This window comes from Pteronotus mesoamericanus, unplaced genomic scaffold (genome assembly GCF_021234165.1).
Source record: "Pteronotus mesoamericanus isolate MK-2021 breed Mesoamerican mustached bat unplaced genomic scaffold, CSHL_Meso_final scaffold_705, whole genome shotgun sequence".
NCBI lineage: Eukaryota > Metazoa > Chordata > Mammalia > Chiroptera > Mormoopidae > Pteronotus > Pteronotus mesoamericanus.
The window spans coordinates 10004307-10076395 of record NW_026555326.1 but is presented as its reverse complement, the minus strand read 5'-3'; the positions used below and the strand labels follow the sequence as shown (position 1 = coordinate 10076395).

At 39.8% G+C, this 72089-nt stretch overlaps 2 pseudogenes; one reads left to right on the top strand and one right to left on the bottom strand.

Annotated features, from left to right (window-relative positions):
* The first annotated feature begins 17899 nt into the window (after positions 1-17899).
* On the top strand, positions 17900-19902 carry LOC129062084 (antigen-presenting glycoprotein CD1d-like; annotated as a pseudogene).
* Positions 19903-25240: 5338 nt separating this feature from the next.
* Positions 25241-26544, bottom strand: LOC129062035 (nascent polypeptide-associated complex subunit alpha-like; annotated as a pseudogene).
* Positions 26545-72089: the final 45545 nt, after the last annotated feature.

Here is a 72089-nt window from a genome sequence, read left to right as displayed (position 1 = left end):
AGCTGGTTCTTTGGAAAGATAAATAAAATTGACAAGCCTTTAAGCAGACTCATCAAGAAACAAAGGGAGAGGACCCAAATAAATAATATCAGAAATGAAAGAGGAGAAATACCAATTGATACCACAGAAATACAAAGGATTGTCAGAAACTACTATGAACAATTATATGCCAAGAAATTTGAAAATCTTGAAGAAATGGACAAATTTTTAGAAAAGTATAATCTTCCAACACTGAAGGAAGAAGAAACAGAAAGCTTGAACAGACCGATACCAGCTGGGGAAATTGAAGCAGTAATCAAGAAACTCCCGGCACACAAAAGCCCAGGGCCGGACAGTTTCACAGGAGAATTTTACAAAACATTTAAGGAAGAGCTAACCCCTGTCCTTCTCAGACTATTCCAGAAAATCCAAGAGGAGGGAAGACTCCCAGACTCTTTCTATGAGGCCAGCATCACCCTGATCCCAAAACCAGATAAAGACCCTACAAAGAAAGAAAACTACAGGCCAATACCGCTGATGAAGATAGATACTAAGATCCTCAACAAAATATTGGTAAACCACATCCAGCAATACATTAAAAAGATTATCCACCACGATCAAGTGGGATTCATCCCACGCATGCAGGGATGCAGGGATGCAGGGTACGCACTTCAATAAACGTAATACATCACATAAATAAAAGACAAGACAAAAACCACATGATCATCACGATAGACCTAGAAAAAGCATTTGATAAGATACAGCACCCATTTATGATCAAATCATTCAGCAAAATATGAATAAATGGGCCATTCCTCAATGTACTAAAGGCCATATATGACGCACCTACAGCCAACATTGTACTCAAAGGGCAAACACTAAAAGCTTTCCCACTAAGATCGGGAACACAACAAGGATGTCCGCTTTCACCACTTCTTTCCAATATCATATTGGAAGTCCTAGTCACAGCAGTCAGACAAGAAAAAGAAATAAAAGGCATCCAAATAGGAAAGGAGGGAGTAAAGCTATCATTGTTTGCAGATGACATGATAGTGTACATAGAGAACCCTGCAGACTCGACCAAAAAACTCCTCAACCTAATAAGTGAATTTGGCAAAACAGCAGGATACAAAGTCAACATTCAGAAATCAAAGGCATTTTTGTACACCAGCAATGCAATAGAAGAAGAAGAAATCAGAAAATAAATACCATTCGATATAGCAAGAAGAAAAGTAAAGTACCTAGGCATAAATTTAACCAAAGACGTAAAAGACCTGTATGCAGAAAACTATACAACATTGATAAAAGAAATTAAGGAAGACACAAATAAATGGAAACATATACCGTGCTCATGGATTGGAAGAATTAATATCATCAAAATGTCCATACTACCCAAAGCAATTTATAGATTCAACGCAATCCCTATTAAGATACCAATGACGTATTTCACAGAAATAGAACAGACATTTCAAAAATGTATATGGAACCATAAACGACCCCGAATAGCCGCAGCAATTTTGAGAAAGAAACACAAAGTAGGAGGGATCACAATACCGGACATCAAACTCTACTACAAAGCCACTATACTCAAAACTATCTGGTACTGGCACAAGAACAGACCCATAGACCAGTGGAACAGAATAGAAAACCCAGAAATAAGCCCAGGTCTCTATGGGCAACTAATATTTGACAAAGGGGGCAGAAGCATAAAAGGGAGCAATAATAGCCTCTTCAACAAATGGCATTGCGATGGCTGGATGGCTACATGCAAAAAAATTGAAATTGGATCATCAGCTGACATCATACACAAAAATAAACTGAAGATGGATAAAAGACTTACATATTAGTCGCAACAGCATAAAAGTCCTAGAGGAGAACATTGGCAGGAAACTCTCAGATATCCCACGCAGCAATTTTTTCACTGATATGTCTCCTAAAGCAAGGGACATAAAGGAAAGAATAAAGAAGTGGGACCTCATCAAACTAAGAAGCTTGTGCACGGCAAAAGAAAACATCAGCAAAATGATAAGGGAGCCAACCCTATGGGAAAATATATTCGCTAATGATACATCAGATAGAGGTTTGATCTCCAAGATATATAAAGAACTCACTCGACTCCACTCCAAGAAGACAAACAATCCAATCAAAAAGTGGGCAAAGGACCTGGGCAGACGCTTTTCCAAGGAAGAGATACAGAGGGCCCAGAGGCATTTGAAAGGATGCTTGGCATCGCTAGCCATCAGAGAAATGCAGATCAAAACCAAAATGAGGTACACACCGGTCAGAATGGCCATCATAAACAGATCAACAAACAACAGGTGCTGGGGAGGCTGTGGAGAAAAGGGAACGCTAGTCCACTGTTGGTGGGAATGCAGAGTGGTGCAGCCACTGTGGAAAGCAGTGTGGAATTTCCTCAAAAAGCTGAAAATGAACTGCCTTTTGATCCAGTGATTCCCCTGCTGGGACTATACCCTAAGAACACCAAAACGCCAATACTAAAGAACCTATGCACCCCAATCTTCATAGCAGCACAATTAACAATAGCCAAGTGTTGGAAGCAACCTAAATGCCCATCAGTAGATGATTGGATCAAAAAGTAATGGTACATATACACAATGGAATACTATGCAGCAGAAAGAAGAAAAGAACTACTAAACTTCGCGACAGCATGGATGGAACTCGAGAGCATTATGCTAAGCAAAATAAGCCAGGCTGTGAAAGACAAATACCATATGATCTCATCTATACGCGGAACCTAACCAACAATGCAAAGGTGCAAAGAAAATAAGACCAGCAACACTGAAAAAAAAAAAAAGAAAGGAAAGAAACCAACAGAGACAAGAGGGAATGAGGGAGGGGTGAGCAAGGGGAAAGGAAGGGAAGAGGAAAGCCAAGGAACTTATAGCAAGGACTCATGGACAAATCCAAAGGGGAAGGATTGAGGGAGAGAGAGTGGGGGGAGGGATAAGGGAAATTTGTAGGGGTAAGACAGAGACAAATGTCATTGAAAATATAAATAAATTAGTTTAAAAAAAAAGTAATGATGAATAACTTTCTTAATTGGAATAGAGAACAGATCATGCAAATCCAGGGACTACAGAGGGTCCCATTCAAAGGGACCCATTGAGGCCCACTGCAAGACACATCATCATTTAAATGGCAAATATCACAGACAAACAGAATCCTAAAGGCAGCAAGGGAGAAACAGGTATTAACATACAAGGTAGCCCCGATACAGCTAGCAGCTGACTTCTCAACAGAAGCCAAGACTGAAGCCTTCACTACAGGCCAGAGGGAAAGCAAGAAATATTCCAAGAAATGAAAAGCAAAAACCTGCAACCAAGACTGCTTTAATGAGCAAGGCACTCAATTAAAATAGAAACCACAATAAGGAGTTTCCCAGAAAAAAGAAGGGTAAAAGAATACACCTCCTCCATACCAGCACTACAAGGTATGATAAAAGGGCTGCTTTAAGTAAATGAAGTATAGAGTGAGAAAGAGAGGAACACAGGTACAGAGGGAAATAATGAATAAATACCTATTAATAATAACTTTAGGTTTAAATGGATTAAATGCCCAATAAACTAGAGAGCATAATGCTAAGTGAAATAAGCCAGGCAGTGAAAGACACATACCATATGTTCTCACCTGTATGTGGAACCTAATCAACAAAGTAAGCAGGCAAGAAAAATATGAGCAGCATCATTGAAAGAAAGATGAAACCAACAGGGACGGGAGGCATGGAGAGTGGGAGGTAGTGGGGCAGAGAAGGGGAAGGGTCACATCATGGAACAGGTGTGAAGGACACACGGATGAAGCCAAGATTGGGAAGATTTGATGAGGACAAGGTGGGGTGGGTGGGGCAGGGGAAAGTGGTGGTAGTTAAATGGACACAAATGTATTTGAAAAGTTAGAAGAAATAAATAAAAAAACAAAAAATGAATGTAAACTACTTACTGTAGTGTTAGCATATAGAAACTATTCAGGAAATATTAACAAATAAAAGGACTGTACGAAGGAGTGGCAAGTTCACTTCCCTAAGCTTGTTTCACTTATTGGTATGACCCTTGGTTGACATGTCATCTCTGAAGTCTACACTGTGGTTGAAACACAAACTGACCAAAGAGGTCAAGGCCAGAGCTCTGCCAGAGTAGTCATAGTAGAAACTCAATTTTATGCCCCTCAACAGAGATTTGAGCCCCTTGATTACTCTAGGCACGTTTACATTTAGGATATGGATGTATATCCTAATCTGGAGCTGGAGCAGAAGGGTGAGATGAGACAATGGGATAAAGAAGAGGAGGAGAGAGGAAAGTTGGTGCAATGGGATGACTTGGCTCTACATAGATATAGATGTAGGACAGCTAGAATAAGAGAGGAGGGTGATGAGAGGGCCAGAGAGAGAAATAAAGAGAGGGACAGAAGGAGAATATGAAAATGCCATGGGGGTATGGGAGAAAGAAGAATGAAATATTCAAGAGATATGTCACCATATATTTAGAAAAATACTGGCAGGTATTCTGTGTCCGTTATGTTACACAGGAGGAGAAGTCATCACCAGGACACAAGCAATGAAGGACAGGTTGGTGTTATTGTTGTGTGATAATGTAAGTGGTAACTCTATTTTTTAAATTATATTTTATTGCTTATGCTATTACAGTTTTCCCAGTTTCTCCCCCTTTGCCCCTGACCACCTAGAATCCCTCATTCCCTCAGACAATCCTCACACAATTGTTCATGTCCATGAGTCATGCATATAAGTTCTTCAGCTACTCATTTCCTATACTGTACTTTACATCCTCATGGCTATTCTGTGACTACCAATTTGTATTTCTTAAAACTTTCACCTCTTCACCCATTCCCCCTCATCCCCTTCCATTTGGCAAACATCAAAATGTTCTCCATATTCATGATTCTGTCTCTGTTCTTGTTTGATTAGTTTTTTAGATTCAGCTTTTGATAGATATTTATTTATTTCCATTTTTTTGTTCATAGTTTTTATCTTTTTTTATTAGATTAAGTCACTTTAACATTTCATATAATAATGGTTTTGTGAAAATGAACTCCTCTAGGTTTTTATTGTCTGGGAAGCCCTTTATGTGCCCCTTGATTCTAAATGATAGCTTTGGTGGCTAGAGGAATTTTGGCTGTAGGTCCCTGTTTTTCATGACTTTGAATATTTCTTGCCAATTCCTTCTAGCCTGCAAAGTTTCTTTTGAGAAATCCGCTGAGTCTTATGGGAACTCCCCTGTAGGTAACTAACTGATTCTCTCTTGCTGCTTTTTAAGCTTCTCTCTTTATCTTCAACCTTTAGCATTTTAATTATGATGTGTCCTGGAGTTGGCCTCTTTGTATCAATCTTGTTTGGGACTCTGTGCTTCCTGGACTTGCATGTCTGTTTCCTTCACCAAATTAGGGAAGTTTTCTTTCATTGTTTTTTCAAAATGATTTCCAATTTCTTGTTCTTTATCTTCTCTTTTTGGCACCCTTTTCATGTGAATGTTGGAATACTTGAAGTTTTCCCAGAGGCTGCTTACTCTAGCCTCATTTCTACAGATTCTTTTTTACTTCTTGTTGAGTGATTGTTTGTTTGTTTTTTTGTTCCATATGTTCCAATCATTGATTTAGGTCTTGGCTTCATCCACTCTACTGGTTTTTCCTTGTAAATTGTTATTTATTTCAATTAGTGTATCCTTCATTTCTGACTAGATCTTTTTTATGGTCTTCAGCTGTGCAGGGTCAGGATAGTGGTGCTTTGACATGATCTGTAGCTGTCCACTGGGTGCACAGGCTTGGGGGTTTCCCAGGTGGTGCAGGCCAAGGTCAGCCCCGACCTGTGTTCAGCCTGGGACTACCCTGCATGAGTTATAAAGTAACCTTAGATGGCTGCTACTTGTACTGGACTTGGAGGTTCTCAGGTGAATCCATGTTGTGTATCTAGGCTGACTATAGCTAGTGCCTGGCCTGAGGCCACTTATCAAGAGGTATGGGGTCTGGGGGTTCACTGAGGCTGACTGTTGCTTGTTTGAGGGGATATAGGGAGTTGTGAAGCATGAGCCAAGGCCAGCCATTCACATGGAAAAGTCACAGTTCACAGTTTGGGTGTGCCTGTAAGTTGGATAGAACATAATCTCAGGGGATATCCAAGGGGGAGGGGGACAGTTAGCCAGGTTGATTGAGTCTCAGTTATGGCACCTGCCTGCCAGCTCTGTGGCTCTTTTGGCCTCTTCCTGCTTTTCTTTCTTGGAGAAAGCTGTCCCAGCACTCACCTTGATACCGGATACTTCAGTTTCTCCCTGTATGACACTGGTTTCTTTCAAGCTGCTACCCCCGTGCTGGAGCTCAGAGGGACTGAATCTGAGTAAGTCCATGAGTGAGTTCTTTAAGAGGAACTGCTTGGGACTCCAGAATTTTCTTCCACTGACTCAGTCCCTTCTGTTTTTTGCAGCCAGAAATTATGGGGACTTATATTCCTGGCACTGGAACCCTGGGTTGGGTTCCCTGGTGTGGGGTGGAGCTGGGGCTCCTTGCTCCTGACACATCCCTCCTGAATTTTTATCTCCACATATGGATATGGGACCAGCCCATTCCATGTCTCCACCCCTCCCAACAGTCTGGATAGATGCAGTTTCTTTAAATCTGTATTTGTCAGACTTCCATTCAACTAGATTTCTGATGGTTCTGATGATGGTTGTTCTATAGTTTAGTTGTAATTTTGGTGTGGTTGTATAAGGAGGCAAGCCATGTTTACCTATGCTGTCATCTTGACTAGAAGTCTCATAAGTGGAGATTTTTTAAAATTTTTTAAATGATTTTATTTATTTATTTTTAGAGAGAGAGGAAGGAAGGGAGAGAGAGCGGTGAAAAACATCAGTGTGTGGTTGCCTTTCACGTTCCCCCAACTGGAGACCTGGTCTGCAACCCAGGCATGTGCCCTGACTGTGAATTGAACCAGCAACCCTTTGGTTTGCAGGCTGGCATTCAATCCACTGAGCCACACCAGTCATAGCATAAGTGGATATTTTAAATTAAATCCTCTGCGTTCTTTTTGCATGTTGCTGTAGTTCTCACTAATTCCTTTAGCATCCTTATAATCATTATTTTGAACTCTATATTTGACACGTTTTGCCTGTTTTCCATTTAGCTCTTTTTCTGGAGAGTTTTCCTGTTCTTTTACTTGGGGCCTGTTTCCTTGTCCCCCCAGTTTAGCTGCCTCTTTGTATTTGTTTCTATGTAATAGATATATCTGCTATGATTTCCTGTTGTAATTGAGTCTTGATTCCTATTGGTCCGTTTGTGTATGGCACCAACACTCAGGCTTGTTGACTATGAGGCTGAACTCTGATTACAGTGTGCAAGCTGCTTTGCAGGTGCTGACCATACTAAGCAGAATTTATCTCCGCAGTGTTTGGTGCCTGCTGAGATCCCCCTGTGAATATGCAGTTTATGAAGCTTTTTGCAATCTGCTTTGCTGGTGTCTGAATTTTGCCACTGGGTGTGTTGATTCTAGGCCTCTTATGAAGCACTCTGGTGCAGAACAATATCTGGCACTGCCTATAGTTGGTCCTGGTAACATTTTTTACCTGCAAGTTATACACTGTTTGTGGCTGCCTCTGCTGACCTGAGGGCATATGGGAAAGACAAAGCTGCTCCTCAAAGCCAGCTTTTTCCAGCCCTGGGCTCATGGCCCAGTCAACAAAAATCCCTAGAGATCTCAAAATCCTCCTTTTCCTTCCTTTGTCTGCTGGCTGCCTGACAAGTTCAGTCTCTAAAAGAGAGCCTCTGGTGGAGTCAGGAGGATGTGGCTAGTGGCTCTCCTATGAGGGGGTGGTGCCAATTAGGCCTCAGGGAAGGTGGTTGGTATGCTCCCTACCCCAGAGCCACAAGACTCAGTCTGTCTCAGGTTGTGCCAACCTTGGCAGGGCAGAGCCACTAGGACTCAGGTGGATGAGACCTCCAGAGTCCAGAGGTTGAATCTACTGGAATCTGGGAGTGTGGTTCTATCATATCTCCCCTAAGGGGAAAGCATCAGTTAGGTTCACAGGAAAGTGGGGGGAATGGCTCCCAACCAAAGCTCGACAATGCAGTCACTGACATCCCCTGAGTCTGCCCAGACATCTACATCCTAGTCAAGGCTGACTCCTTAGCAGGGCCTAAGTTCTACAGGGTGAGGAGAGGGGGAGTCAATTGTTTTCCCACAGGCTAATACTGAATCAAGGGATGTGCTCCACCCAAGAAAGAGGGTACCTGTGGAATGGAAGACTGACTCAGCACGGGGATCCTGGTGACTAGCATCCAAGCTCCTTACCCAAAGACACAAATTTCAGACTCTCCTCAGGAGACTCTAGTCTGTTTTACCCTTGCTCCACCAAAGCCCAGTTTGAGTGGCTGTGCACTGTGCATTGGCCATTTAAGAAGGTACTTCTGTCTCCAGCAGACTCTCTCTCTCCTTTGCTGACAGAAACCCTTCTGCTTTTCACAACTAGATTTTATGTGTGTGCCTCTTTCTAGCTCTGGTGCTCTAGGCTGGGGAGCTTGGCTTGATGTTTAAGCCCCACACTTCTCAGGGGGAACTGCCTGAACCTGAGATATCACCCAGGGACCTCTTCTGAGTGGGGCCATCCCTTTTTGCATCTTCTCCCTTTCTACTAGTCTTGGCTTCTTCTGTAAATCCTTCATTATGAGACTTCTCTTCAGCTACTCTTGGTTTTTAGGGATGATTGTTTTTAATTTTGTTGTAATTCCAGTTTGGTCCTGGGAGGAGGTGAGTGTAGCTTCCACCTACTCTGCTGCCATCTTAAAATTCCCTCATCTCTAATAAGGCAAGTCAGTGGACAAGTAAGTTAAACAGCAGAACAGAGTAGAAGGTAAAGTTAGTGAAGTAGAAATAGTTATAAAGAAATTACTCCAAAATACACTGAGAGATTCAAAGAATAAGAATATAAAAATGAGCTAAAGTGATGTATAAGAGTGAATAAGAAACTTCAGCATATACATAGGTGAAAGTCTAGAAAAGAATAACAAAGATGATAAAAAACATAATAGATTATAATATTTCAAAACTAAAGAAAAAATATGAGGGTTCCATTTAAAGAAGCACAGCTACTCCTAAGATGATAAATGAAAACATAGTTTGGGGTCATTACAAACAATTCTACCATGACCGTGTCTTCTGGGAGGACATGTGTATGTACACATGCATTTAGGATTGGGATTGCTAGGTGAGATCTAGCCCTGGATTGCTTTCTATATGCATAGTGTCTATCTCAGTTTAATGTGCCCAGTAGGTATCCATACACTGTGGATTTATATATGTGGTGAGGGAATTTTTTTTTTAATTTTACTTTATAATTTTTTTTCTATTTCTTTAATGTTTTTAAAATTTTACATTTGTCTCCGCCTCCCCCCCCCTTTCCCTTGCCCCCTACCTCCTTCCCTCCCTCAGCTCTTCCCCTTTGGTTTTGTCCATGAGTCCTTGCTATAAGTTCCTTGGCTTTCCTCTTCCCTTCCTTTCCCCTTGCTCACCCCTCCCTCATTCCCTCTTGTCTCTGTTGGTTTCTTTCCTTTCTTTTTTTTTTTTTTTCAGTGTTGCTGGTCTTATTTTCTTTGCACCTTTGCATTGTTGGTTAGGTTCCGCGTATAGATGAGATCATATGGTATTTGTCTTTCACAGCCTGGCTTATTTTGCTTAGCATAATGCTCTCGAGTTCCATCCATGCTGTCGCGAAGTTTAGTAGTTCTTTTCTTCTTTCTGCTGCATAGTATTCCATTGTGTATATGTACCATTACTTTTTGATCCAATCATCTACTGATGGGCATTTAGGTTGCTTCCAACACTTGGCTATTGTTAATTGTGCTGCTATGAAGATTGGGGTGCATAGGTTCTTTAGTATTGGCGTTTTGGTGTTCTTAGGGTATAGTCCCAGCAGGGGAATCACTGGATCAAAAGGCAGTTCATTTTCAGCTTTTTGAGGAAATTCCACACTGCTTTCCACAGTGGCTGCACCACTCTGCATTCCCACCAACAGTGGACTAGCGTTCCCTTTTCTCCACAGCCTCCCCAGCACCTGTTGTTTGTTGATCTGTTTATGATGGCCATTCTGACCGGTGTGTACCTCATTTTGGTTTTGATCTGCATTTCTCTGATGGCTAGCGATGCCAAGCATCCTTTCAAATGCCTCTGGGCCCTCTGTATCTCTTCCTTGGAAAAGCGTCTGCCCAGGTCCTTTGCCCACTTTTTGATTGGATTGTTTGTCTTCTTGGAGTGGAGTCGAGTGAGTTCTTTATATATCTTGGAGATCAAACCTCTATCTGATGTATCATTAGCGAATATATTTTCCCATAGGGTTGGCTCCCTTATCATTTTGCTGATGTTTTCTTTTGCCGTGCACAAGCTTCTTAGTTTGATGAGGTCCCACTTCTTTATTCTTTCCTTTATGTCCCTTGCTTTAGGAGACATATCAGTGAAAAAATTGCTGCGTGGGATATCTGAGAGTTTCCTGCCAATGTTCTCCTCTAGGACTTTGATGGTGTTGCGACTAATATGTAAGTCTTTTATCCATCTTCAGTTTATTTTTGTGTATGATGTCAGCTGATGATCCAATTTCAATTTTTTTGCATGTAGCCATCCAGCCATCGCAATGCCATTTGTTGAAGAGGCTATTATTGCTCCCTTTTATGCTTCTGCCCCCTTTGTCAAATATTAGTTGCCCATAGAGACCTGGGCTTATTTCTGGGTTTTCTATTCTCTTCCACTGGTCTATGGGTCTGTTCTTGTGCCAGTACCAGATAGTTTTGAGTATAGTGGCTTTGTAGTAGAGTTTGATGTCCGGTATTGTGATCCCTCCTACTTTGTGTCTCTTTCTCAAAATTGCTGCGGCTATTCGGGGTCGTTTATGGTTCCATATACATTTTTGAAATGTCTGTTCTATTTCTGTGAAATACGTCATTGGTATCTTAATAGGGATTGCGTTGAATCTATAAATTGCTTTGGGTAGTATGGACATTTTGATGATATTAATTCTTCCAATCCATGAGCACGGTATATGTTTCCATTTATTTGTGTCTTCCTTAATTTCTTTTATCAATGTTGTATAGTTTTCTGCATACAGGTCTTTTACGTCTTTGGTTAAATTTATGCCTAGGTACTTTACTTTTCTTCTTGCTATATCGAATGGTATTTATTTTTTGATTTCTTCTTCTTCTATTGCATTGCTGGTGTACAAAAATGCCTTTGATTTCTGAATGTTGACTTTGTATCCTGCTGTTTTGCCAAATTCACTTATTAGGTTGAGGAGTTTTTTGGTCGAGTCTGCAGGGTTCTCTATGTACACTATCATGTCATCTGCAAACAATGATAGCTTTACTCCCTCCTTTCCTATTTGGATGCCTTTTATTTCTTTTTCTTGTCTGACTGCTGTGACTAGGACTTCCAATATGATATTGGAAAGAAGTGGTGAAAGCGGACATCCTTGTTGTGTTCCCGATCTTAGTGGGAAAGCTTTTAGTGTTTGCCCTTTGAGTACAATGTTGGCTGTAGGTGCGTCATATATGGCCTTTAGTACATTGAGGAATGGCCCATTTATTCATATTTTGCTGAATGATTTGATCATAAATGGGTGCTGTATCTTATCAAATGCTTTTTCTAGGTCTATCGTGATGATCATGTGGTTTTTGTCTTGTCTTTTATTTATGTGATGTATTACGTTTATTGAAGTGCGTACCCTGCATCCCTGCATCCCTGCATGCGTGGGATGAATCCCACTTGATCGTGGTGGATAATCTTTTTAATGTATTGCTGGATGTGGTTTACCAATATTTTGTTGAGGATCTTAGTATCTATCTTCATCAGCGGTATTGGCCTGTAGTTTTCTTTCTTTGTAGGGTCTTTATCTGGTTTTGGGATCAGGGTGATGCTGGCCTCATAGAAAGAGTCTGGGAGTCTTCCCTCCTCTTGGATTTTCTGGAATAGTCTGAGAAGGACAGGGGTTAGCTCTTCCTTAAATGTTTTGTAAAATTCTCCTGTGAAACTGTCCAGCCCTGGGCTTTTGTGTGCCGGGAGTTTCTTGATTACTGCTTCAATTTCCCCAGCTGGTATCGGTCTGTTCAAGCTTTCTGTTTCTTCTTCCTTCAGTGTTGGAAGATTATACTTTTCTAAAAATTTGTCCATTTCTTCAAGATTTTCAAATTTCTTGGCATATAATTGTTCATAGTAGTTTCTGACAATCCTTTGTATTTCTGTGGTATCAATTGGTATTTCTCCTCTTTCATTTCTGATATTATTTATTTGGGTCCTCTCCCTTTGTTTCTTGATGAGTCTGCTTAAAGGCTTGTCAATTTTATTTATCTTTCCAAAGAACCAGCTTCTGAATTGGTTGATCCTCTGAATTGTTCTTTTCGTCTCTATGTCATTCAGTTCTGCTCTAATCTTGACTATTTCCTTCCTTCTCCTTGCTCTGGGATTTATTTGTTGTTGTTTTTCCAGTTCTTGAAGTTGTAGTGTTAGGTCTTTTATTTGAAATGTTTCTACCTTTTTTAGGTAGGCCTGTATTGCTATGAACTTCCCTCTCAGGACTGCCTGTGCTGTGTCCCATACGTTTTGGACTGTTGTCTGTGCCTTTTCATTTGTTTCCAGAAATTTTTTGATTTCTTCTCATCTCATTATTGACCCATTCATTGTTTAATAGTCTACTGTTCAGTCTCTTTGAGTTTTCAAGTTTTTGAAGTTTCTCTTTGAGTCTGATTTCCAGTTTCAATCCCTTGTGGTCTGAAAGAAAGTTTGGTATTATTTCAATTTTCCTGAATTTGCTGAAGCTTGCTTTGTGTCCTATCATGTGGTCTATCTTTCAAATGCTGCCATGAGCATTTGAAAAGAATGTGTATTTTTCTTCTTTCGGATGTAAGGTTCTATATATGTCAGTTAAGTCTCTTTGATTCAGTGCGTCATTCACTGCCACAATATGTTTATTAATGTTTTGTTTGGAAGATCTGTCCATTTTTGACAGTGGGGTGTTGAAATCCCCTACTATCAGTGTGTTGCTGTCTATATCTTTTTTGAAGTCATCCAACAGTTTACTTATAAACTTGGGTGTTCCTATGTTGGGTGTATATAAGTTTACAATGTTGATGTCTTCTTGATAGATTCTTCTTTTAAGTATGATAAAGTGCCCCTCTGGGTCTCTCTTTATGGCCTTTGTTTTGAAATCTACTTTGTCTGATACAAGTATGGCAACCCCAGCCTTTTTCTCATGCCTATTTGCTTGGAATATTATTTTCGATCCTTTTACTTTCAATCTATGTAGGTCTCTTGCTCTGAGGTGGGTCTCTTGTAGGCAGCATATGTGTGGGTCATGTTTTCTTATCCACTCAGCTACCCTGTGTCTTTTGATTGGGGCATTTAGTCCATTCACATTGAGAGATATTACTGATAGAAACTTACTCATCTTTTCTCTTTGGACCTGTGTTCCTCTCTCTCTCATTCTTTTCCTTCATCTGCTTAAATCAGTCCCCTTAGCATATCTTGAAGTGCTGGTTTGGTAGAGATGTATTCTTTTAGTCTTCTCTTGTCTGGGAAACCCCGTATTTCCCCTTCTATTTTAATGGAGAGCCTAGCTTGGCAGAGCAGGCTTGGCTGTAGGCCCTTGCTTTTCATGACTTGGAATATTTCTTGCCATTCCCTTCTGGCTTGTAGCATTTTTGTTGAGAAGTCAGCTCCTAGGCATATGGGGGCCCCCTTGTGTGTTACTTTCTCCTTCTCCCTTGCTGCCTTGAGGATTCTCTCTTTGTCTTTGACATTTGCCGTTTTATGATGATGTGTCTTGGAGTGGACCTCTTTGAATCTCTCTTGAGTGGGGTCCTCTGTGCCTCCTGGGTCCATGAGAGCCATTTTCTCCTCAAATTAGGCAAATTTTCCATCATTACTTTTTCGAGGAGGTTCTCTATTCCTTGCTCCTCTTCTTCTCCTTCTGGTATCCCTATTATACGGATATTATTGCATTTCAAGTTGTCCTGCATTTCCCTAAATGCTTCTTCATTCTTTTTGAGTCGTTTTCCTATTTCTTGTTCTTTCTGGGAGCTTCTTTCTACCGTATCCTCCATCTCACTGATTCGATCCTCGGCTTCATCCAGCCTCCTTTGGATTCCTTCTACTGTGTTCTTCAATTCAGAAATGGTATTCTTCATATCCTCTTGTTTTTTCTTGATAGTTTCTATGTCCTTTTCCAGGCTGATATAGTTTGCTGTAAGATCCTGATAGTTTCTCTGCAGTTTCTCATAGTCATCTTTGAGGTGGCTGAGCTCATTGAGCTCCTTAGAACCATTGCAGGAGTCAGACAGAGACGGTAGACTCCTGGTAGGCTCAAGCAAACAACCCAAGGTCATATAGGGTCAACAACTGACATCATCATAGGCAGGCCCAGAAAGAAAAGTAAAGGACTAAAATACTTAACAGACTCTCACAAAAAGTGGGAAGAAAAAGAAGTTCCCCCCAAATGAGTGGAAAAGGGGTCTCCCCACTGAGAAAGCGAAATGAAATAGAGACAAGGGAACTATCAGATACTGAATTCAAAACAATGGTGCTAAGGAAGCTCAATGGTGTGGGAATTTTTTAATCTAATCTTTAGATTCCCTGATTGTGCTGCATACCCACAGCATGTAGTGTATAATTCTTTTTTGTTTCATTACAGAGTATATAAACTGTATATTCACAGTGTCTACAGTTTCTTAGACTTCGGTTTTCTCCATCAGTGCACAAATTAAGGATAATGATCCCTATCTCTCATAGTTGTTATGATTAAACAAAATGTAATATATGAAAGCTCTGTGGAAAAGAAAAATAATCTAGAAGTGATAGACTTGATTAATCTAGGTACATGTGTTATAGGTGGAAAACAGGATCTTGCATGGATTATGAGGAATGCATTCCAGGACTCAAATAAAAGAGATTGTGGTATAGGAAAATGGCTCATTTGTGTGGAAGGCTGCCACTGCATTTCCAAAGACCCTAAGCTGTCTGTCTTACCATTGAAAATGTCTAACCATATCCTTACCAAGGCCAAAACAAAAGCCAATGTCCAGAGTTTCTGCTTCATGTTAAAACCTACTCTTTTGGAGTCTGTTGTAGGTCCTGATTGCTGTTAGACCTGTATAGTCACATGTGTCTGGGTGAGAGAGTGTGTGAACAAATGGGCAAGTTCAGGTCAGGGGAGAGAGAGACAGAGACAGAGAGAGAGAGAGAGAGAGAGAGAGAGAGAGAGAGAGAGAGAGAGAGCGATCGCACTTCTTTTTTCCTTCCTCTGGAATTTTATTAGTTTGGGTTTGGGATGAACCCAATTCTTTTTCAAAATAGCCAGTGAACTTCCCAAGCATTTGTGGGCTTTGATAGGCTTACACCTCCTAGTTAGACTGACAGGCTGATATGGTCAAGCACTTTTCTCCTGTACCCTTCAACAATCTGGGTACCAGAGGGTGAAAGGAACAAGTATAAATCCTCTTGGTGGAGCAATGCTATGGTTCCCTGGGGTTTGGAACTGTTGCTTCCTGGTGAAGCAAACAGGTTCATGCTCCCCAGTTTATTAGACTCAATGCCTAAATTCTTTTATTCCTTTTATTAATAATTAGCTAACTAACTGCAGTGACACATGGATTACAATTAAAGTGCCTAGGCACGGCAGAAAGTACTATGGCTGATTTCTGCCCACCATGGGCTGATTTTGAGGCCTTGGGTAAATCACTGCCTCTCTGTGCTCTTGTTTCTGACACCAAATATGTGGGAGTCAGTCTTGCTTCAAAAGGCTTTTCAGTGACTTCATGAATCTCTTCCTGGGAGAAGGCAGCGACAGTTGTAATAACTAAAAAGTATCTGACATGCCAAGGAGAACGCCTTTCCTCACCATGACCTGAGGTTCTGGTCAGTGTGTCTTTTTGCTCTTATTTTCAACGTGAGTAGTGGAGAGGTATGCAGTGGAAATCTTGTCTCTGTTTTTTAACACAAAGGCTTATATCTGGAGAGTGAATGAGTAGGGAGCCAGAGGAGAAAGTGAGCATTCAGAAAGGCCAACCAGGTAAGAGGGATGAGAGGTGCACCTAGGGTGTGGGGTGAGGAGCAAAGAGAAAATAGGGAACACTGAGAGGAAAGAATCTTGGAATATGAAAGCCCTATATCATCTGAGCCAACCCAGTCCAATACTCTCAATGTACAACTGAGAAAAGTACTTTTAATGTTTGTACTTTATTATAAATGTGATACTTACACCTGCAGAATATTTGGAAGACACAAAATGTAAAGCAAAATGAAATCAACCCAAGTCTTTCCTCCTACAGCATTCACTGCTAAATCAGTCTTTTTTCTTCTTGCCTACTTCTTTTTTTCTCTTTGCATTTTTAACTCAGTTGGAGTTATACCATAAATCCAACTTTATGCTTTGCTTTTAAAACTTAAATAGCAGATTTAGACAAGTTGTTGTGAAAAATACTGGAGTGGTGAAGTCAGGGCTCCTTGGGTCCTGACCACAGCTCTTTGATGCTCAAACATCTAACAGCTGGGCTGACCACCTGGCAGGTGAAAAGAGGATACCTAGACTGGACTGGAAGCAAACCCTAAGCTAGAATGGAAGCCCTGTCTTGTCTGGGCTTGGAAACTGCCAGCAACTGGATCCAATGTGATGTTTTCCAGAGGCCTGTGCTGTAAGGCAGGGGAGGAGGGATCAGAGGTCTGAGTTAAGGTTGAGAGCCCTGCGACATCGAGTGCTTGCTGGTTCTTCTGCTCTTGGGGGTCCCCCAGATTTGGGGAAGTTCTGAGAGTAAATGTCATAGGATGACTGGGCATGTGTCCAAGAGATGGAAAGAGGGAGCTGGGCTGGAGAAGAGTATGACCCATAATAGTGGAAGATGGAGACCCCTGCATCTTAGAAACTGGAGGCCATGAACTCACTGGTGGTCTGCCCAGGGAACTTACTGCTTTCAGTCTCTGCTGCCCAGCTCAGGTTCCAGGTAGGTGTGTTTGAGGCTGGAGGCACCTGAACTGGAAGACACTATCTCTCTGCCCAAGTCCATCAGTTTTGTTTGTTTTCTTCCCTCCTTCTCCTTATGGTCTTAGCTCTCCAGCTACTTGCTTGGCTCCTCTGATCTCTATTCTCTCCTTGGCAGGCAAAGGAATCACCCACCTCTGCTGCCTCCAGATCTGCTTTACCGACAGAAGCTGGATGTGTAGGGATGGCTTGGCTTTGGTGTGGCTAGGGGCACTGCAGACCCATGTTTGGAGCAATGACTTGGACATTATGTACTTCCTGAAGCTCTGGGCTCAGGGCAAATTCAGTGACTAGCAGTGGGAAAACCTGCAGCATGTATTGAGGGTTTATTGAAATAGCTTCACCAGGGACATGCAAGAATTTGTCAAAAATGCTGCACATAGCCCTGGCTGGTGTGGCTCAGTGCATTGAGTGCTGGCCTGTGAACCAAAAGGTTGCTGGTTTGATTCCCAGTGCAGGACACATTCTTGGGTTGCCCAACTGTTCCCTCATAGGGAATGTGCAAAATGCAACCACACATTGATGTTTCTCTCTCTCTCTCTCTCTTTCTGCCTTCCTTCCCCTCTCTAGAAAGAAATAAATAAAATCTTTTAAAAAATCCCTAAAAAAGCAATTGTGCACATAGTCTGTGAACTGAGGGATGGAGACCTGGGAAGCTACTCAATAGGAAACAGTGAATGCAGAAGCCCATCTGGGAGGCTCTGGCCTCACCTGAAGGGATTTTCTAATATCCACTTCTGCCAGAAAGGTTTCAGCCTCTGCCTCCTCAAATTTTCCCTTGTTCCTCTTGCTCTGGGTCATCCAATCTCATTTCCCTGAGTTATGGATAGTATAACCTCACACTAATTTCTTCTTGATTTCTTCCAATCTTTTAAACCTTTCTTTGATCTCTACCCATTCCTCTTCTCAGATCCCCTTGGCTCCAGGTGTCTGCTAGATGTGAGGTGTACCTTGGTAGCCCCTTAGAAAGCTTCTTCCATGCAACATTTCAAGAGAACTCCTGAGTTTCCAAAGAATTTCTTGGGTGCCCGCCCCAGTGCCCCACATTCAGCCAAGATGGCCAGAAAAGTGCTCAATAAGGACCAAGGAACCACTAAATGATACTTGCTCACAATTTGTCATAGGCCTCCTTGAGGGAGGGCAACCAGAACTGGAGAAGCAAGATTAGCCTGCTTATCTCAACTCCTCTCCTCAACTCTGGGGCTCCATCTGTTTTTTTTTTTTTTCATTCCAGGGTTCACATTCCTTTGGGCCTTGTGGGAAGAGAAAGGTTCAGAAAGGGATGGATAGGCATAAAGACACTTATTCATTCCACAGACATTTATTGAGCATTCTTTGGGTTCCATGAATTCAATTAATTAAACACTGGGGTCAAACTGGATCTTTGCTTGAGAGGGAGGATAAGAAGACACTAACAATTAAAGCAGTGTTTTAAACATGTTACATAGGCTACAGCTGAACACAGGGTGCTATAGAAGTATAGACAGGGACATTTACAAGAAACTAGATCAGGGAAGGCTCTCCTGGAGAAGCTAACACAAATGGATTGAAATTATGAGAGCCTTCATTTCCAGAGGTGGAACTGTGGGATGCATGACACTGCTGTAGGGTTTGGAGCCTGTAATGCAGAGCTCTCACTTTAAGATACCTAATTCCCTTGTTGGATACAGTGAAGCTTAAGGCCTGGCTATCCAGTGGTCCCTCTCCTGGGCCTCACCATCAGTTCCTGGTGTGCCATGTCTCAGGATTCTACCCAAAGCCGATGTGGGTGAGTGATGTGGATGCAAGGTGATCAGGGGCAGCTGGACACTTGGTAAAATGACCTCCTACCCAATGCTGATGGGTCATGGTCTCTTAAAATAACCCTGGATATGGCAGCTAAGGAGGCAGCTAGCCAGGACATAATCCTCTACTGGGGTAAGAAAGAACTGGGATCCTCCTGGGAACAGGAGGAGATGGTTCTGAAGCATACAGTGATAGACTAGGGAAGGGGTAGGAATAGACAAATGCAAGATAGAGGAGTTTCAGAGATAAGGCCCTGACCAGAACAGATAGGAGGGGATTCTGGATATAAGAAAGTGGAGAATAATGATCTGAGCTCAAAAAGCATTAAGCCAGGATGCTATATATGCAAGAAAAATGAGACTAAAAAGATCACAGATACAGAAATAGGTGACAAATGAAGAATCACAGGAGAATTTATTCCTTGGGAGAGGGAACTGGTGACATCAGAAGGTAGGATATCACAGATAGCTGTGGTTAACTGACTGCTTCCTTTGTGTGGGCTAAGCACTCTGCACATAATCTGTCATTTGAGCAACTCTTCTTGAAAGCAAGTATTATTCTCATATCACAGATGAGAAATTGAAGCTAAGCTAAGTCAAGTTAACTGCCCACAGTCTCATTGTTAGAAAGAGCTGGATTTAGACTCAGGTCTGCCTAGCTGAAGAATTATTTCCCTTTCTCTATGTGCTGTGCTATAAAAAGCTGAAATGATTTTAATTACAGATGCCCAGACCCTGAGAAAAGCTGGGTCATCTAACCTTCAGGGGAATAGAAGTGGCCGCTTTATATGGGAGATGAAATAGGAAGCACCTGGCACCCTCATATATGGTTAGGCCAGGTGACTCAAACTAGGAAAGGATCCTGGGCTGAAAGACCTCCTATGTTCCCTGATCAGAGAGGAGCCATGGACTTGTGGGCTTGATCATCATGGCAGTAGTGGTGTCGCTGGTGTGGAGGCTTAACCTGGTTTAAAAAGCACAGCTAAGTCCCCCTTTTCAATCTTCCCCTTCCCTCAACCCTTCTCCTCATTTCTTTCCTCTTCCACTTTTCTTAATGATCTCTCCCTTTCTGTTCTCTTATAGCTCTTATCAAGACATCCTGTGACCTGTGACTGTCCTCACCACATCTGTCTGGAACTTGGGATTTGAATTTCCTAGGACTTCAGTGCTCAGGAATTGAAGGTAAAAAAGAGGCGCTTTGAAGAAGCAGGGAACAGTCGTATGGCAGTTCTTTTCACACCCCTATAATATTTTATCTAAAAGAGCTTAAGTATATCACATGTTTATAAACCCACATAGTTCTTAAAAATAGGTATAAACTCAGATACCTGCATAGGACAAGCAGACAAGAGCTGGGGTGTAAGGGCACCTGTCGCCATTGTCTGAATGCTGAAATCTGCAATGAGCTGGAAAGCACTTGTCCTCTCCAGAGGAAGAAGGTCTAGCTGCTTGTTGTCAAATATAAAGTAAGACCCTGGGTTGGCCATAACCTACATTTTTCAACAAAGTAGAAGTCTGGATTTTTATGTGAACATAACTGATATTAAAATTTTGACTCAAACTTTTATAAAACTTGGGACGTGGCACCCTAAATACACCTCTGTTAATTAACAACAATCTGGGGGCTCCCAGTTTGTCTCTTTTATTAAAAATTTGTCCTGAATGCCATATTGGCAGTTTTAGGATATACATATTTTTATTGTGAATTTGGATTTATAAAGAGGGATATTTTATTTTTAAAAGAAAGGTCATAAGAAACAGGAGTTTCTCAAGACTTTACTTGCTATAACTTGATTAAAAGAGGAGAAATTGTAGTGTACGTGTATTATGTAGAAAAAATTTACTCTGGGTAGGGATATTTCTCTTAAATAGGCAGTCACTTTATTCAGGCTGAAAGAAGACCGCCATGAAGATCCCCCAAAACAGTCTCTCTTACTTAGAGCTATTAAATGAGACAGTCCACAGAAAGGGCTGAGCACACCTAGGTAGGCATGAGCTGTAGTAATGTTGGTCCAGCTGTCTGCTCTATTCTTAGAGAGAACAGAACAGGAAGCTTGGAGGAACTGCAGACCTTCCTAATGCCAAGAAATGAGGTTAAGTTAAAATCATCTATTGGCTCTAAGGAAAGTAGTCTCTCAGCACTTAAGGACTTTGAACATCCAGAAAAAGAGAGACTAAACTTGAAGAGTCTTTGCTTGAAGAAATTAAGATTTAGCATCTTCTATGCTGGACTTGCAGATTGAATCTAGGATGTGAGTGAAGATACTACTAGCTTCTAAATAATTGATTCCTGAATTGTGGTTTCCTAACCAGCAGCCTCAGAATAGCCTGGTAACTTTCAAATTATATTGGGCCCCACACCAGAACTATTGAATGAGAAATCTCTGGAGTGGGACCCAGTTATTTGTGTTTTAGCCAGCATTCAGGTAATAATGATATTCAGCTAAAATTAGAGAACCACTGCTCTTAGGCATGTGTAATGCAATGCAACAAATTCCTCAGAATGCTAAGTGAAAATATTGGTTTGGGTTTAGCCAAAGAAAGCTTCCTAGAAGAAGGGGAATTTGAAGCAGAACTTAGGAAGGCAGTTAGGTGAACCAGGAAGTGCACTGGATCAAGATACTGGAGTTCTAGCCTCTGATTCAGTTTCTTCCTGTGCCAAATAAGGATAATAATGTTTGTCTTTCACTAGAGATTGAATGTTTCTGTGCCCCCCAAATTCATATGTTAGAAATCTAATAATGAAGTTAATTGTATTAGAAGGTGGGGCCTTTGGGGAGTGATTAAGTCATGATTTCTGAACTCTCATGAACGGAATTAGTGCTATCATAAAAGAAGCCCCTTAACTCCTCCACCTTGTGAAAACACAGCAGAAGGTGCCATCTCAAAAGAAAAGGTGGACCTTCACCAGATACTGAATCTTCTGTCACCTTGATATTGGACTTTCCAGCCTCCAAATTGGGAAAAATAAATTTCTATTGTTTATAAGCCACCCAGTCTCTGCTATTTTGTTGTAGCAGTCCAAATGGACAAAGATTTTTCTCACAGACATGTTGTGGGAAACAAGTCTGTAAAATATGTGGCAAAGTATAGTGCCTTAAAAAATGTGTGACCTGTTACTATTTTTGGTACCACACTGCCCTCAGATGATGCAATTTAGCTTGGCTTCCTCAAGCAGTGTGAAGTTTGTGAATGCATCCACTGGCCTTTTACATTCTTAGGCCATATGTGTTAAAGTCCTTTTGATTTATTTTGTAAATGAAATTTTACCTTTCCAGGAAATTCTGTCTTCTTTTTTTCAAATACTTAGTTCCTATCATCTGAGAAAATCCAGAAAATTCATTTTAGAATTTTCTAATATTCTATTTATGAACATGGTATTCCTTAGTGAGTACTGGGCTGTTATTCAATTTATTGTCACTTAGCTCCAAATTTATCCATTATCATATGCTTAGTGATAATGGATGGAATTGCTCATTATTTCTCCTTCAAAGTGAGCATGTTAAACTTTTTCAGTAGAGGGCCCTGAAGAGACACTGAAGGGGGAAGTGGCTTTCCTGTATTTTCTAGCTACTGCATGGTAGGTCAACAGAATGGGTGTGAAGGAATGCTGTGGAGTGCTGCCCCAGTCATGTGCTCAGAGCTCATGGATACTCGGTGACATTGCATCCACAGTCTGGCAATGACCTTTCCATAGCCCTCTTGATATGGGAACTAGTGTTCCAAAGGCTTTCTGGCCCTTCTGATATCCCTTCTCCTTTGTAGACCCTCACCTGACCCATGCTTAGTTCACCTGCTGCCCAGAGGTTTCCACTGAAGTACGCTCTCTGTGCAAGCCTCTGTCTGAAGTGTGGAGGGTAGGTCCATCTTGTTCAGTGACTGCAGACAAGTTCTGGCCCAGACAAACCACCAAAATTCTCTGCTTCCCAAGGGGCTAAACTACACCTTCTGCAATGAGGCTTACACTCTCATTGAGACTTAGGGAGGGTTACCCTTCTAACTTCCTTCTTCCTTGGATATTTCCCTTCAGCTCTAGAGTTCTACATAAAACTTTCTTATACCCTATAGTTATTTTCTTATAATAGTTTATAATTCAGCTTTCTGTGTTTTGCTTATTGTGTGGTTTCTGTTTTCTGATTGGACTCAGGCACGTATACACACTTTCTTTTGATTGTATAAGGAAATTTGAACTTTCCAAAGCTTACTTTAATTTGCTTTCACTCATCAGTCTATGGCAGAGTTGAGCCACTGTGCTGTGTAGTGTAGCTCTTCCTCCAAGAACTTAGATTTGATGTTCTTCTTTGCCAAAACCATTCTCAGAAGTTGCTACCCACCCCACGTTTAATGCATCTGTTCCTCTGAGTCACTACGGCCTCTGTTGTTTAGGGTATAAGTGAGAGGATTGCTGTTAGTAGTTAAACCAGGACCACTGTAAACTGGGACTAGGTCAGACAAACTTTCAGTTGATTGATTATTTTCTATTTTTGCTCTTTAGTGGCTCAACCCTGGGTCTTCTGGATTTCCTTCTGGGCCTGACCTCTACTCTTAGGCCACACACACATTTTCCCACTCCCACTTTCAGGCCGCACATGTCTTCCCACTCTTATGCCCCACTCCCCAGATTCTCCTGTCTCTTTGAGCTTCCTTTATGGAATTTGGCAAGTCTTGTAGCTCTCTTCTCTCACTGATCTTACTGAATCATCCCTGTGGGGGTGCTTCCATATTTTTATCCCTTTTCTTTTCACCCAGCAGATAAAATCTTTGCTAATTATTTTTTTTTTGAAAGCTAGGTTTATCCAGTAATGAATCCTCCATCTTTTCTCTTTCCTGACTTTTGAGGTGATTTTCTGCTCATCACCTTCTTCAGAAGAGATATTCATCTTCGCTAAACCTAACCTTTCCACCTTTCCATCTGGGCTTTTCTAGCATAGTTTGGGGGCTTATTCCCAATATGTCTCCATTGAGAGTCTCTGTACCTTTTGCATTCTAGTGTTCCCAGATTGATCATGAAGTTTAAAATAAACAAAATAAAACAAAAAACAAGTTCCCAAAACTTCTCTCACTCATGATGGGTACATAAGGTCACTGCTTCTTCACCATGAACCTTCTCCTGACATCTGTTTTCTGCATCCTTGACCCTTCTGGCAACTAATTGTTCCTATCAGTATTTATACCCTCCTTATCTCTCCCCTAGGCTGTGGCAGGGCCTTTTCTTTCTTCAGTCCATCCTGCACAACATTGGTGTATTAATCCTTCTAAAGATACATATAATTTCTTTTCATGAATCTTCCCTGTTTCTCCTTTGCCTGACTGATAAAGGCCAGAATCTTTTGGTATGCACTTGAAGTTGTTATACTCCAGTGACAACTTATTTTCTACTTAATATTCCATGAATTATCCACTCTTTCCTATTTTCCTATTTATCTTCATGCATGATAGCATCCTACCCTTCATAAATTTTATCAGTGTTGCTCAACACTTTTTAAAATATAATAAGCTTAATTGTGGGATAATTTACATAAAAGAAAATGCTCCTAGTTTAAGTATACAGTTCAATGATTTTTAACTAATGTATACAGTCATGTAACTACCTTTCTATCTTCCCAAAAGACACAGAAACTTTCCAATTTCCCCAAAGTTTGTCTTGTTACTTTGTTAACAATGCCTCCAACCCCTGGCCTCAGGCAACCATAGATCTACTTTCTGTTTCTATGGATTAGTTTAACCAATTTGAGAATTTTACATAAAAGGAATTGTGCTTATTTTTCACTTGATGCAATATTTTTGAGATTCATCTATGTTGTTGTCTATAACAATAGTGCATTCCTTTTCATATTGTATAGTATTTACTTGTATGGATATAGCACAATTATCCTTTAACCTATTGATGAAAATTGGTTGTTTATACTTGAGGGCTGTTAGGAATAAGACTACTATGATCAGTTATGTGCAAGTCTTTTTGTGGATATGTGTTTTTATTTATCTTGGATAAATACCTAGGAGTAGAATTGCTGATTTAAATGGTATATTTAACTACTTGACCCATGGGTTATTTAAAAGTGTGTTAAGTTCCCAACAGTAGCAAGAGGGAAGGAGGGAGAGGGTAACAGGGAAAAGAAGGGGAAGTGTCAAATCAGTGAACATGTATAAAGAACCTATGGACAAAGTCAAAGTGGGGAAGGACTGAGGGTGGGAGGTGGGGGTGGGTGGGGCAGGGGAAAGTGGTGGCAGGAAAATGGAAACAAATGTATTAGACCAATTAAAAAAAAAACAAAAAACAAAAAAAGTGTGTTGACTTCCAAATATTTGGGGACTTTCCATATATATTTTAGTTATTAATTTTTTATACCATGAGAAGCCATAGATTATTAATGATAGAAATAGTACAAATTTCAAACCAAATTGCAGTTATTCTTGAAACACCAACAAAGGATTCTCATTTTTAGATTATTACATTGTTAATTTCATAATAGTATTTGCAATATTATTACTGTTCTTCAGGGCTCAAACAGCCTTTGCTTTTGACACATTTGCTTGTGACATAACCAATTCTATATCCTTAACTTTCACACCTATTTTGTCAGCATTTTCCTTTTCTCTCTCCTCTTGTATAGTTGGAGTCCATGTGTTTTCTTGAATATTTGAGACAGCTTCACAATGAACTTTGACTTTCTCAGTAGCTGCTAGCTGTGCTTGCTGAACTAAATCCTTGATCTTGGCTTCCCCCAAAACTATTTAGATATCTGAAGCAGGGCTCTTTTAGATACCTAGCATTGTGATGGCAAAGAGGATATTCTTAGGTTTCTGGATAGTGACCCTAGTAATCGCTGTAACCTGTTGAAGACTCAGTTTGTACATAGCCTTGTCTGCCTTCTTTTCACTCTGGCTCTGTTTTGCTTTACTGACTGGTTCTTCAGGATTTCAGCTGCTTCTACCAGGTGGACTTCTTGTATGGTTTCCTGTATGGAGTTTTGTTCCTCAAGGTCTGATACTGATTCATCACTGTCAGATTCTGTTCAAGACTCCAAAACAAGCAAACAAAAAGCAATCACAAATATGTTGGACTCCATAGTCTCTACTGACCTTTCCAGGTAATGTTAGCTCTTCAGACATCAATTTCAGATGAATTAGACTGTCTTAGCCTGGGGCTGTGGTAACTTCTGCTTTGTAGCAGGGACAGTTTCTGTGGTTTCACTGGACACTTTGCGAGGGGAATGCAAAACCAAGATGGTGGCAGAAAGCTTAGTTATCAATTTTATTCCCTTGTGGTCAGAAAACACACTGAATATAATTTTAATCTTCTAAATTCTACTGAGACCTGTTTTAGGTCCAGTAGGTAGTCAATTTTGATGTATGTTCCATGTGCACTTGAGAAGAGTGTATATTCTGCTGTGATTGGATGATTTATTCTAAAAATGTCAATTAGGATGTTACTTGATATTGTTCTTAAAATCTATATCCTTTCTAATTTTTTGTCAACTTGTTCTGTTACTTACTGAGATAGAACAGTTGAAATCTCTAACTATAAATATGGATTTATCTATTTTCTTTTCATTTCTTGTTTTTGGATTTCTGTATTTTGAAGTTCTATTAAGTGTATATATATTTAAGTGATGTTTTCTTTTTAAAAAAAGATTGTATTTATTTACTTTTAGACAGAAGGGAAGGGAGGGAGAAAGAGAAGGAGAGAAACATCAATGTGTGGTTGCCTCTTGTGTGCCCCCCACTGGGGATCTGGCCTGAAACCCTGGCATGTGCCCTTTCTGGGAGTCAGTTCTCAGACCAGCACTCAATCCACTGAGCTACACTAGCCAGGGAAAGATTATGTTTTCTTGGTCAATTGACTCATTATTATTATATTCTCCCTTTTATTTATTTTTTCTAATTACTTCTTTCTACATTACTTCTAATTTTTCTAATTACTTCTTTTCTAATTACTGTCTATATTTTGTAGAAAAATGTACTTAACATAAAATCTACTATCTTATCTATTTTAAGTGAATATTTTAGTAGTATCAAATATATTTATAATGTTGTACGACCATCACCACCATTCACCTCCATATTTCTCTTCACCTTATAAACAGAAACTCTGAACCTTTTAAATATTAACTTTACATTCCTCCTTCCCTCCAGCATCTGGACATTTTCTGTCTATTTTGACATTCTAAATGCTTCGTATAAGGGAATAATACAGTATTTGTCTTGCATAACTGGCTTATTTCACTTTATATAATGTTCCCAAGGTTCACACATTTTGTAGCATATGTCAGAATTTCCTTTCTATTAAGACTCAATAATATTCCATTGAAGGTGTGTACCACATTTTGCTTATCTGTTCATCCACTGATGGACATTTATGTTGCTTCTACATTTTAGCTAGTGTGAATAATGCTTCTATGAACATGGGTTTACAAACAGGTCTTCAAGACTATGTTTTCAACACTTTAGGGAAAGGCCTCTTTATTAATGTTTTATTGTTTATGCTATTATAGTTGTCCCAATTTTCTTCCTTTGCTTCCCTCCAACCAGCCCCCCAGAAATTAACCCACACCTTTATAGTCAATATTTGACAGAGGAGGCATAAATATACAATGGACTAAAGATAATTTATTTAGTAAATGGTGTTGAGAGGGGGATCCAAGGTGGCAGCAGAGTAGCTGGTAGCTCTGTCCATTTGCTCCCAGACCCAAACTAGTCTTACAGCCAAAACACAGAGCAGTTGAATTGAGAGTCCAGCAGAGAGTGAATGAGAGCAAATGTGAGTAAGCTCATACATTCACCAGAGTTTGGGGAGTGCAGGAAATGAACAAGAACCTGCCCTCATGTAGGGCATGTGGGAACTGGTGATGCAGGCTCTCCAAGTGGAGCTGCCATGGCTGCTCAGTCCAGCACTTCTGGCTGCAGAATTGGAGTGGCTGTATTTTGTCTCAGGAGCTGTGAGCTATCAGGGTGGAAAGAGAAGGCCTGGGAGCTGCGGGCTCCAGAAACAATGAGGCCCACCTGAGGTTGGAGATCTCTGGAGGGAGCAGGGTCACCACTCTGCCAACGCCCTGCGTTATAGTATAGCTGCAGGGCTCTTCTCAACACCATCTGGGAAAGATCCATAGAAAAATTTTATCTAAAACTGTTGGAGGCTCTGAAAGGTGGTGGTCATCCCTGACTGTGAAATACTCTGTGAATTTTGGGGTGGGGGAGTATGTGGAGAACAGGTCCCCACAGAGACAAGTACTGCAGTATGGGGGCACACAGAAACTCTTTTAAAAGAGGAGCTGAGGTGAGAATCAACACTCAGCAAGGATCTGGGGCTTGCAGGCAGGTGTGATCAGGCCCATCAGCTCTGCTAACCAAAAACTCAGAGGGATAGAGTCACACTAAAGGAACTGCAGGACCCAACCCAGCACAGCTCACAAACAAGGGCTCTTCAGAATGGAGAACTCAGGCCCAAACTTCCTGTACCTCCTCTCCCACTAGTATCCCTCTACCCACTTAGTTCATGTCCATGGGCTGTATGTATAAGTTCTTTGGCTTCTCCATATCCTATACTATTCTTAACCTACACTTGTCTATTTTGTACCTACTATTTATGCTTCATATTCCCTGTAACTCTTTCTCCACTTTCTCCCCACCCACACTGATAACCCTCCATGTGATCTCCATTTCTGTGATTCTGTTCCTGTTCTAGTTGTTTGCTTAGTTTGTTTTTGTTTTATTTTAAGGTTCAGTTTTGGTAGTTGTGAGTTTGTTGTCATTTTACTGTTCATAGGTTTGATCTTCTTTTTCTCAGATAAGTCCCTTTAACATTTCATATAATGAGGGCTTGGTGATGATGAACTCCTTTAACTTGACCTTATCTGGGAAGTGCTTTATATGCCCTTCCATTCTAAATGATAGCTTTGCTGGATAGAGTAATCGTGGATGTAAGTACTTGCCTTTCATGACTTTGCATACTTTTTGCCAGCCCCTTCTTGCCAATAAGGTTTCTTTGAAAAATAGCTGATAGCTTATGTGAGCTCCTTTGTAGGGAACTGTCTCCTTTTCTCTTGCTGCTTTGAAGATTCTCTCCTTATCTTTAATCTTGGGTAATATAATTATGATGTGCTTTAGCATGTGCTTCCTTGGATTCAACTTGTTTGGGACTCTTTAAGCTTCTTGGACTTCCTGAAAGTCTATTTCCTTTGCCAGATTGGGGGAAATTCTCCTTCATTATTTTTTTTCCAATAAATTTTCAATTTCTTGCTCTTTCTCTTTTCCTTCAGGCACTTCTATGATTTGGATGTTGGAATATTTAAATTTGTCTTGGAGGTTCCTAAGCCTCTCCTCATTTTTTTTTTTAAATCCTGTTTCTTCCTTCTGTTCCAAATCATTGATTTGAGTCCTGATTTCCTTCCCTTCAGTGTTGGCTCCCTGTATATTTTTCTTTATTTCATTTTTCATAGCCTTCACTTTTTCTTCCACTTTGTGATCATACTCAACCATTTCTGTGAGCATCCTGATTACCAGTCTTTTGAACTCTGCATCTGATAGGCTGGGAATCTTTTCATTGCTTAGTTCTTTTTTGGAGTTTTGATCTGTTCTTTCATTTGGGCCATATTTCTTTGTTTTGGTGCACCTCTTACATTATAAAAGGCAAAGTCTTAGGTATTCACTAGGGTGGGGAAATTCATATCATTATGTTGCGGCACTGTATGTGGGGGAGGGTTCAGAGAGGAAACAGTGCCACTTGCCTGGCTCTTGGTCAGCTTTCAGTAACTTCCCCCACTACCCACAAGAAAATTAGGCCTTTCTGGTGCTGATTCCCAGATGGGTGGGTTTGGGTACATTCTAGGACCCTATGAGTCTCTCCAATGAACACTCTGTGAGGCTGGGAGTTTCTTCCACCACTGCAAACCCCACTGGTTTTTACAGCCAGAGGTCTTGAGACTTTCTTTTCCTGTGCTGGGTCTCTGGGCTGCATGGGTGTCTCACTCCCCTGTTGTTCCTCCCAGTTTATCTGCATGCAAGTGTGGGACTGACTGCCAGCCATCATTTTACCTGTGCAGTCCTTCAGCCACCTTACCATGAGTCCTCTCTGCACTGGCTGCCTGTCTTGCCCCTCCTATCAGTCTGGATGACTGTTTCTCCTTTAACTCCTTGGTGGTTGTAATTCCATACAGTTCAGTTTTCTGGCAGTTCTGCTTGTTTTTTTATTGTAAATTTGTTGTCCTTCTTTTGGTTGTGTGAGGAGGCAAAGTGTACCTATGCCTCCATCTTGGCCAGAAGAACTCTTTTTTTTTTGTTTGTTTTAAATATTACTTTTTCCCTGTATTAGCCTTGTTTTCATTCCTTACTCTTAGTATTCCTTCTACCTCTATCCTCTCAAAATAACTTCTCTTTCCTCTAGACATGTTGTAAACTTTTTTCTTTCTTTTTTTCCCCATTATTCCCCTCCTACCTATATAAATCTTAGCTGATTTGTTGTTGATATTGCCATGGGTTTCTTTCTCCAATTTAGTCCTTATTATGTTTTATATATATACTTGTTGTTTTCTCTCACTAGATATTTACATATTTATTCATTTATTTCAACTTTGTTTACACCTATTACTAACTCTTTCCTTCACTTACTCCATTCTGCTTTCCCTCCTCCCTTTTTTAATTGTGATGTAAATTTCATTTTCTTTCTCTCTTCACCTTGTCTCTATTTTCTACTCTTATTATTGCTTCTTTCTCTACTCTCACAAAATCACTTTTCTTCCAGTTAGTGATCTCATATTGCTTTTCCTTTCTTATAATAGTCTTACTATCCTTATACCTTTATTAATATTGACTCATTTGCTGTTGATAGTGTGGTTCTGGGTGGAGGGTATTTTTGCAGGTGTGGGTGTGTTTCTTGGGCTGCTAGGTTTTGCTCAGAACTTGTATAAGATTATACAAGTCATGATGGTCGGAATGACTCTCAATCAGCAAGGTGGAGTGAAGGACCCACCAAAGAATGAACCAACAACAACCAAAACCAATTACTATCAGAGATCCCATATAAACAGCATAAAAGGTCATCCCCAGATCATCAAGCACAGGAGTTCAAGGAGCCTGCACCAGTGAGTTCCACAGGTCTTCTACCATAAAAGGTCACAACACAAAGACATGGAGTCAAAGCACATCACTCTAATATGCAGAAACAAACAATAAAAGTCACCAAAAATGGGGAAACAAAGAAACAACTCCTCAATCAAAAGGAAAGAAGGAATTCCCAGAAAGACTGCTAAATGAAATTGAAGCAAGGAAACTATCAGACATCAAGCTCACAATAATAGTTATAGGATGCTCAAGAAGCTCAGGGACAACTACAAAGAACTCCAGGAAAGTTACAAAGAACTCACTGCAAAGGACAAAACCATGGAAAAGGACATAGAGCCAGATGTTAATGAAATACACTGTATCTGAAATGAAGGACATAGTAGAAGGAATTAAAATCAGGTTAGAAGAAACGGAGGATTGAATCAGTGAGATGGAGGACAAGCTAAAAAAAATTTTTCAGGGAGAGCAACAAAATGAAAAAAGACTCAAAATGAATGAAGAGGAATTAAGGACAACATGAAACATACTAATACTGTAAAATAGGGATACCAGAAGGAGGAGAGAAGCAAGTGATAGAAAAACTATTTGAAAAAGTAATGATGGAAATGTTCCTAACTTGAAGAGAGAAAAAGTCAAGCAATTCTAGGAAGCACAGAATGTGTCAGTGAAGAAGAACCCAAAGAGGCTCACTCCAAAACATCATAATTAAAATGACAAAATTCAGGACAAAGAGGGAATCTTAAAGGCAGCAAGGGAGAAACAGATAGTAACATGCAAGGGAGCCCTGATAAGGCTATCAGCTGATTTCTCAACAGAAACAGTACAAACCAGAAGAGAATGGCAAAAAAAAAAAAAAAAAAAAAAATCCATGTAATGAAAAGCAAAGGTCTGCAACCAAGGTTGCTGTACCCAGCAAGAGTCTCATTTAAAATGGAAGGTGAAATAAGGAGTTTCCTAGACAAAAGATGGCTAAAAGAATACACCTCAACCAAACAAGCATTGCAAGATATGTTAAAGGGACTGCTTTAAGAAGATGAAGAAAAACATATATAGAGGTGAACACAGGTACGAAGGGAAAAAATGGCAATGAATAAGTACCTATCAACAATAACCTTAAATGTAAATGGATTAGTGCTCCAATCAAAAGCAAAGGATAGCTGAATGGATAAGGAAACATGACCCACATACATGCTGTCTACAAGAGACCCACCTCAGAACCAAATCTCTTCACAGACTGAAAGTGAAAAGATAGAAATATTCCAAGTAAATGGAAATGAACAAAGAGCTGGGGTAGCAATACTTGTATCAGACAAAATAGATTTTATTTTATTTTATTTTATTTTATTTTTAATTAATTAATTAATTATTCCAGATACATTTGTCTCTGCCTTCCCCCCACCACTTTCCCCTGCCCCTTCCCCACTAGATTTTAAAACAAAGGCCTTAAAAGAAGACAAAGAAGAATATGTCATAATACTTAAGGGAAAAATCCATCAAGAAGATAAAACTTTTGAAAACATATATGCACCCAAAGTAGGAGAACCAAAATATATGAGGAATATCTTGGAGGACTTCAAGAAAGATATCAACAGCAACCTAATCAGTTTTAACATCCCACTGTCAACAATGGATAGATGTTCCAAACAAATAATCAACAAAGACATTGTAGCACTGAACAACACTCTAGATCAAATGGAGTTAATTGATATATTCAGAACACTTCATCCCAAAGAAACAAACTATACATTCTATTCAAATGCATGTGAAACATTTTCAAAGATAGACCACATGGTAAGACATGGAACAAGTTTCAAGAAATTAAAAAAAAAATCATATCAAGCACCTCCTTGGATCACAATGGCTTGAAACTAGAAGCAAACCTCAAGTAAAAAATTAAAAACATTTCAAATTCATGGAGACCAAATAACATATTAAATATGAATGGATTCACAATGATATCAGGAAGAAATACAATCCTTCTGGAAATAGCTCTGATTGGTGTGATTTGGTGGACTGAGTGCCAGCCTGCAAACCAAGGTGTCTCTGGTTTGATTCCCAGTTAGGGTGCATGCCTAGGTTTCAGGCTAGTTCCCTGGTGGGGGGTGCACAAGAGGTGACCATATATTGATATTTCTCTCCCTCTCTTTATCTTTCCCTTTCCTTATCTCTAAAAACAAAGAAATAAAATTTTTAAAAAAGTTTTTGGAAATAAATGAAAATGAACACAAAGCAGACCAAAACTTATGGGACACAATGATGGCAGTCCTGAGAGGGAAGTTTGTGGCAATACAGGCCTACCTAATAAAGATAGAAACATTTCAAATAAAAAAAAAAACTAACCCTACACTTACAAGATCTGGAGGAACAACAACAAACAAAGCCCAGAGTGAGTAGAAGGAAGGAAACAATCAAAATCAGAGCAGAAATAAATGATATAGAGACTAAAAGAACAATTCAAAATATAAATAAATCCAGGAGCCAGTTCTTTGAAAAGATAAACAAAGTCAACAAACTTTTAACCAGATTCATAAAAAACAAACAAACCAAAAACCAGAAACAAAAGAGGAGAAATCACAACTGGTACTACAGCTATGCAAAGGATTGTAAGAAATTAACTATGAACAACTATATACTAAGAAATTTGACAACTGAGCAAAGCAGAAAAAAAATTCTAAAAACATATCATCTTCCAAAAGTGAATATAGAAAAAGCACAAACCCTGAACGGATGGATAATAATTAGTGAAATTAAAGCAGTAATGAAAAAATTCCTGACACACAAAAGCCCAGGCTCAGGACCAAACATAATATACCACATAAATAGAATGTAAGACAAAAATCACATGATTATATCAATACATGCTGAAAAAGCATTTGATAAAGTACAGCACCGATTTATGTTAAGAAACACTTGAGCACAATGGGAGTAGAGAGAGCATACATAAATATATAAAGGCCATATATGAAAAACCTACAGCCAACATCATATTCAATGGGTAAAAACTAAAAGCTCTCCCACTAAGATCAAGAACAAGACAAAATTGTCTGCTTTCATCTCTTTCATTCAACATAGCGTAGGAAGTCCTAGACACTGTGATCAGAAAAGAAGAAATAAAAGGCATATGAACTGGAAAGGAGAAATTAAAGTTGTCACTGTTTGCAGATGACATAATAATGTACATAGAAAATCCTATAGACTCCACTAAAACACTACTCAAACTAATAAGTGAATTTGGCAAAATAGTGGGATACAAAGTCAGTGTGCAGAAATTGAAGGCATTTTTGTATAGCAACAATGAAATATCAGAAGCAGAAACTAGGAAGAAACTTCATTTACGTTAGCTACAAGAAAAACAAAGTACCTATGAATAAACTTAACCAACATAACTATTATGTCCATAATTATAGGACATAAAAGACCTATAATTAGAAAACTACAGAACACTGAAGAAGTTAAGGAAGACATAAATAAATGGAAACATATACAGTATTCATGGATTGGAAGACTTAACATTATTAAAAGGTCCATACTACCCAAACAATGTAAATTCTATACAATCTTTATTAAAATATCAATGACATATTTCACAGATTTGGAATGAATATTTGAAATATTTATATGGAACCATAAATGACCCTGAATAGCCTCAGCAATTCTGAGAAAGAAAAATAAAGTAGGAGGGATCACAACACCTGATATCAAACTATATTACAAGGCCTCTGTAATTGAAACAGTCTGGTACTTGCATAAGAATAGATACATAAGTCAATGGAACAGAATAGAGAGTCCAGATATAAACCCACGTCTCTGTGGTCAATAAATATTCAATAAAGGGGGCAAAATCTTTAAATGGAGTAAAAATAGCCTCTTCAACAAATGGTTTTGGGAGATCAGGACAGGTACTTGCCAAAAAATGAACTTAGACCACCAACTTACACTATTATCTAGAGTAAACTCAAGATGGGTAAAAGACTTAAATATAAGTTGTGACACCATTAAAGTCCTAGAGAGAAACATGGGCAGTAAAATGTCAGATATCCCATCCAACAATATTTTCGCTGGTATGTCTCCTAGGGCAAGGGATATTAAAGAAAAAATAAACAAAGAAACTACATCAAATTAAAAATCTTTTGCACAGCTTAAAAAAAAAAAGATCAGCAAAATGAAAAGGGAATCAGCTGTGTGTGTAAACATTTTGATGATGATTCCTTGGACAAGGGTTTGATCTCCAGAATACATAAAGAACTAGAACTCATACAACTCAACATCAGGAAGACAAACAATCCAATTAAAAAATGGGCAAAGTATCTAAATAGACAGTTTTCTAAGAAGGACATACAGAAGGATTAAAGACATGTGATAGCAACATCATTAGCTATCAGAAAGACACAAATTCAAGCCACAATGACATAGCACCTCACAGTGATCAGAATAGCCATGATAAACAAATCAACAAATAACAAGTGCTGGCGAGGTTGTGGAGAAAAGGGAACCCTAGTACACTCTGGTGGGAATGCAGACTTGTGCAGCCACTGTGGAAAACAGTATGACATGTTCTCTAAAACCAAAGATGGAACTGCCATTTGATCCAATGTTTCCACTGCTGAGATCACATCTCAGGAATCCTGAAACACCAATTCAAAAGAACCTATGCACCCCAATGTTCATAGCAGTGTTATTTAGAATGGCTAAAATCTGGAAACAGACTAAGTGCCCATCAGTAAATGAGTGAGTCAAAAACTCTAGTACATTTACTCAATGGTACATTTAAATAAAAGAAAGAAAGTAGGAACTCCTACCCTTTGTGACAACATGGATAGAACTGGGGAGTATTATGCTAAGTGAAATAAGCCAGGCAACAAAAGACAAATGTCATATGATCTCACCTATCAGTGGAATGTACTGAGCAAAACAAATGAGCAAAATAGTACCAGAAGCATGAAAACAAGGAAAATTCTGACAGTAATCAGAGAGATGGGAGGAGTGAGATAATGGGGAAAGAAGGGGAAGGGTCTATTCAAGAAACATGTATAAATGACCCATGAACATGGACAACAAGGTGGGTGCCAGCTATTGGAGCAGGATGTGGGTGCAGTAGGGGAAAGCAATGGGAGAAAAATGGGTACAAATGTAGTAGAACACCAAGTAAAAAAATTGGTGTTCAGAAAATTAGACAGATATTATACATGCAGAAAAATGAAACTAGACCATCTTCTTACACCACACAAATAATAAGTTCAAAATGGATGACAGACTTAAATGTTATACTTGAAACCATAAAAATCATTGAAGAAATCATATGCAGTAAAATCTAAAACATTGCTTGTAGCAATATTATTTTTCTGACAAATTTCCTAAGGTCAGTGAAACAAAAGAAGAAATAAACAAATGACACTAAATCAAAGCAAATACTTTTGCACTGCAAAGGAAATCATGAATATACAAAAAATCCAATGAATAGAACATATTCACTGATACATATGATAGAGGTTTAATAACCAAAATTTGTAAAGAACTTACAAAACACCAAAAAAAAACACAAAAAACAAAAACCCAAAACAAAACAAAACAAAACCCCCCTGACCAAATAATCCAATTAAAAGATGGGCAAAGGACTTGAATAAATACTTCTCCAAAGAGGACATACAGGTGGCCAATAATCATCAGAGCAATGCAAATTAATATCACAATGAAATATCACCTAACACCTGTCAGAATGGTTATTATCAATAAATCAACAAATAGTACTGGTAGGGATGTGGAGAAAGGATAACCTTTTGCACTGATGGTGAAATGATATTGGTGCAGCCATTGTGGAAAGCAGTATGAAGTTATGTCAGGAAATTAAAAATGGAACTGCCTTATGACCTAGCACTTCCATTTCTGGGAATTTCCCAAATGATCCTGAAACACTAATTTAAAAGAATATAAACACCCCTCTGTGCAATGCAGCATTACATACAATAGCCAAGATTTGGGAGCAGCCCAAGTGTCCATGAGTAGATGAGTGAAGAAAACACTTATGGTATATTTACACAATGGAATACTACTCAGCCAGGAAAATGAAGAAAATTTTACCCTTTACAACAGTGTGGATGGAGCTGAAGAACACTATGCTAAATGAAATAAGCCAGTCATAGAAAGACAAATACCATATGATTTTACTCACATGGAATCTAATGAACAAATTGAACTAATAAGAAAATATACACAAAAATAAACTCGAGATGGATAAAAGACTTAATTATAAGTCGGAACACCATTAAAGTCCTAGAGGAGAACATTGGCAGGAAACTCTCAGATATCCCACCCAGCAATTTTTTCACTGATATGTCTCCTAAAGCAAGGGACATCAAGGAAAGAATAAACAAGTGGGACCTCATCAAAATAAGAAGCTTCTGCACAGCTAAAGAAAACATCAGCAAAATGAAAAGGGAGCCAACCCTATGGGAAAATATATTCGCTAATGATACATCAGATAGAGGTTTGATCTCCAAGATATATAAAGAACTCACTCGACTCCACACTAAGAAGACAGACGACCCAATCAAAAAAAGCCAGGGGGTGAAAGACAAATACCATATGATCTCACCTGTAAGTGGAACCTAACCAACAATGCAAAGAAGCAAGGCAAATATGGCCAGCAACACTGAAAGGAAAAGAAATCAACAGAGACAAGAGGGAAGGGGGGGGCAGGGAAAGGGAAGGGAAGGGGAAAGTCAAGGAACATATAGCAAGGACTCATGGACAAAACCAAAGGGGAAGAGCTGAGGGAGGGAAGGTGGGAGGGGGCAAGGGAAAGGGGGGGGGGGAAGGCAGAGACAAATGTATTTAAAAAGTAAATAAATTAAAAAAAAAAAAAAAATGGGCAAAGGACCTGGGCAGACGCTTTTCCAAGGAAGAGATACAGAGGGCCCAGAGGCATTTGAAAGGATGCTCAGCATCACTAGCCATCAGAGAAATGCAGATCAAAATCACCATGAGGTACCACCTCACACCAGTCAGAAGGGCCATCATAAACAGATCAACAAACAAGAGGTGCTGGCCAGGCTGTGGAGAAAAGGGAACACTAGTACACTGTTGGTGGTTTGCAGACTGGTGCAGCCACTGTGGAAAGCAGTGTGGAATTTCCTCAAAAAGCTGAAAATGGAACTGCCTTTTGATCCAGTGATTCCCCTGCTGAGACTATACCCTAAGGACGCCAAAACGCCAATACTAAAGAACCTATGCACCCCAATGTTCATAGCAGCACAATTAACAATAGCCACGTGTTGGAAGCAACCTAAATGCCCATCAGTAGATGATTGGATCAAAAAGTAATGGTACATATACACAATGGAATACTACGCAGCAGAAAGAAAAAAGAACTACTACACTTCGCGACAGCATGGATGGAACTCGAGAGCATTATGCTAAGCGAAATAAGCCAGGGGGCGAAAGACAAATACCATATGATCTCACCTATAACTGGAACCTCACCAACAATACAAAGATGCAAGGAAAATAAGACCAGCAACACTGAAAGGAAAAGAAATCAACAGAGACAAGAGGGAAGGAGGGAGGGGGGCGGGGAAAGGAAGGGAAGGGAAAAGTCAAGGAACATATAGCAAGGACTTATGGACAAAGCCAAAGGGGAAGAGCTGAGGGAGGGAAGGAGGTAGGGGGCAAGGGAAAGTGGTGGGGGTTTGGCAGAGACAAATGTATTTGAAAAAATAAATTAAAATAAATTAAAAAAAGAAAATAAAGACAGACATAAATAGAGAGCAGGCTGAGAGCTCTGGTGGAGGACATTTGTGAGGTGAAGGGATCAAGCAAAAAGAAAAAGGACTGATGGGCACACATAACAGTGTAGTAATTTTGGGGGACAAGGATGGGTGAAGATGGAAGAATATATAAAGAGGATAAATAGTAATAGACAAAAATAAATAAAAAAGAAGAAAGAGTAATATGATTATAAGGAAAAATGTCAATAAATATGTACCTAACAAGAATCACTTTAAAATTAGTAGCTTAAATACTCCAATCAAAGGGTAGAGATTACTCCATATCTGGTATTGTATTTTACATCCTATGGCTATTTTGTAATATCCATGGATATGAACAATGGTGTGGGATTGCCTAAGGGAGTGAGGGATGCTGGGTGGAGAGGACAAAATGGGAAATTGGAACAACTGTAATAGCATAATCAATAAAATATAATAAAACTAAGATACCTAGAAACAAAATATGAGGGTAAAAAAAGGCATAGGATAGCTGAATGAGTAGCAAAATCTATATATATGCTGTATGCAAACGATCCACTTCAGAAGCAAAGATACACACATACTAAATGTAAATAGGATGGAAAAATATATTTCATGTAAATAAAAATGAAAGAAAAGCTGGAGTAGCAATACTTACATCTGGAAAAATAGACTTTTAAATAAGGACTATAGTATAGACAGAAGGACGCTGCATAATAATAAAGGAAACAATAAAAAAGGGAACATAATTCTTTTAAACATTTATTTACCAGCATAGGAGCACCTAAATATATAAAGGAAATATTGATGGATGTAAAAGGAGAGATTGGCAGTAATACAGTCATGGTAGGAGACTTTAACACATCATTGATCTTCCAGACACAAAATCAATAGTAAAATGGTGACCTCAAGTGACAGACTAGATCAGATGGATTTAATTGATATCTGCAGAGCATTTCACCTCAAGGCCACAGAATATACATTTTTTTTCAAGTGCACATGGAGATTTTTCTAAGGTAGACCACATATTTCTATGATAGACACAAACAGATTCTCAATAAATTTAAGAAGATTGAAATCACGTCAAGCATCTTTTCTGACCGTGATACTATTAAAATAAAAATTAATTCTATAAAAAAATTCTAAAAGACACACAAAGACATGGAGGCTAAATAACATGTTACAAAACAATGAATGGGTCAACAATAAGATAAAAAGGAAACCAAAAGAAATCTGAAACAAATGAAAATGAGAACACAAAAACCCCAAAACAGTGGGAAAGAGTGAAGGAAGTCCTAGAGTAAAACTCATAGCATCAAAAGTCTATCTCAAGAAACAAGAAAAATCTCAGATAAAAAACTGAACTTTACACTTAAGGAACTAGAAAAAGAACACTAACAAAACCCAAAGTGAGTTGAATAAAGGAAATAATAAAGATCAGAGCTGAAATAAACAAAAGAGGGTAAAAAAATAGAAAAGATCAATGAAACCAGGAGCCTGTTTTTTCATTTATTTTTATTTTTTAAAGTAAATTTTATTGATTATGCCATTACAGTTGTCCCATTTCCCCTCCTTTATTCCACTCTGCCCTGCACCCCCTTTCCACCAGCATCCTCCACCCCCTTAGTTCATATTCATGGGTAGTACATGTAAGTTCTTTGGCTTCTCCATGTCTTATGCTATTCTTAAACTCCCACTGTCAATTTTCTACCTACGATTTATGCTTCTTATTCCCTGAACCTTTTCCTCCATTCTCCCCCCAGCCCCTCACTGCTGATAACCCTCCATGTGATATCCATTTCTGTGATTCTGTTCCTGTTGTAGTTTGCTTAGTTTGTTTGTTCAGAGAATTCTTTGTTTCTTCGTTCTGCTCTGGTTGAATGTCTATCTTTTCCTTCAGTTCCAGATTGTTGATTTGAGTCCCAGTTTCCTTCCCTTCACTGTTGGTTCATGTGTATTTTTATTTATTTCACTTTTCATAGCTTTCACTTTTTCCTATATTTTGTGACCATGCTCAAGCATTTCTGTGAGCATCCTAATTACCAGTGTTTAGAACTCTGCATCTGATAGGTTGTCTGTCTCTTCATCACTTAGTTCTTTTTTTTGAGTTTTGATCTCTTTTTTCATTTGGGCCATATTTCTTTGTCTCAGTGCATCTATTTCATTGCAAAGGGTAGAGCTTTAGGTATTCACCAGGGTGGGGCAACACACATCACTGTGTTGTGGCACAGTATGTGGAGGAGAGGTCAGAGAGGGAACACTGCCACTTGCCTGGCTCTTGGCCAGCTTTCAGTCACTTCCCCCACTACCCACAGGCAAATTTGGCCTTTCTGGTGCTGATTCCCAGCTTGATGGGTTTGTGTATGTCCTAGGACTCTGTGGGTCTCTCCAGCGAACTCTCCTATGAGGTTGGATGTTTCTCTTGCTACCACAACCCCCACAGGTTTTTTTTTTACAAAAAGAAGATTTTAGGATTTTTTCCCCCAGGCTGGAATCCTGGGTTGCTTGCTCTGTTTCACTCCGCAGTAGTTTCTTCTGGTTTAATCACATGCAAATGTGAGACAAGCCTGGTGCCAGCTGCGGTTCACTTGTCCAATCCTCCAGATGCCTTGCTGCATGTCCTTTCCACCCTAGCTGCCTGCCTCTACCCCTCCTACCAGTATGGATGAATGTTTATTCTTTAACTCCTTAGTTGTTGAACTTCCATGCAGTTCAATTCTCTGGCAATTTTGATTATGTTTTGTTTTTAATTTTCTTGTTGTCCTTCTTTTGGTTCTGTGAGGAAGCAAAGTTATCCCAGGAGCCTGTTTTTATTAAAAGACAAGCAAAGATTGGCAAACCTTTAACCAGGATCATCAAGAAAAAAGAGAGAGAGGACCCAAATAAATAAAATCAGAACTTAAAGAGAAGAAGCAACAACTGGCTCCAGAGAAATATAGGGATAGTGAGAAAATATTCCAAAAATTGAATGCCAAAAATGTTGGACAAAATGGACAAAGTGAATGTTTCTTAAAACATACAGTCTTCACAACTGAAGTAAGAACAATCAGAAAATCTTAATAAACAGATTACATCTTGTGAAACTGAATAGGTAATCAAAAACTCCCATCAAACTAAAGTCCTGGACTGGAAATGGGTTCACAGAAAAATTTTACCAAATATTAAAATGAGAACTAATACCTATCTTTCTCAAACTATTTCAAAAAATTCAAGAGGAGAAAATATCCCTATGCTCCTTTTACAAGGCCAGCATTACCCTATTTAAAAACTAGATAAAGATACTATGAAGAAAAATATTATAGACCAATATCCCTGATAAGCTTAGATGTTAAAATTCTTAGCTGAATATTAGCAAACCATATCCAGCAATATATTAAAAAAAGAGAATACACAATGATCAAGTGAGATTTATTTTGAGGATGCATGGTAGGTACAGTATCTGTAAATCAATAACTATGATACAGTACATAAGCGAAATGAAGGATAAAAATCACATGATCATATCTGTATATGCAAAAAAAAATTGATAAAATGCAGCACATATATATCATTAAAAAATCTCAGCAAAGTGGTAATATATGGATCATATCTCAACATAATAAAGTCCATATATAATAAAAAAGAACAGCTAACATCATGCTCAATGGGCAAAATCTAAAAGTGTTTCCCTTAAGATTAGGAAAAACACAGGAATGCTTTCTTTAACAACTTTTATTCAACATATTCTGGAAATTCTAGTCACATTTATCAGACAAGAAGAAATCAAAGACATCTAAATTGGAAAAAAAAGGGGAAGAGTAAAAGTTTGATTAGTTGCAGATGACATAATATTATACATAGGGAAAACCATAAAGATTCTACCAAATCTACTAGAACTGATATAAGAATTCAGTTAATTAGCAGAATACAAATATATCCAGAAATAAATGGAAATTTTTGATGTTGCAATCTTTTTAAAAAATTTATTTCTTCTTAATAAAATTTTTAACATACATTTCTCTCCATTTACCTGTCACCTACCCCACTTTCCCCTACCCCACCTCCCACTGAATAGTTCCCCACCTTGGATTAGGCCACGTGTCCTCCACATCTGTTCCTTAATTTGACCCTTCCCCTTCCCCTTTCCTCTAACCTCCTTCTACCTTCCTTCCCATCCCATCCATTTCTTCTTTCTTTCAATGTTGCTGGTTATACTTTCCTTGCCTGTTTGCTTTGCTGAGTAGGTTCCACTTACAGGTGAGATCATATGGTATTTGTCTTTCACTGCCTTGCTTATTTGACTTAGCATAATGCTCTCCAGTCCCATCCACACTGTCGCAAATGTTAGTACCTTGTTCTTTCCTTCTGCTGAGTAGTATTCCACTTTGTAAATGTATGATAGTTTCTCAATCCACACATTTAATGATGAACACTTAGGTTGCTTCCAGCAAGTGGCTGTTGTAAATTGTGTGGATATGAACATTGGGGTGCATAGGTTTTTTGAATCGCTGTTTTGGGGTTCTTAGGGTATAATCCAAGCAGTGGAGCCACTGGGTCAATAGTCAGTTCTTTATTTAGGTTATTGAGGAAATTCCAACCTGTTTCCCACAATGGCTGTACCAGTCTGCATTCCTACCACAGTGTACTAGGGTTTGCTTTTCTCCACAACCTCATGAGCACCCGGTGTTTGTTGATTTATTTATAATGGCCATTCTTACTAGTGTGAAGTGGTATCTCATTGTGGTGTTAATTTGCATTATTTTTCCCATTTTTTTCATTAAAAAATTTTTATTTTACTTTATTTTATTTTTTTAATTTAATTTTAATTTATTTTTTCAAATACATTTGTCTCTGCCTCCCCCCGCCCGCACCACTTTCCCTAGCCCCCTCCCTCCGTTCCTCCCTCAGCTCTTCCCCTTTGGTTTTGTCCATGAGTCCTTGCTATATGTTCCTTGACTTTCCCCTTCCCTTCCCTTTTCCTGCCCACCCTCCCTCCTTCCCTCTTGTCTCTGTTGATTTCTTTTCCTTTCAGTGTTGCTGGTCTTATTTTCCTTGCATCTTTGTATTGTTGGTTAGGTTCCCTTTATAGGTGAGATAATATGGTATTTGTTTTTTGCCCCCTGGCTTATTTCACGTAGCATAATGCTCTCCAGTTCCATCGATGCTGTCGCAAAGTGTAGTAGTTCTTTTTTTCTTTCTGCTGCGTAGTATTCGATTGTGTATATTTACCATTACTTTTTTTTTAATTTATTTACTTTTAAAATACATTTGTCTCTGCCTCCCCCCCACCTCTTTCCCTTGCCCCCTCCCACCTTCCCTCCCTCAGCTCTTCCCCTTTGGTTTTGTCCATGAGTCCTTGCTATATGTCCCTTGACTTTCCTCTTCCCTTCCCTTTCCCTGCCCCCCCTTCCCTCTTGTCTCTGTTGATTTCTTTTTCTTTCAGTGTTGCTGGTCATATTTTCCTTGCTTCTTTGCATTGTTGGTTAGGTTCCGCTTATAGGTGAGATCATATGGTATTTGTCTTTCGCCCCTGGCTTATTTCACTTAGCATGATGCTCTCCAGTTCCATCCATGCTGTCGGAAAGTTTAGTACTTCTTTTTTTCTTTCTGCTGCGTAGTATTCCACTGTGTATATGTACCATTACTTTTTGATCCAATCATCTACTGATGGGCATTTAGGTTGCTTCCGACACGTGGCTATTGTTAATTGTGCTGCTATGAACATTGGGGTGCATAGGTTCTTTAGTATTGGCATTTTGGTGTCCTTAGGGTATAGTCTCAGCAGGGGAATCACTGGATCAAAAGGCAGTTCCATTTTCAGCTTTTTGAGGAAATTCCACACTGCTTTCCACAGTGGCTGCACCAGTCTGCATCCCACCAACAGTGGACTAGCATTCCCTTTTCTCCACAGCCTCGCTAGCACCTGTTGTTTGTTGATCTGTTTATGATGGCCCTTCTGACTGGTGTGAGGTGGTACCTCATGGTGGTTTTGATCTGCATTTCTCTGATGGCTAGGGATGCCGAGCATCCTTTCAAATGCCTCTGGGCCCTCTCTTTCTCCTCCTTGGAAAAGCGTCTGCCCAGGTCCTTTGTCCACTTTTTGATTGGATCATTTGCTTCTTGGAGTGGAGTCGAGTGAGTCCTTTATATATCTTGGAGATCAAACCTCTATCCGATGTATTATTAGCGAATATATTTTCCCATACGGTTGGCTCCCTTTTCATTTTGCTGATGTTTTCTTTAGCTGTGCAGAAGCTTCTTATTTTGATGAGGTCCCACTTGTTTATTCTTTCCTTGATGTCCCTTGCTTTAGGAGACATATCAATGAAAAAATTGCTGGGTGGGATATCTGAGAGTTTCCTGCCAATGATCTCCTCTAGGACTTTGATGGTGTTGCAACTTATATTTAAGTCTCTTATCCATCTTGAGTTTATTTTTATGTATGGTGTCAGCTGATGATCCAATTTAAATTTTTTTGCATGTAGCTGTCCAGCTCTCCCAACACCATTTGTTGAAGAGGCTATTATTGCTCCATTTTATGCTTCTGTCCCCTTTGTCAAATATTAGATGCCCATAAAGACCTGGACTTATTTCTGGGCTTTCTATTCTGTTCAACTGGTCTATATGTCTGTTCTTGTGCCAGTACCAGATTGTTTTGAGTATACTGGCTTTGTAGTAGAGTTTGATGTCCGGTATTGTGATCCCTCCTACTTTGTGTCTCTTTCTCAAAATTGCTGCGGCTATTCGGGGTCGTTTATGGTTCCATATACATTTTTGAAATGTCTGTTCTATTTCTGTGAAATACGTCATTGGTATCTTAATAGGGATTGCGTTGAATCTATAAATTGCTTTGGGTAGTATGGACATTTTGATGATATTAATTCTTCCAATCCATGAGCACGGTATATGTTTCCATTTATTTGTGTCTTCCTTAATTTCTTTTATCAATGTTGTATAGTTTTCTGCATACAGGTCTTTTACGTCTTTGGTTAAATTTATGCCTAGGTACTTTACTTTTCTTCTTGCTATATCGAATGGTATTTATTTTCTGATTTCTTCTTCTTCTATTGCATTGCTGGTATACAAAAATGCCTTTGATTTCTGAATGTTGACTTTGTATCCTGCTGTTTTGCCAAATTCACTTATTAGGTTGAGGAGTTTTTTGGTCGAGTCTGCAGGGTTCTCTATGTACACTATCATGTCATCTGCAAACAATGATAGCTTTACTCCCTCCTTTCCTATTTGGATGCCTTTTATCTTTCTCTTGTCTGACCACTGTGGCTAGGACTTCCAGTACGATGCTGAAAAGAAGCGGTGAGAGTGGACATCCTTGTCGTGTTCCCTATCTTAGTGGGAAAGCTTTCAGTTTTTGCCCGTCTAGTATGATGTTGGCTGTAGGTTTTTCATATATGGCCTTTATTATGTTAAGGAATGCCCCATTTACTCCCATTTTGTTGAGTGTTTTGATCATAAATGGGTGCTGTACCGTATCGAATACTTTTTCTGCATCTATCGAGAGGATCATGTGGTTTTTGCCTTTTATTTATGTGATGTATCACATTCATTGATTTGCCTACATTGAACCATCCCTGCATGCCTGGGATGAATCCCACTTGATCGTGGTGGATAATCTTTTTAATCTATTGCTGGATGTGGTTTGCCAATATTTTGTTGAGGATATTAGCATCTATGCTCATCAGCGAAATTGGCCTGTAGTTTTCTTTCTTTGTGGGGTCTTTATCTTGTTTTGGGATCAGGGTGATGTTGGCCTCATAGAAAGAGACTGGAAGTCTTCCCTGCTCTTGAATGTTTTGGAATAGTCTGAGAAGGACAGGGGTTAGCTCTTCCTTAAATGTTTTGTAAAATTCTCCTATGAAACGGTCTGGCCCTGGGCTTTTGTGTGCTAGGAGTTTCTTGATTACTGCTTCAATTTCCCCAGCTGGTATCGGTCTGTTCAAGCTTTCTGTTTCTTCCTCCTTCAGTGTTGGAAGATTATACTTTTCTAAAAATTTGTCCATTTTTTCAAGGTTTTCAAATTTCTTGGCATATAATTGTTCATAGTAGTTTCTGACGATCTTTTGTATTTCTGTGGTATCAGTTGTTATTTCTCCTCTTTCATTTCTGATATTATTAATTTGGGTCCTCTCCTTTTTTTTCTTGATGAGTCTGCTTAAAGGCTTGTCAATTTTATTTATCTTTACAAACAGCCAGCTTCTGGATTGGCTGATCCTCTGAATTGTTCTTTTCATCTCTATGGAATTCCGTTCTGCTCTAATCTTGACTATTTCCTTCTTTCTCCTTGCTCTGGGATTTATTTGTTGTTGTTTTTCCAGTTCTTGAAGTTGTAGTGTTAGGTTTTTTATTTGAAATGTTTCTATATTTTTTAGGTAAGCCTGTATTGCTATGAACTTCCTTCTCAGGACTGCCTTTGCTGTGTCCCATAGGTTTTGGACTGTTGTCTGTTCATTTTCATTTTTTTCCAGAAACTTTTTGATTTCTTCTCTTACCTCATTATTGACCCATTTATTGTTTAATAATCTACACTTCAGTCTTCATGAGTTTGCAAGTTTTTGAAGTTTCTCTTTGAGGTTGAATTCCAGTTCCAAGCCCTTGTGTTCCAAGAAAAAGTTTGGTATTATATCAATTTATCTGAATTTCCTGAGGTTTGCTTTTTGTCCTATCATGTGGTCTATCTTTGAAAAACTGCCATGAGCATTTGAAAAGAATGTGTATTTTCCTTCTTTGGGATGTAAGGTTCTATATATGTCAGTTACGTCTCTTTGATTCAGTGTGTCATTCTGCGCCACAATATGTTTATCAATGTTTTGCTTGGAAGATCTCTCCATTTTTGACAGTGGGGTGTTGAAATCCCCTACTATCAGTGTGTTGCTGTCTATTTCTTTTTTGAAGTCGTCCAACAGTTTCCTTATAAACTTGGGGGCTCCTATATTGGGAGCATATAAGTTTACAATGTTGATGTCTTCTTGATAGATTCTTCCTTTAAGTATGATAAAGTGCCCCTCTGGGTCTCTCTTTATGGCCTTTGCTTTGAAATCTACTTTGTCTGATACAAGTATGGCAACCCCAGCCTTTTTCTCCTGCCCATTTGCTTGGAATATTTTTTTCCATCCCTTTACTTTCAATCTCTGTAGGTCTCTTGCTCTGAGGTGGGTCTCTTGTTGGCAGCATATGTGTGGGTCATGTTTTCTTATCCATTAAGCTACCCTGTGTCTTTTGATTGGGGCATTTAGTTCATTCACATTGAGAGATATTACTGATAGAAACATTCATTTTTTTCTCTTTGTACCTGTGTGCCTCTCTCTCATTCTTTTCCTTCGTTTTCTTAAACCAGTCCCCTTAGCTTATCTTGGATGCTGGTTTGGTAGAGACGTATTCTTTGAGCCTTCTCTTGTCTGGGAAATTCTGTATTTCCCCTTCTATTTTAATGGAGAGCCTAGCTGGGTAGAGCAGCCGTGGCTGTAGGCCCTTGTTTTTCATGGCTTGGAATATTTGTTGCCATTCCCTTCTGGCTTGTAGTGTTTCTGTTGAGAAGTCAGCTCCTAGGCGTATTGGGGCCCCTTTGTATGTTACTTTCTCCTTCTCCCTCGCTGCCTTGAAGATTCTCCCTTTGTCTTTGACAATTTGCCATTTTAATGATGATGTGTCTTGGAGTGGACCTCCTTGACTCCCTCTTGAGTGAGGTCCTCTTTGCCTCCTGGATCCATGATCATCTTTCTCTCCTCAAATTAGGGAAATTTTCCATCATTACTTTTTTGAGTAGGTTCTCTATCTCTTGCTCTTCTTCTTCTCCTTCTGGTATACCTATTATACAGATATTATTACGTTTGAGGTTGTCCTGCATTTCCCTAAATGCCTCTTCATTCTTTTGAGCCATTTTCCCATTTCTTGTTCTTTCTGGGAGCTTCTTTCTACCTTATCCTCCATCTCACTGAATCGATCCTCGGCTTCGTCCAGCCTCCTTTGGATTCCTTGTACTGTGTTCTTCAATTCAGAAATGGTATTCTTCATATCCTCTTGTGTCTTCTTGGTAGTTTCTATGTCCTTTTCCAGGCTGATATAGTTTGCTCTAGGATCCTGATAGTTTCTCTGCAGTTTCTCATAGTTCTCTTTGAGCTGGCTGAGCTCATTCAGCTTCCTTAGAACTATTGTTTTGAATTCAGTATCTCATGGTTCCCTTGCCTCTATTTCTTTTAGCTCTCTCTGTGGAGAGTCCCCTTTTACACTCATTTGAGGGGAATTTCTTTTTCTTCCCATTTTTGTGAGTGTCTGTTAAGTATTTTAGTCCTTTACATTTCTTTCTGGGCCTGCCTCTGATGATGTCAGTTTTTGACCCTAGAGGACCTTGGGTTGTTTGTTTGAGCCTTCCAGGAGTGTACTGTCTGACTCCTGTTTGGGGAAACTCTGTGACCCTTTCTGTCAGGGCTGAGCTATTTTTTGGGATCTTTCTGCACTTTCACACTGGCTCCTTCAACGCGCTCCTGGCGGGACAGGATCCCCTGCCTTCCTGGGCTCGCGTGTGTTTGCCCCAGACTAGGGGGTTTATTAGCAGTCTTGCATACTCATCTGGCCCCCCTGGCCAGCGAGCTCCCCGGCACTGGTCAGTTTAGGGACTTCTATTGCATGTTTTTATCGCTTTTGGCTCTTTGGGTGAGTCGCTTGCCCTCGCCAAATGGGGACTATGGAAATGGGAGGAAGTCAGCTCCAGGACTCTCTGGTTTATCCTGTCTCTGGTCTCTCCTCCAGGGATTCTGGGCAGCTCTACTGATTTTGTGGGCCACTCTGCAATTCCGGGTGGGTGGGTCAATTTACCCCTGCCCTTGCCGCTCTGTGTACTCCCTCACAGGCTGAATCGGTGCCAATCTGTGGGAAGCCTTGCTGGCCGGTGCAAGCATTTGCCAGCCCGCGCAGGTCATACACACGCTCGCCTACTCTCGCCGGTCACTCAGCACAAGTGTGCAGGCCTGTACTGGGTGTTTTTGGGGTGTCTATGTGTGTTTTTTGGCTTTTGGCTCTTTGGTGGTGTGGCCTCTTTCTGCTCAATGGAGACTATGGCAAGGAGAAGGAGTCGGGACTCCATGGTTCCTCCTCCCGTTCTTTCCCCAATGCCTCCATTTCTTGTCTCTCCTCAGGGGTCTCTGGGCAGTTCTGTGACCCCTTCGGCCAAGGATCTACCCCCCGTGTGGCCTGCGTTTCAATCACAGGCAGTCTGGTTCCCACGCGCCCCTCTTCTGCCTCTTTGGGGCTCACCTTTCCAGCCCACAACGGAGACTATGGAACAGGGAGGGAGTCAGGGCTCCCTGGTTCCTCCTCCCGTTCTTTCCCTGATGCCTCCATTTCCAGACTCTCCTCCAGGACCTCCGGGCAGTTCCCTGACCCCTTTGCCCAAAGATCCACTCCCTGTGCGGCCTGCATTTCAATCGCAAGCAGTCTGGTTCCTGCGCACCCCACTTCTGCCTCTTTGGGGTTCGCCTTCCCAGCCCACAATGGAGACTACAGAACAGGGAGGGAGTCGGGACTCCCCAGTTCCTCCTCCCATTCTTTCCCCAACGCCTCTGTCTCCAGTCTCTCCTCAAGGCTCTCCCAGCCACTCTGCACTCGGCCCTGCAGCTCACATGCGTACAAGCTGTGTGCAGAGCGCACAAAAGGTAGGTTATTTGATTCCCTTATGCCTGAGCGGGATGGTAGCTGCAGAGTGGAAGGTGTATTATCACCCCACTCCACCAGCTGTCGTGTCAGTTCTCTTCAGAAAGTTTTCCTCACCAGTCTTTTCCCAGGCACCAGCCCACCCTGCTGCTGCCTCTGCTGAGAGAACAGGGAGGGTGGCTGCCACTGCAATTTTTGCATTGGCCCTTTAAATGTCTCTTTGCATCCCCAGCCACCTGTCTCTGGCAGAGAGCGCCCCTAAGCTTTTCAGGGTTGCGTTTTGTCTGTATTTTCTTGGTTTTAGCTGCTGTAGTTTAGGGGTCCCTGTTTATGATTCAGACCCCATTCTTCTCTGGGGAAGCTAACTGGCCATTTCAATGTCCCTCTGGTGCTAGTGCCCATGGGCACCCAGCCCTCCCTCTCGAGCCTCCACCGCACTTCTCACCCATTGGGATGTGTGACAGTCGAATTCACTGTCTATCCACGGCTCCAAGGGTCCGCTCCCACTCTCGTTCCATTGTTTTCCAGGTGATTACTTCACTATTTAGTCACAATTCCAGTTTGGTCTCAGGAGGAGGTCAGCATGACTCCCATTCCCTCCTCCACTATCTTCTCTCTTTCATAGTAATTTCTTAAACTCTATTGTATTGCTGTGGTATCAGTTGTTATTTCTCCTCTTTCATTTCTGATATTATTTATTTGGTTCCTCTCTCTTTTTTTTCTTGATGAGTCTACTTAAAGGTTTCTCGATTTAGTTTATCTTTTCAAACATCCAGCTCTTGGGTTGGTTGATGCTTTTGATTATTTTTTTTAAGTCTCTATGTCATTCACTTTTGCTCTGATCTTGATTATTTCATGTCTTCTACTTACTCTGGGCTTTTTTGTTTCTCCAGTTCTTGAAGCTGTCAAGTTAGGTTATTTATTTGAAATGTTTCTATTTTTTTTAGGCAGGCTTGTATTGCTATGGAGTTCCCTCTCAAGACTTCCTCTGCTGTGTTCCATAAGTTTTGGACTGTTGTGTCTTCATTTTCATTTGTTTCCAGAAACTTTTTGGTTTTGTTCTTTGATCTCATTATTGACCCATTCATTGTTGAGTGTACTATCCAGTCTCCATGAGTTTGAATGTTTTTTAGTTTTTTTTTCTTTGAGGTTGGATTCTAGTTTCAAGCCCTTGTGGTCTGAGAAAATGCTTGTTATGATTTCAATTTTCGTGAATTTGTTGAGTCTTGTTTTTTGTCCTATCATGCAGTCTATCTTTGAAAAGATTCTGTGTACATTTGAAAAGAATGTGTATTTTGGTTCTTTTGGATGAAAGGTTCTATTTCTGTCAGTTAAGTCCATTCAATCTAATGTGTTGTTCAGTTCCACATATTCCTTTTTGATGTTTTGTTTCAAAGATCTATCCATTGTTGACAGTGGAGTGTTAAAAACCTCTATTGTCAGTGTGTTGCTGTCTATATCTTTTTTGAAGTTGTCCAAGATTTTCCTTATATATTGTGGTGCTCCTATGTTGGGTGCATATAACTTTACAGTGTTTATGTCTTCTTGATGGACTCTTCCTTTGAGTATTATAAAATGTCCTTCTGGGTCTCTTTTTATGCCCTTTGTTTTGAAATCCATTTTGTGTGATATAAATATTTCTACTCCTTTTTTTTCCCTGTGTCTATTTGCTTGGAATATTTTTTTCTACTCCTGTACTTTCAGTCCTTGCAGGCCCTTTGTTCTGAGGTGGGTCTCTAGTAAGTAGCATATTTGTGGGTCATGTCTTCTTATCTGTTCAGGTATCCTATGTCTTTTAATTGGTGCATTTAATACCCTTACATTTCAAGCTATTATTGATAGGTACTTATTCAGTTTTTCCCTTTGGACCTGTGTTCCTCTTTGTCACTCTTTTTCTTCATCTTCTTAAAGTTGTCCCTTGAACATATCTTGCAGTGCTGGTTTGGTAGATGTGTATTCTTTTAGCTTTAGTCTGGGGAACTCTTTACTTCACCTTCCATTTTAATTTAGAGCTTTGCTTGGTAGTCTTGGCTGCAGGCCCTTGCTTTCATTAGTTGGAATATATCTTGCCATTTCCTTCTGGCTTGTAGTGTTTCTGTTCAGAAGTTAGCTGCTATTTATATAGGGGCTCCCTTGTATGCTCCTACCTGTTTCTTCCTTGCTGCCTTTTGGATTCTCTCTGTCTTGGATATTTGCCTTTGTAATGATGATGTGTCTTGGAGTTGGGTCTCATTGTTTTCCTCTTGGATGACACCCTCTTTGCTTCCTGGATTTCTGTGACTATTTCTCTCCTCCAATTAGGGAAGTTTTTCATCCTTACTTTTTGAAGTGATTCTCTATCCCTTGTTCCTCTTTTCCTTCTGATATCCCAATTATATGAATATTATTAAGTTTCATGTTTTCCTGCATTTTCCTCAACACCTTTTCATTCTTTTTTAGTCTTTTTTCCTTTTCTTCCTCTTTCTGGGATCTTTTTTCTCCCTTGTTCTCCAGCTCACTGATTCAATCTTCTGCGTCATCTAGTTGGCTTTTGATTCCCTCTACTGTGTTCTTCAATTTAGAAATTGTATTATTCATGTCCTCTTGCCTCTTATTGATTGTTTCTGTGTCTTTTTTCATGAGGATATAGTTTGGAATTAGTTCCTTATAGTTTCCCTATAGTTGTTTTGGTAATTCTCTCTGAGAACACTGAGCTCACTTAGCTTCCTTAGAACCATTGTTGTGAACTCAGTATCTGATAGTTGACTTGCCTCTATTTCAGTTAGTTCTCTTTGTGGAGATTCTTCCTTTCCCTTTGATTGAGGGTGTTTCTTTTTCTTCCCATTATTTGTGAGACTCTTCTTCTTTGCTTCTACTTCTTAAATTGATATGTCCTGATTTCCTGGCTTTCTGGTATGAACTTCTATGATAGGAGACCACTTTTTTTTTTTTTTTTGTTCTTTCTGAATCTGTCTCTGATGATGTCAGATATTGACTCTGTGTGACCTTAGGCTGTCTTTAAGAGACTTCCAGGAATCTTTTGTGTGTGTCTGTCTACTCCAGTTATTAATTTAGTCACTCTTCCCTCAGCAGTCAGGGAGGGGCAGAGTTCCTCCTGTGGGCCAGGGTATTGTGTACATTCATGTTGCTGCCACTCAGGGGAGTAGCCTGCCTGAGGAATAAGGCTGCTGCTGTATGTGGAGGAGTCAGCACTGAGATACCCCTGGCTATTCCCTTAGTCCTCTCCCCTAAACCTCTGCCACTAGACCCTCCTCAAGCATTTCTGAACTACTCTGCATTTCTTTTAGTCAGCATCTACTATTTGTGAGTGCTTCCATATTTTCAACATTTAGATTGCCCAACACCAGGGTGGGCTGAGCCACCTGGGGGTAGGGTTATTGTGTCCCTTCACACTGCTGCTACTTCAGAGGAATGGTCTCCCTGAGCAAGATGGAAGCTGCAGAATGGACAATGAATCAGCACTGGGACCCCGCCATCTACTTTCTCAGTTCTTTCCCCCAAGCATCCTTCTCTAGTCTCTTCTCAGGTGGCTCCAGCCCACTCTGTCCCCACCTCTGCCAGAGCCCAAGGAAGGAAGCTGCCACTACAAATTTTTGTGTTGGCTCTTTAAATGGCTCTTTGTGTCTCCAACCACCTGTCTCGGGCAGAGAGTACATTGCATCTTTTCACAGCTGATTTTTATCTGTGTTCTTTTTAGGCTCTGGTGCTGTAGGCTAGAGATCCCTGCTTATGGTTTAGACCCCACTCTTCTCAAAGGGATCCAAATTGCCATTTCAATATCCCTCTGGCGCTGTTGCCATGGGTTCCTATTCCACCCTCTTGAGCCTCTACCACACTCCTTACCAGTTAGGTTGTGCTAAAGCCAATTCCTCCATCTGTCTGAGGTTTTAAGGCCCCTCTCTCACTATTGTTCAGCTGTTTTCCAGGTGATTTCTCCACAATGTAGTTGTAATTCCAGATTGGTCCTGGGAGGAGGTCAGTGTTACTTCCACTCATTCCTCTGTCATCTTGAAGTATAAATTGCATTCTTATACATCAAATTGACTATCAGAAAATAAAACTAAGAAAACAATATCATCTACTATAACATCAAAAAATGTACTTAGGAATGAATATAACTAAGGAGGTACAAGAGCTGTACTGAGAAAATTATAAGGCACTTTTGAAAAAAAAGGTTTGAATAAGGTACATATAAGTGAAAACATATACCATGCTCATGGACAGGAAGCATTAACATAATTAAAATGACCATACTCTCCAAAGCAATCTACAGATTCAACACAGTTCCTATCAAGACACCAATGGCATAATTCATAGAACTAGAATAAATATTCCAAAAATTTATATGGAGTCACAAAAGACATTGAATAGTCACAGCAATCTTGAGAAAGAAGAATAAATTGGGGAAATCACACTACCTAATACTAAAATAGAATGCATGACCATAGTAATTAGAAGAGCTAGGACCTGGGAAAATAAGATATATAATTTAATGGAACAGAATAGAGAACCCAAAAATAAACCCAAGTGTTTATAGTCAATTAATATTTGACAAAGGAGGCTAGAACATACAATGGGGTAATGGTAGTCTATTCAATACATGATGTTGAGAAAATTGGACACATACATGCTAAAAATAAAACTAGGTCACCTTATTACACCACACTTGAGAATAAATACAAACTGGATTAAAATCTTACATTTTATACTTGAAAGCATAAAAATTCTAGAATATATAGGCAGTAGAATCTCAGAAATTTCTTGTAACAATATTTTTTTGATATATGTCCTTGGGAAAGAGAAAAAAAGGAAAAAATAAACAAGTGGGACTACATCAAACTAAAAATTTTTGTGCAGCAAAGGAAATCAAAAACAAAATGAAAAGACAACCCACTGAATGGGAAGACATATTCACCAATGACATATCTAAAAGGGATTAATGTCTTAAATTTATAAATTGCTTAAGAAATCAACACTAAAAAAGCAAACTATACAATTAGAAAATGGGCAAAGAACCTAGTAGACACTTCTCTAAAGGGTGCATACTAGATGTCCAAAATAAATTTGAAAAGATGCTTAATGTAATTAATCAAAGAAATGTAAATAAAACCACAATGAGATGCCGCTTTATATCTATCCAAATGGCTATCATTGATAAATAAACAAACAATTGTTGGTGAAAATATGGAGAAAAGGGAACCCCATTGCACTGTGTGTATGAATGCAGGTTGGTGTAGCCATTGTGGAAAATAATATGGAGAGTTTTCAAAAAAAATTAAAATTGAACTGGCTAATGACCTAGTGATTCCACTTTTGGGAACATATCTGACAGCTCCCAAAACACTAATTAGAAAGAATATATGCACTTCTATATTCATTGTGGCATTATTTACAATAGCAAAGGTTTTGAAACAGCCAAAGTACCCATCTGTAGGAAAATGGATAAAAAAGCTCTAGTACACTTGCACATTAGAACACCACTCAGCCATAAGAAAAAGAAGAAAATCATACATTTTATGATAGTATGGGTGGACCAGAGAGTATTATGTAAGTGATATAATCCAGTCATAGAAAGACAAACACCGCATGATTTCATTATACATAGAATCTAATGAACAAAGTAAACAAACAAAATAGAAACATACTCATAGATACAGAGAATAGACTAACAGCTGCCAGATATGAGGGGGGCTGCCAAGCTTAGTAAAATAGGTCATAGCATAACAGGGGCATCTGATTAGATTCCTGGATGGTGGAGAGAAAGCTGGAGGTGACACAAAGGCTGTCTTCTCTGGAGTTGGGGAGGGCACCCTGAGGCAGAGTGAAAGAGCTTGCCTTCCCTGGGAGGAGAAGGGAAGAGCTGTAGGAGGAGGCTGCCTGAGGCAACAGTGAATAGACTAGCACAGTGCCTGTAAGTAACTCTTTCATGCCAGTGTATGTTACCCCAGCAACCTAGCAGTCTGGCATGAAAACAGTATCATGGCTGCATGATACTGTTTCATCCCCAAAGTGATGGAGGGGTTGCAGGAAACCTCAAAGTGGCAGATTGTAGCTGCAGTTGGCATGTGACTCTTTACTCATGGGTGAGAGTAAACAAGCCAGCACATGACACCCCACCCCAGGCAGAGACTTTGTGCCTCTGCATATGGCTAGAAACCCCCCTACCCACTTCTGTATCATGGTGGTAGGTGGAGGGACAGAGCCACTCTGAGAGCTGACGTATATGATGGACATTAGCCTAAATTGGTTGGTGAGCTGTGCACTCCCACAGCATTCAGGATTTTGGAGAAGATTTATAAAGAAGGCATGAAGTCTTGGACCTTATTGCATTTCCCTCATCTGCCCAGTTGTGGGGGTGGCTGAAACATTAATCAGATCTGTCAGACTCTGGGACTCCCCCCTAATTATGGCTCTTGTCCTTGCTTGCTTGGTTGGGAGCAGACTTGCGTGGGATGCGTGCATTGCTAGGTGCAGCTCATGGGACACTGCAGCTGTACACCACATAACACAGTCCCCAGAAGCTCCCATTCTCCTGCTCTAAGAACAGTGCACAGATGTGCAGTCTGGAAATGTCATCAGTCCTGGGGATATGAGCAGTCTTGGATACCAGGGCCCTCCAGATGGAGCCCCTTGTACAACCAGTTGCAGTAATTTAGGAGCACGCTGGGGCTGAAAAAGGGAAGAAGCTGTGGTGAATAAATGGAGACACTGTCCCCACAAATGCACATTTCAGAGAGAGAGGAAGAGGCAGCTTGAATCTGAAAAGCTGAAGACCCATTCATGTAACAGCTTTAGACCCCAGGAGAAGAGATAAAAATGGAGCAGGGTATCTGGACATTGATTCTGGTTCTAGGGATGGCTGACTTCTTTCTTTGCTTTGAAAAAGAGAATAGCTTGCAGCTGTAAAGTCTCTAGCTCTTCTTTTAATAAAAATCTTTTCCTTCCTCACCAATTATTGTCTTATATGGACATAGCAGCAGGTGACCAAGTCCCACTTTGTTCAGTAACAATGGGCTTAGGCAAATAAAAAAAAAAAAAACTTCATAAACACAGACAACAATATGGCAATTACCAGAGAGAAAGGTGTTGGTGGCAGGCAGAAGAGGTTAAAGGAGGGATACATGGAAAAGACTTGACTTTGTGTGACTAATACACAATACAATGTACAGATTATGTATTATAGAATTGTACACTTAAACATATATAATTGTATTAACCAATATCACAGCAGTAAATTCAATAATTTTTTTTAAAAACAAGGTAGAAATAAAAAAAATTAGAATAATATTATCTTCTTTCATAATTATTTAGGTATATTGGCAATATAAAATTATCTTAACTTCAGTGATTAAGATAATATTAAACTGAACTACAATCGCTGCAATGTTACCCTCCCTTTGCTTCACATTTACTTCTAGAATGCAGTCCTCTAAGGTCATAAACAAAAATGGAGGTTTCAGTGATATTTGAAAGTTTGTGAGTCAGTTGAAAGTTTTACTTCGCTTCTTAGTCACTTTAGCTGCCTCTCATGAAATCAGGAGATACCCTAAGGGAAAAGCTGCCTCAGATACAGAAATCCCTTCTCTGAGTTTGCCTTCTCTCAGATATTGTCCCAGTAATTCACCTTTCCTTTTGTGTTATTCACTGCTTTCTGGTCAGTTATGTTTTATATTTTTCTTTCTTTTTCTAGTTGTCTTTGAAAAGGAGTGGTTTCAATTAGATAGTCAATTATTTCTAGAAACAGGGGTCTTACATTCTTTTAAAAATTTTATCAATAAATACCATTTTTAATGTATAAAACTACAATTATTCTTTCAGAAATTTAAGAAATAACAGAATTGGTATAGGTACATTGAGACTACATACTATGAGGTAATTCCTGAGTCTGTTTATAAACCACATGAATTCCAGGTACTTTTTTTTTTTTGTAGGTCTCTTTATGGACCATGAAACCAATTACAAATAGTATAGAAGAGGATCCAAATTTGGGACATCTCATCTAGGCTGCATATCTATCTAGACTAAAAGTCAAGGTAAAAACTAGCACTGTTTGCTGCTTAATGTTTTAAAATAATCCATATCAAAGTTTGATTCCTTTAAAAGAATATTTGCCTCATCATTCCTGCTAAGGCAGCCTAGTTGAACATCAGTCCTCATAGGATCTCATAAATTTTCTAAAACTTCCTATGGTCTTGTAGTCTGTGTTTTTGATACTGACTTTGTTCATGAGAACTATGCATTTATTTAAAGTTTATCAAGTAAATCTCTTCTTCCATGGGAACACATTCTTATTCTAGTGGGTGCTGTAGCCAGCCACCAATATACTCCTGTCAAGAAAACTTTGACTGAAACTGACAGAACTTCATTGATTTTTAAGTTACAATTCTTCCCTAGATTCAATATCAATGAAGTTACTTTACCTATCTTGGATTTATCTCAGTAAAGTGGGATATAAAATATTGTACTCTATCATTTTCTCAGAAATTTACTCTGATTTTTGATTCAGAAGATGGAGGCCAAGTAGGTGGGAGACAAGGGCACTTGCTCTTGTACCCAACTGTGACACTTAGCTGACCTTCTGAAAAACAAAGTGAACAGTCAATGGAATCTTAGCCGATTGAAGTTTGGAAGCCATAGAGTACAGAGGACACTTCTAAACAGGCATTAAGGAGGTTTTGTAGGTGGACGAGGAAAGTCACCAGGCATGGTGCCAGCAGTCATGGCTGCTGTGGCATCTGCAGCTGCTGGGCCAGCATTCATGTAGAGCATGGTCAGAGAGAGCAGCCCAGTGGCTCTCTCCCCTCCCAGTCAGTTAATCTCCATACCTGGCCAAGAGCGACTTGCATACTCAAAGTCATTGGGGAGAACCAGGCTACACACTCACACACAGCTAACAGCACACCCTAGCTGAGGTGGTGGACGCTGACCAGGAGAGTGTCAGGGAGTGAGAGAGATACTGTCTGCACCTGGATCTGAGGGAGGGAGAGGGCAGTGGCTGGTCATGATGGAGATAGACTCTTGACTTTTTGGAGAGGTGGAGTGTGTGAAAAGCTGGACAGTGGCTCAGCACTGAAGTAGGAGTGCCCAGAGAGACTTGTTTAAAAAAGGGGAGCTGTGGTGTGTTGGGTAGGGACACTGCATGAGCAGCTGCCCTGCCAACAGGAAGGGAGGTGGTGGGCATGATTTTTTCCCACTCAGTAGAGCTGAGTGGATTGATCAAAAGGGTGCAAAGTGATGTGGTTTCATGATCCCAGCCAACCCCAGCCTAGTTCAGTGGCACAGAGTGGAGAGTACTGTGAGGGCAATGGGCTGGGAACTGTTCACGTGAGATTATTTGAGGCCAGACTGGACTTCCTTCCACTGCAGAACCTCCAGGAAAGGAAGGTTGAACCAGTTTCCACCTCTTGCTGGAGCAGGGATGATCCTCAAAACCAGCTGGGCAGGCTTAACAACTCTGCAGGGGTATTTCTGCAAGAGTAAGACAACAAGACAAATGACTAAAAGGGCCCATTTTGAATTCCTCAAAGGAAAGCAAAGTACACTGGGTCCTGCTTCACTGAGGCCATCAAAGCAGGAAGTTCAAAAAATGTGCAGCAAGGGGGATTCAGGGTGTTGTCCAGCCTTGGCTCACACACACAGCTTCTACCTATACCAAGCAGTAGAGAGCTGATACTCTTACACGGATTTCCTTGCATGCCCCCCTTGAAATGGACACCTGTTTATCAGAAACTATGCATTATCGGAAATAAACTGAGACAGTCTAAGGTGGGAGGTAGAGGAGTAGGAGGAATGCACCCACAGTTTTCCCAGAAGACTGAACAGTGCCTTCCAGGGGAGACACAGAGGCACTGCCCTCTCAAGTGCAACCAAAGTCCCCTCTAAAGGCAGGTGAAGGAGACACAGGCAGTGTTACCAGAAGTTGGATGACCCACCCTGGGACCTTGAGCTTATAAAAAACCAGAGACAGATCCAGAAAGAAGTCAGCAGGTGAACACCAACAGCTGAGATAAATTTCACCTCACTCTTCCTCAAAACTTTCATGCTTCTTTCTTTCTTTTGTCTTTTTTTCCCTTCATATAGCTTTTTTATATTTCTCCTTTTGTTTTAATCATATTCCAACTAACTCGCTACTCTTGGTTCTTTTATTATTTTTATTCAGATTATATATTTTTTCATATTATTATTTCAAATACCACATAGGACCATTCCCTGATCTTAATCCACTTGCCTTCTTCCTGATCTTTCTTGTTGTTGTTGTAAACTTTATTTTCTTCCACACTATGCCATATACCTCTTCCTTACTCTTACTATTTCTCTTCCATCTATGCTTGTAAAAGCATTCTCCTTTCCTTAAGTGAACTCACATTCTTTTCCCCCTCTTCCAATACTCTTATTTCCTTTCCAACTTTATAAAGTGTGGCTAGTTGGGCAAGGATATCATGGTTATTGCTGTTCTTCTCGATTGATATTCCTATTGTTCACAATTTGTTTGTGCTTCAAGTCCCATAGAATACTCTCCCACTATCTTACTCCATTTTGCCTTCCCCTTACTCTTGAACAGTTGAGTTAGGAATTTTATTTTAATTTTATTCCTTTCTTAACCTGGGTTTTACTCTTTACTCTTAGTTTTCCTCCCCCATCCTCTCAAAATCATTTTTCTTTACTGTAGACATCCCATATTCACTTTTTCTCTTTTATTCTTATTCCCTTTACATCTTTATTAACCTCTCAACTGCCATTGTTATTGACCCCGCTGTGGTTTTACAGCAATTTTGTTCCTCTTGGTTCAAAATATTTTAAATTTTACTTCAAACCTTACAGTATATGCTTCCCTTCTCTTTATCCATTTTTTGCCATCACCCTTCTCTGTTTTATGTAAGTTCTAAATTTTACTCTCTTCCTTTCTTTGCCTTGTTCTATCCCCTAATCTTATTATTTCTCCTCCCTCTTCCCACTCAAAATCATTTTTCCATCTTTTAGTCATCTCATGTTCCCTCTTTCCTATCTTCAAATGTTCTTAATCTCTCTCCACCTTTATTAATATTTGCTCAATTCCTGTTGATATTACTGATGTAGTAGGGTTTTTTTTTTTCTGGCATGTATTTGGTTTTCTGGTAACATTGCTTTGTTAACCAACATCTGTACAACAGCATACAAGACACAGCAGGAGTTGTGACTACCAGTCAGCCAGCTAGAGGGGAGAACCGACTGACAAATGAACCAACAACAAGAGAAGCCCAAATACAACCATAGCCTCACATAAAGTGAATAAAGGGCATACAGATCAGGAGGTCAAAGGGACTGCACCACTGAGTCCCACAGAACTCTTACCACAGAAGCCCACTCTATGAAGACAGGCAGGCAAAGCAGAGCATCCTGAGACATAGAAACAAACAAAAAGGGTCACCAAAAAGAGGAAAAAAGAAAGAACCCCCAATCAAAAGGAATGGAAAAATCCCCAGAAAAAGAATTAAATGAAATTAAGCAAGCAATCTACCAGACATAGAATTAAAAAATATGGCTATAAGGATGTTTAAGAAACTCGGTGACAACTACAAGGACCTGAAAAGGAACTGCAACAGCATGAAAAAGGACATAGACTATGAAAAAGAGCCAGGAAGAAATAAATAATACAATATGTGAAATAAAAAAAATATACTAGAAGATATCACAAGCAGGCTGGATGAAATAGATGACCAAATTAGTGAGTTGGAAGATAAGGTAGAAAGAAATATCCAGGCAGAGCAACAGCAGCAGCAGCAGCAACAACAACAACAACAAACACACACAAAACTCAAAAAGTATGAGAACAGTTTAACAGAAGTTCAAGACAACATAAAATGTAATAACATTTGCATTATAGGAATATCAGAAAGAGAAGAAAGGGAGCAAGGGATAGAAAACCTGTTTATAAAATAATGACAGAAAACTTCCTTAAATTGGTGAGGGGAAAAGTCATGTTAGGTCAGGAAGCTCAGAGGGTCCCAATCAAGATGAACACAGGAGTCCTACTCCAAGACACATCATAATTAAAAAATAAAAATCTTAAAGGTGAAGAGAGAATCCTAGAGGCAGCAAGGGAGAAACAGGTAGCAACATACAAAGGGTCTCTGATAAGGCTAGCAGCTGATTTCTCAACAAAAGCATTACAGGCCAGAAGGGAATGGCAAGAAATATTCCAAGTAATGAAGAACAAAGGCCTGCAACCAAGACTCCTCTACCCAGCAAGGCTCTCATTTAAAATGGAGGGCAAAATAAGGAGTTTCCGAGAAAAAGAAGGCTAACAGAATATACCTCAACAAAGTCAGCATTACAATACATGCTAAAGAGACTGCTTTGAGAAGATAAAGAAAGATGAGAGAGAGGGAGGAAGATGGTGGATGAGTGAATGGGAGTCATGCTGATCTCCTCCCAAGACCAAACTGGAATTGCAACTAAATAGTGGAGAAATCACCTGGAAAACAATGGAACTATAGTGGGAGAGGAGCCTTGGAGCTGCGGACAGACAGTGGATTCAACTCTCACACATCCCAATGGGTGAGAAGTATGGTGGAGGCTGGAGAGGGTAGGCTGGGTGCCCACAGGCACCAGCACCAGAGGGACATTGAAATGGCCAGTTAGCTCCCCCTGAGAAGAACAGGGTCTGAATCATAAACAGGGACCTCTAGATTACAGCAGATAAAACCAGGAAGACACACAGATAAAATGGAAAGCTTAAAAGCTTAGGGGCGCTCTCTGCCAGAAACAGGTGGCTGGGGATGCAAAGAGACATTTAAAGGGCCAACGCAAACATTGCAGTGGCATCCACTCTCCTTGATTTCTGGTAAGAGGTGGCAGCAGAGTGGGCTGGTGCCTAGGAAAAGATTGGTGAGGAAAACTTTGTGAAGAGAACTGAGACGGTGGCCGGCGGAGCCCTGATGATAACTCACTTCCCACTCTGCAGCTACCATCCCACTCAGGCATAAGGGAATCAATTAACCTACCTTTTGTGTGCTCAGCACACAGCTTGTGTGTGTGAGAGCTGAGAGGCTAAGTGCAGACAAGCTGGAAGAAATAGAGGATCCCTGGCCAAAGGGGTCACACAGCTTCATTGAGAGCCTTGAGGAGAGACTGGAGATGGAGGTGCTAGGGAAAGAATGGGAGGAGGAACCGGGGAGTCCTGACTCCCTCCCCATTCCATAGTCTCCATCTTGGGCATGCAGGGAGTGCCCCCAAAGAGGCAGAAGCAGGGCGCACATGAACCAGACTGCCCGCGATTGCAACACGGTCCACACAAATAGCAGATCCTTGGCTGAAGGAGTCACAGAACTGCCCAGGGACCCCTGAGGAAAGACCGGAGACAGAGGTGTTGGGGAAAGAACAGGAGGAAGAACTGGGGAGTCCCGACTCCTTCTCCTTTCCATAGTCTCCATTGTGCTGGAACAAGCCACACCCACAAACAGCCAAAAGCTGAAAAGCACACAATAGACAGCCCAAAACAACCCAGGGCAGGCATGCACACTGGTGCTGAGTGGCCGGGGAGGGTTGGCGAGTGTGTGTGTGGACCCGCATGGGCTGGCGAGGGCTCATGCGGGCTGGCGAGGGCTCATGCAGGCTGGCAAGGCCTCCTGCAGGGCGGGCGATGTTGGGGCCTGCGAGGGAGTGAGCAGATCAGCGAAGGCAGGATAAATGGACCTGTGCAGGCCCGCACGTGCAGAGCTGTCCACAGAAATAGTGGATCCTGGGTGAAGGGGTAACAGAGCTGCCCAGAATACCTGGAGGAGAGACTGGAGACAGGATTAACTGGAGAGTCCTGGAGCTGACTTCCTCCCATTCCATAGTCTCCATTTGGCGAGGGCAAGCGATGCCCCCAAAGAGCCAAAAGCGGGGGAAAGCACACAATAGAAGACCCTAAACTGACCAGTGCCAGGGTGCCCACTGGGTGTGGGCACTAGAAGAGTGTGCAAGGTTGGGCGAATAAACATCCAGGCAGGCTGGAGATCCTGTTAGGCCGGGGAACATACTCAAGGAGTCAGCAGGAGAGTGCAAAGCGATCCACAGAAATAGTGGATCCCTGGCCGAAGGATCCACAGAGCTGGCCAAAGCAGGAGTCAGACACAGAAAATAGACACCTGGGAAGCTCAAACAAATGACCCAAGGTCATATAAGGTCAACAACTGACATCATGAGAGGCAGGCCCAGAAAGAAAAATACATACATACATAAAAAGACCTGCCTACTACCATAGAAGATTAATTCACAAAGTTAGGAAATCTCGAAGCTCAATTGAAGCAGAAGCAAAAATAAATAAATAAATAAGTGACAGACTCTCACAAAAATGGGAAGAAGAAGAAGTTCCCACCAAATGAGTGGAAAAGGGGACTCCCCATGGAGAGAGCTAAATGAAATAGAGGCAAGGGAACTATCAGACATTGAATTCAAAGCAATGGCTCTAAGGAAGCTCAATGAGCTCAGCCAGCTCAAAGAGAACTATGAGAAACTGCAGAGGAACCATCAGGATCTTACAGCAAACTATATCAACCCGGAAAAGGACATAGAAACTATCAAGAAGATGCAAGAGGATATGAAGAATACTATTTCTGAATTGAAGAACACAGTAGAAGGAATCAAAAGCAGGCTGGATGAAGCTGAAGATTGAATCAGTGAGATGGAGGATAAGGTAGAAAAAAGCTCCCAGAAAGAACAAGAAATAGAAAAAAGACTCAAAAAGAATGAAGAGGCATTTAGGGAAAGGCAGGACAACCTGAAATACAATACTATCCGTATAATAGGGATACCAGAAGGAGAAGAAGAGGAGCAAGGGATAGAGAACCTCCTCAAATAAGTAATGATGGAAAATTTCCCCAATTTGAGGAGAGAAAGGCTCTCATGGATCCAGGAGGCACAGAGGACCCCACTCAAGAGGGACCCAAGGAGGTCCACTCTAAGACACATCATCATTAAAATGGGAACTATCAAAGACAAAGAGAATCCTCAAGGCAGCAAGGGAGAAGGAGAAAGTAACATACAAGGGGACCCTGATACGCCTAGGAGCTGACTTCTCAACAGAAACACTACAAGCCAGAAGGGAATGGCAAGAAATATTCCAAGTAATGAAAAACAAGGGCCTACAACCAAGGATGCTCTAACCAGCAAGGCTCTCAATTAAAATAGAAGGGGAAATAAGGAGTTCCCCAGACAAAACAAGGCTAAAAGAATACACCTCCACCAAAAGAGCACTACAACATATCCTGAAGGAACTGCTTTGAGATGAGGAAAAAGACTGTGAATACTCAGTTCCTTTCACAGTTGCCAATACTTGATATTACCAATATTTTTAATATGTATTAATTTGATTGTGTCAATGATGTGTTATGTTAATTGTTCCTTTATTACCTGTTGAAACTAAACCTGTTTTTGTATATTTCTTGCCTATTTCTATTACTTTAAAAAAAGCTTTAAATGATTTTTTGGTATTTATCCATTTATTGATTAAAGGTTTGTAGAATATTTTTCCCTAAAAATAAATCCAAACAAACTATTAACTCTTTTTTAGATGTGTTGCAAATACTCTATTCTATTACTTTTCCTTTAACTTCTTTTATATGTATATTACCGTACAGTCTTAAATGTTTAATATAGTCATATTGTTAATATTTTACTTTATAGCTTCTGGGTTTGAATACTTCAGGGTAAGAATAATATTATTTCATATTTTCTCCTAAAACTGCCTAGAGTCTACATATTGGTTTTTAACTCACCTGAATATTTTTTTGTATAATGTGTGAAGTAGGGCCCTATATTTGTTTTATTTCAAATAATGGTTGTCAATGCACCTTATTTGTTGAATAAGCCTTATTTTCACCATTGACTTGCAATATCAACTTAATCATATATTACATTGTTAGACAGATATTTGCATTTGTCTCTAGAATTCTCATGTTGTTTTAACTGCTGAGACTTTATAATGGTTTTAACTTTTTTAATATTTTATAATTCACTTTGACACTTGAAAAAATAAATGAAATCAATCTGCATTTAAGAAAGAAAGAAACAAAGAAAGAAAGAGAGATGGATCTCCTTACCTTTTGCAACAACATGGATGGAAGTGGAGAATATTAAGCTAAGTGAAATAAGCCAGTTGATATAAGACAAATACCATATGACCTCACCTATAAGGGGACTCTATTCAACAAAATAAGCTAACAAACAAAATAAACCACAGGAAAGGAAACATGGAGCAGACTGGAAGTGACCAGAGGGGATGGGGAAAGAGGACAATGGTAGAAAGAAGCAGAAGGGACTAGACAAAGAATATGTATGAATGACACATGGACATGAACAACAGAGTGGAAATTTACTATGAGAGCATGGATTGGGGGTGGGATGAGTAGAGGGGGTAAAGGGGGAAAGTTGAGACAACAGTAATAGAGGAAATATGACATAAATTTAAAAAATATTTAAAAAATAAAATTACAAATAAAAGAAAGAAAAGAACTACCCTTTGATCCAGCAATCCCACTTCTGGGTGGGTATCAAAGGAAATGAAATCAGGATCTTGAAGAAGTAGCTTCACTCCTGTGCCTACTTTTTTAAATGAAGGAGCAGTGAGAGAAAATCCCCCTTATATGACCAACACTGTTCCAGGCACTGTTCCAGGCACTTTGCACCCTGGGTCCAGCAAAAGTAACACCTGCTTGAGTGTAGCTGGTAGGGTAATAGTATGGGTGTAATAATTCAGTTTTAATTTGAAAGTTTCACCTAAAATGTCGTATGGTATATTGGAGTGTGATACTGTTATGTTACAGAATTTCATGCTTATGATTTTGTAATAAAAGATTTTGTAATAAGAAAGGGTTATTGTCTGTGCAGGGGGAAAAAAAAGAAATATTCCAAGTAATGAAAAACAAAGGCCTGCAATCAAGACTACTGTACCCAGCATGGCTCTCAATTAAAATGGAGGGTGAAATGAGGAGTTTCCTAGACAAAAGAAGGTTAAAAGAATACACCTCCTCCAAACCAGCACTACCAGATATGTTAAAGGGAATGGTTTAAGAGATGAAGAAAAAGAGTGAGAGAGGAACACAGGTACAAAGAGAAAAAACTCATAAGTACCTAGCCATAATAATAACTTTAAATGTAAATGGATTAAATGCTCCAATGAAAAGACATAGAGTAGCTGAATGGATAAGAAAACATGGTCTGCACATATGTTGCCTACAAGAGGCCTACCTCAGAACACAGGACCTACACAGATTGAAAGTAAAGGGATGGAGAAAAAAAGAATTACTAAACTTTGTGATAGCATGGATGGAACTGGAGAGTATTATGCTAAGTGAAATAAGCCAGGGGTGAAAGACAAATACCATATGATCTCACCTATAAGTGGAACCTAACCAACAATACAAAGATGCAAGGAAAATAAGACCAGCAACACTGAAAGGAAAAAAAAAAACAACAGAGACAAGAGGAAAGGAGGGAGGGCTGGGCGGGGAAAAGGAAGGGAAGAGGAAAGTCAAGGAACATATAGCAAGGACTCATGGACAAAACCAAAGGGGAAGAGCCGAGGGAGGTAAAGAGGGAGGGGGCAAGGGAAAGTGGTGGGGAATAGGCAGAGACAAATGTATTTGAAAAAATAAATTAAAATTAAATTTAAAAAAATGATAAGGAAGAAATAAAAAAAAAAAAGAAAAGGATAGAATAATATTATTCCGAGGAAATGGACAGGAAAAAAAAAGTAGGGATAGCAATAGTTATATTAGACAAAACAAAATTTAAAAGGCCATGAAAAGAGACCCAGAATGACACTTCATAAACTCAAAGGAAGAATCCATCGAGAAGACATAAACATTGTAATCCAACATGCACCCAACATAGGAGCACCCACATATATAAGAAAAATCTTGAAAGACTTCAAGAAAGATGTGGACAGCAATACATTGATAGTAGGGGATTTTAACACCCCACTGTCAACAATGGATAGATATTCCAAACAAAATATCAACATGGATATTTTGGAACTGAATGACACATTAGATCAACTGGACTTAAAGGACATATATAGAACCTTTCATCCACAAGAAGCAAAAACACACTGTTTTCAAATGCACATGAACATTTTCAAAGATAGGCCAAATGATAAGAAACAAAACAAGCCTCAACCAATTCAAGAAACCTGAAATGATAACAAGCATTTCCTTGGACTACAAGGTCTTGAGTCAAGAAACCAAACTCAAGGAAAAAAACTCAAAAATATTTAAACGCATGGAGACTGAAGCATCATATTAAACACTGAATAGGTCAATAATGAGATCAAAAAAGAAATCAAAGAGTTTCTGAAAACACATGAAAATGAGCAGACAACAATCCAAAACCTGTGAGGTACAATGGAACTAGTCCTGAGAGGGAAGTTCATAGCAATACAGGCCTACCTAGACCTATCTAAAAAAGATAGAAACATTTCAAATAAACATCATAACCCTACATCTTCAAGAACTGGAGGAACAATAACAAACAAAATCCAGAGTGTGTATATGGAAGCAAATAATCAAGATTAGAGCAGAACTGAATGACATAGAGACTAAAGAACAATCAAACTGATCAATAAATCCAGGATCTAGTTCTTTGAAAACAGAAAGAAAATCAACAAGGCTTTAAGCAAACTGATCAAGGAAAAAATAGGGAGGACTCAAATAAATAAAATTAGAAATGAAAGAGGAGAAATTACAACTGATACCACAGAAATAGAAAGGATTCTAAGAAATTACTATGAACAATTTTATGCCAAGAAATTTGAAAACCTCAAAGAAATGGACAAATGTCTAGAAAACATAACCTTCTAACACTGAATGAAGAAGAAGCAGAAAGCCTGAACAGACTGATAACAGCTGGTGAAATTGAAGCAGTAATCAAAAAACTCCTGGCACACAAAAGCCCTTGGCCAGACTGTTTCACAGGAGAATTTTACAAAACATTTAAGGAAGAGTTAACCCCTGTCCTTCTCAGACTGTTCCAAAAAATCCAAGAGGAGGGAAGACTCCCATACTCTTTTTATGAGGCCAGCATCATCCTAATCCCAAAACCAGATAAAGATACAACCAAGAAAGAAAACTACAAGCCAATTTTGCTGATGAACATAGATGCTAAAATCCTCAACAAAATATTGGCAAACCACATCCAGCAATACATTAAAAAGATCATCCACCATGATCAAGTGGGATTCATCCCAGGGATGCAAGGATGGTTCAATGTTCACAAATCAGTAAACATAATGCATCGTGTAAACAAAAGGAAAGACAAAATCACATGATCATATGAATAGCTGCACAAAAAGTATTTGATAAAGTATACAGCCATTTATGATAAGAACACTTAGCAAAGTGAGAATAAGTGGGGCATACCTCAACATCATAAAGACCATATATTTGAAACTAAACTCTATGGGCAAAAACTAAAAGCTTTCCCACTAAGAGGGGGAACAAGATGGATGTCTGCTTTCACCACTTCTATTCAACATAGTGTTGGAAGTCTTAGCCACAGTGATCAGACAAGAAAGAGAAATAAAAGGCATCCGAATTGGAAAGGAGAAAGGAAAACTGTCATTGTTTGCAGATGAGATGATAGTGTACGTAGAAAACCCCATAGGCTCCACCAACGAACTACTTGACCTAATAAGTGAAATTGGTAAAACAAATGGGATACAAAGTCAATATTGTATGGGAAGTCAATGTTGAATGGGAAATCAAAGGCATTTTTGTACACTAACAATGAAATATCAGAAGCAAAAAATCAGGAAAAAAACCCATTTGCTATAGCAACAAGAAAAATAAAGTACCTATAAATAAACTTAACCAAGGAGGTAAAAGACCTGTAATCAGAAAACTCCACAACACTGAAGAGAGACATTAAGGAAGACACAAATAAATGGCATCATATACCGTGTTCATGGATTGGAAGAATTAACATCGTTAAAATTTCCATACTACCCAAAGCAACTTATAGAATCAATGCAATCACTATTAAAATACCAATAATGTATTTCACAGATATAGGACATTTCAAAAATTTATATGGAACCATAAGCAACCCTGAATAGCTATAGCTATTTTGAGAGAGAAGAACAAAGTAGGAGGGATCACAATACCTGACATCAAATTATGTTACAAGGCCACTGTAATCAAACCAGTCTGGTACTAGCATAAGAACAGACATATAGATCAATGTAGCAGAATAGAGAGCCCAGAAATAAACCCAGGTCTCTTTGGTCAATTAATATTTGACAAAGGGGGCAGAAGCATAAAATTGAGGGAAAATAGCTACCTCAGTAAATGGTGTTGTAAGATCTGGTCAGGTACATGCACAGAAATGAAACTCAGCCAATAACTTAGACCATACAAAAAAGTAAACTGCAGATGGATAAAAGGCTTTGATATAAGTCATGATATCTTAAACTTCCTAGAGGAGGACATAGGCAGGAAACTCTCAGATATTCCACACAGGAATATTTTCACCAATATATCCCCTAGAATAAGGGACACAAAGGAAAGATTAAACAAATATGACTTCATGAAAATAAGAGGCTTCTGCACAGCTAAAAAGCCATCAGCAAAATGAAAAATGAACCAACCTAATAGGAAAATGTATTGGACAAGGGTTTGATCTCCAGAATATACAAATAACTCACAGGACTCCACTCCAGGAAGACAAACAATCCGATTGAAAAATGGGCATAGGAACTGAAAAGACACTTCTCCAAGGAGGGCCCAGAGACATATGACAGGATGATCATCACTAGCCATCAGAGAAATGCCAATTAAAACCACAATGAGATACCACTTCACACCAGTCAGAATTAATACAATCATAAATAAATCAACAAACAGGTGTTGACAAGGTTGTGGAGAAAAAGAAGCTGAGTACACTGTTGGTGGGAATGCAGACTTGTGCAGCCACTGTGGAAAAACAGTTTAGAGTTTCCTCAAAAAGCTAAAAATGGAATTGCCTTTTATAAAAATTGTATCTATTTCCTTTTTTAAAATTTTCAAATTCATTTGTCTCATTTACCCACCACCACTTTTGTCTGCCCCACCTACCCCCACCTCCCCTCTTCAATCCTTCACCACCCTGCCTTGGTCCATGTATCTTTCACAGACATTCCTTGATCTGACCCTTCCTCTTCCCCTCCCTGCTACCCTTCTCTGTCCCTCTCTGTTGTCCCTGTCAGTTTCTTCTTTCTTTCAATATTGCTGGTCATATTTCCCTTGCCTGGTGCTTTGCTGATTATATTCCACTTATAGGTGAGATCATATGGTATTTGCCTTTCACCCCCAGCTTATTTCACTTAACACAATGCTCTTCAGTTCCATCCATGCCATCGCGAAGAGCAGTAACTCTTTCTTTTCTTCCTTCCTTCCTTCCTTTCTTCCTTCCTTCCTTCCTTCCTTCCTTCCTTCCTTCCTTTTTCTTTCTTTCTTCCTTCCTTTCTTTCTATCTTTCTTTCTTTTTTTTCCTGCTGAATAGTATTCCTTCTGTAAATGTACCATAGGTTTTTGATCCACTTATTTAATGATGGGTACTTAGGTTGCTTCCAGCACTTGGCTATTTTAAATTATGCTGCTATGAACATTGGTGTGCATAGGTCCTTTTGAGTTGGTGTTTTCATATTCTTAAGGTATAATCCCAAAAGTGAAATCACTGGCACTGCCTTTTGACCCAGCAACTCCACTGCAGGGATTATACCCTAAGAATCCTGAAACATCAATTCAAAAGAACCTGTGCCCTACAATGTTCACAACAGCACAATTTACAATAGCCCAGTGTTGGAAACAACCTAAGTGTCCATCAGTAAATGGTTGGATCAAAAAACTGTGGTATAT